General features: G+C 40.5%; 5 protein-coding genes and 1 pseudogene across 13 annotated transcripts in view; 4 read left to right on the top strand and 2 right to left on the bottom strand.

The window, feature by feature from the left end:
* Positions 1-796: 796 nt before the first annotated feature.
* Positions 797-17012, bottom strand: aspg (asparaginase homolog (S. cerevisiae)). Of its 4 annotated transcripts, XM_088317378.1 has the most exons (18): positions 16563-17012; positions 14690-14816; positions 12867-12902; positions 10268-10379; positions 9999-10124; positions 9839-9922; positions 8405-8531; positions 8199-8311; positions 6185-6370; positions 6002-6115; positions 5791-5910; positions 4982-5077; positions 4672-4835; positions 3729-3815; positions 3221-3320; positions 3066-3131; positions 2941-2979; positions 797-1654 (listed from the first exon to the last, which is right to left on the bottom strand). In XM_088317378.1, exons 1-18 carry the CDS (start codon positions 16813-16815, stop codon positions 1610-1612), a joined length of 1995 nt encoding a protein of 664 aa, XP_088173504.1. In that variant the 5' UTR covers positions 16816-17012; the 3' UTR covers positions 797-1609. The 4 variants fall into 4 exon arrangements, with proteins under 4 accessions (XP_088173504.1, XP_088173521.1, XP_088173512.1 ...); XM_088317395.1 differs by lacking the exon at positions 2941-2979; XM_088317386.1 differs by lacking the exon at positions 12867-12902.
* Positions 17013-24251: 7239 nt separating this feature from the next.
* On the top strand, positions 24252-25012 carry LOC148343231 (uncharacterized; annotated as a pseudogene).
* Positions 25013-27425: 2413 nt separating this feature from the next.
* arf6b (ARF GTPase 6b) lies at positions 27426-30051 on the top strand. 3 transcript variants are annotated; one of them, XM_088317368.1, is made up of 4 exons: positions 27426-27442; positions 27572-27799; positions 28015-28103; positions 28285-30051. In XM_088317368.1, exon 4 carries the CDS (start codon positions 28612-28614, stop codon positions 29137-29139), a length of 528 nt encoding a protein of 175 aa, XP_088173494.1. In that variant the 5' UTR covers positions 27426-27442; positions 27572-27799; positions 28015-28103; positions 28285-28611; the 3' UTR covers positions 29140-30051. The 3 variants fall into 3 exon arrangements, with proteins under 3 accessions (XP_088173494.1, XP_088173486.1, XP_088173479.1); XM_088317360.1 differs by having other exon boundaries at positions 28015-28202; XM_088317353.1 differs by having other exon boundaries at positions 28015-30051.
* A 9552-nt stretch (positions 30052-39603) lies between these two features.
* Positions 39604-41043, bottom strand: vcpkmt (valosin containing protein lysine (K) methyltransferase). Its single transcript, XM_088305044.1, has 5 exons — positions 40759-41043; positions 40435-40548; positions 40267-40339; positions 40047-40166; positions 39604-39949 (listed from the first exon to the last, which is right to left on the bottom strand). The coding sequence occupies exons 1-5, from the start codon at positions 41013-41015 to the stop codon at positions 39845-39847; spliced, it is 669 nt and encodes a 222-aa protein (XP_088161170.1). The 5' UTR covers positions 41016-41043; the 3' UTR covers positions 39604-39844.
* A 191-nt stretch (positions 41044-41234) lies between these two features.
* On the top strand, positions 41235-52496 carry msh4 (mutS homolog 4). Its single transcript, XM_088304098.1, has 20 exons — positions 41235-41593; positions 42808-42963; positions 43040-43203; positions 43287-43397; positions 43479-43594; positions 43674-43847; positions 43937-44109; positions 44184-44251; positions 45404-45478; positions 45563-45627; positions 45714-45883; positions 46324-46460; positions 46766-46869; positions 48975-49099; positions 51012-51212; positions 51280-51398; positions 51483-51611; positions 51731-51905; positions 51982-52070; positions 52238-52496. The coding sequence occupies exons 1-20, from the start codon at positions 41389-41391 to the stop codon at positions 52424-52426; spliced, it is 2745 nt and encodes a 914-aa protein (XP_088160224.1). The 5' UTR covers positions 41235-41388; the 3' UTR covers positions 52427-52496.
* A 762-nt stretch (positions 52497-53258) lies between these two features.
* Positions 53259-60948, top strand: part of ktn1 (kinectin 1) — a 21795-nt gene continuing 14105 nt past the window's right edge. Inside the window, exons 1-5 of one of the 4 annotated variants that reach the window (XM_088317321.1) lie at positions 53259-53668; positions 59300-60006; positions 60307-60456; positions 60565-60675; positions 60757-60887. In XM_088317321.1, the coding sequence (XP_088173447.1) occupies positions 59301-60006; positions 60307-60456; positions 60565-60675; positions 60757-60887 (1098 nt within the window). In that variant the 5' untranslated portion in view covers positions 53259-53668; position 59300. The remainder of the gene's footprint in view (positions 53669-59299; positions 60007-60306; positions 60457-60564; positions 60676-60756; positions 60888-60948) is intronic. The other 3 variants (XM_088317331.1, XM_088317313.1, XM_088317339.1) reach the window with 3 other exon arrangements.

Below are 60948 nucleotides of genomic sequence, written 5' to 3'. Positions count from 1 at the left end.
CATAATCATTAAAAAGAACAAGAAGAAAACAATAGAATAGAATAGAATAGAATAGAATATATATTCAGCATAACTGTATTTAGATGGGGAAATTAAATGTATTTGAACAAAAATATGTATTTAAAATAAAATTAAACAACTAATAATATAAATAAATTCTGCATAAAGATTTAACACGCCATGTTCAGTGTACCCAGGCCTTGGACACTATATAAATTAATAAACTAATTTAAATACTGTTAACCCAAACTGATTAATTCCTAGGACATATTTTGAGTTAAAGTGAATTTTTATTGGCGGCAAATGTTAAAATAAGTTAGAGATTTTAAACAAAAGATTTGTTCATCATGGTTCTTTTACTGTTAAAATGATGCGCTAACTTAAAAATGATATAATAACCTAACATAAGTCACTTTTGCCCTACTCATGAGTTCTAAAATTGAATTACATACGTTTGTTTGATTTTGAAGAGGCATGCATCTACTATATTTCATTTCCTTTGCATTATTTCTCAATAGCTTTTTTTTTACATCCTTACATTATGTTGGCATCTATGTAGACGGCAAACAATTTCATTACACAGGGTGAACGTTTGGAAAATATTTCCCAACATTCATGACAATAAACACTTTGCCTCAAAAAATAAAACATGTTTAAAACATCTTTCAAATAAAAAATAATTTGAAGCTCAAAACTGGCAAGGACACAGGAATTCAATTTTACATGTTCGAGTGTCTAACAAAATCATAACTTTGAGGGCATGTGGAGCGTTTTGTTGACCAGTAATAACAGAATATTGTTTTGATTAAGGTGATTTATTTCTTTTGCTTTTTTTAAACAGAGACATAATCACAAAAAAAAAAAGCATCAAGACATTCAATTGTGAAACGGCAGGATTATTTGTGTTACATTACAAACAAGAAACAGCATTAAACACTCGATCAGCACATTGCTTGAGTAAAACGAACAAAGAGATAGCAGTTAACACAGCAGAGGGAAAGGGCAAACATGCTAAACATGAATAAAATATCTAAAAAGAAATCACATGCAGAAACCAGGCTGTAACTGAAATGGCCAGTTCCGTTTCAGCGAGAGAGCTATGCCACTCTTCCGGCTCGACGACTTCCGGCGGAGAAACAGGCTGGATCAGTCTGCAGAGTCACAGTTTTCTAACACGTGTTCTGGCAGCAGGACACTCTTAGAGGTATTTGACCAAGGTAGATCAAGAACATATACATCATTTGATTCAGTGTCTTTGTTTTATCTCACTATAAAAAATAAGTTTAAAAATTAAAGACCCTGAACATGATTGTATTATCGTCACAGTAATTATACCGTATAAGCCTGGCAGTCTTTTATTTTAGAGCAGCATTTGGTTCATCCTCCACAATAAAATCATTTGTAGCCTCATGCATATATACTGATATTTACACGCAATCTGTGCTAATATTCCACTGTGCTGTGCATTCAAACCTGTGTTGTGCTTATAACGCAGTTGGACGGGGACGTTGTAATCATTCATGGCTTCAAACAAGCTGCGCTTAAGTGTGTACTGGTGGACGGAGTGAGAAGTGGATGCAACTTGGCAACTGGATGAAGTGCCTGGGGCTCACATTTCAGCAGGAGAGGCAGCAAACTCGATCACGCTGCCATTCTGATGCAAGAAGAAACAAATGAAAATCAGATCAACAAGAAGCAGGAAGTGGAGACGAGAGGCATTCGAAGTCTTCACACAAAGCACAAATACCACAACAAAGTCACAACACACACAAATGGGCAAGGTTGCATATCCAATATATGCGAGACATGGAAATGATGACTCAAATTACAAGAAAGGCTTCCTCCCACTTTTCAAAAGCATGTCAGGTGAATTCGACACCCTAAATTTCCCATGGGTGTGAATTTGAGTGTTAATGGTTAGCTACTGTGTATATTGTACTTCCTTTTTTTTAACCAGCCACAAAAAAATGTGGTAGAAAATGGTTGGAATCTGGTGCCCATTAATCACGACTAGAAAGTGCTTTAACAATGCAAATGGGTGTGTCATTATGTACAGAAATTATTTTTGACTAACATGCCGCGCAAAACGTTTGAATTTAACATAATTCAAGAATCTATAAGACCTCTTCTGCTAATGCTTCAGGGTCACGGCTAAATTAGTGCCTACCCCTGATGACTTTGGCCGAGACGCAGGGTACACCCTGGACATTTTTGCAGTTAAATCACATTCAGACAAATTTAGTCTTGCATAGTTTGGGAATGAGGGAGGAAACAGGACTACATCGGGGCAAAAAGCCACACAAGCGCAGTCCACACAGAAAGGCCAAATGGGATTTCATTCCAGAAATGTTCGACTGTGAGGGAGCTGTGCAAGCACCATGCTATATAGAACATGAAATTGCCAAATTAAATTTCTGAGGAACATTATCACTAGAGTGCTGGGGGAAAAATCTTTAAACTCGGCTACCTCGGCCATTTTGTGCTAGATAGCATTCAAAATTGGTAGGAATCTGTCATCAAGAAATAGTACTTGAAGGTAAAAGAATATCACTATAATAATGCAGCTGCTGATTTGCTGCTTCAGTTTTTCAAGTTTTTCATTCACTTGCTGGTGCTCTTCATTGTTGTAAGAAGCCACTCATCAACTATTCATTAAAATGTTCATTATAAACATGAAATAAATACTGACTTCTGCACATATTCGAGTTTATAAACTAAACAGCCTAAAACTCTACTCTTTGATTCCTCCACATTTTGCATGGTTTTCCTCCATCTGATGGATTCCTTCAGGGGACCAGAATTCAGATTAATAGATTTAAAACACAGATGCAGAACAGGAGTGGGGTAATGTTCAGAATTAAAACTCAAATCCAAAGTCATGCTTAATGGGATCTCACAATGAAGGGATGAGGAATCACACAAGTTCACTATTTCTTTTACCTCCTCATTCTCATCCTCATCATATTCATTCAATCCTGTCTGAAATCAGGCAGATAGACATGTCATTAAAGAGTTGGAAGTACAAGTATTGTATTATAAGCAGTAGTCTTTAAAAAAGTGTTTACCTTCATTTTATTGTTTAGGATATTTAGTATGAAGGCAGCCACTTCTGGTTTACCAGCAGCGTTGGCCTGGACAAAAAAAAAATGTGCATACTGGGGTTTCTAACAATTTCCAAGAGTATAATTTCAGTGCAATGTAATATCCTCAAACCACCCACCAATTCTATTGCTGTCTGCCCATCATAGCCTGGTTTATTCAGATCAGCTCCAGCGAGACTCCAAATTTCCAGACCCTCCAGGTCGCCACTGACAACCAAGCTAACAAACAACAACAAAACAACAAGTAATGATCACAATTGTTTCCAAAACTTGTCTTGTGGCTTTTTAGTAAACGAGCCCAGCACATTAGGAATGCCAAATTATCACCACCATGCTCTGCAATGTTTTTTTGGGGGGGTTGTTTGTTTTTATTTGACCAGCCATGCTCATAGCTCACAAGGTATGTGTTTGTGACAGTTTAATATGTAAGCATCTTCGACGACAGGGGCACACGATATGGGGGAGTACCAACGCTATGTAGCCAGGGAGCATTCCTCTGGTGAATGGAAGGGCCAGCAAACTGGTTAGGCTTGTGTTAGCTATGTAGGATGGGTTGGTGTGGATCTGACACTCTGTGTGTATGCGCACTTGCGTGTGTGCGTGTGTGTGCGTGTGTGTGGGTGAGACCTGCACAGTTCTGATCCTGCCTCCTCCAACTTGTCTCGGGAAAAGTGGGCTCCCGTCTTCCTCAGGAGCTTGACAACATCCTTGTGCCTATGTCAGAGGATGTCAACATTAGTGTTTTCTTTCCAGAAAGGCACAACTCAATAAAAAAAAAAAATTATTATTATTTTTTACACAACAAAACTGTTGGTGGTGACAAGTAAGAACACGAGCCACGTCGCGCGCATATACCCTAACCGCCCACACAGGAGTCACCAGAAGTGCAACAGTACTGCACAGAAAATTAACAACAGAAACAAAAAGATTTCATCATAGGTCTATGTTGGCACACTGTTAGTTAATCTTTTCAGTCTATGTGGATCTACAGCCAGTATGTATGAACTGTGAAAAACTGTGACTGAGGCTGCAGGACTGGTTCAGAGGCCACGCCCGCATCTCCACACCCGTCTCTTTAAATGACTTTGACGTTTTAATTTCGGTAAAGCGCTCTGCCTGCAATGTTTGAGTATAGACAAATGTGCTGTCACAATTAGAAGCAGCAGAGGAAGGCATGGAATGCAGCAAAGGAGGTGAAGCGATGCTATGAGGACTCTCTCAACCAACAAAGGAAACATGTCGCTGCTTGTAGTGCCAACCGTTAAAAAAAGGGACAGTCATTTGGCACAATTCCAACACATACGTTTTCTCCCTGAGGCTAAAATAAAAGAATATGGGTGGGAAAATTAGACTTTGACAAATATTTGGGGCAATGTCAAGGAATGACAATGATGATATTAATAAACACAGTCTGGACAGGGCATATGACAATTAGCCTAAATAGCTTGAATCATGTATTAACCTTTGTTACTCCCCTTGTTTCTCTGCTCCCATACTGCCAATCATTCTGTGTACGAGCTGCTTCATTGACAGAAGGAACCATTCAGATGACAACAAGTCCTCGGCTTACCTGAAGCGCACAGCATTGCACAAGGGTGTGTCGCCATAGCGATCTTTTGCGTAAACCGTGGCACCAATCGTCAGCAGGTACTGCACCGCTTCCAGATTTCCTTCGCATGCAGCAATATGCAGAGGGGTTCGTCCATCATAGTCGCCCAGACACAAATTACTGCCCTGAGCCATGAGCAGAAAAAGAACATCAGGCGATTCATTCTGTGCTTTAAATTTATTGTCCGGCAATCAATTAACTAAGGAACAATCTATAAGGGTAATGGAGCTTGACAACGTGAACGTGTGCTACACATTAGAGTGTGACTTGCAATTTCTTTTAGGGTTTCTAAGGCCTCGATGTCACCGATCTTTGTGGCTGCACAAGCCAGCGAAGGTGTCAGAGCATCCCTGATGGCCTCCAGCTCCTGTGGAGTGTGGACATGGAAACATGGAAATGAACACACTGCCTTAAGGGCTACAAGGAAATAGAAAGTGGGATATTTTTTTTTAAATATTGAAAAAAGGTAGGGAATAAAGTTAAGCTTATGAAGGCAATATTTGTAGTGGTAGCTTCATAAACGTGCACATGCTCACACACGCAAACACTGTAATTTGTAAACTACAATGCTGATGAATGGCGAGGTCAAGCTTGAAAAAACACTTTTCCAAGTCACAGGCCGTTTTTATTAATAATGCGGCATTGAAATAGTAAAGCTGTGGGTCATTTGTGACAATAGGGTAACACTTGACATTAGTTAGTGGTGTAGTAGCTACCAGCTATAGTTTGACAATGCAATCCAAAAAAGGTGGCTTAAACCCTAACGTTTCCACTCTGAACTGATTACAGTAGAGACACTTTCGGCCCCGTTATTTATTTGGGAATTAGCGACCAGTTCGCAATGCACATGTTTGGTTGTTGGACAACATCAAAACTATAGTAGGAAATTGTAATATTTGGCCTATGTTGAACTCTCAAGTTCATTCAAAATCAAACTTCAACACACAAACAAAAAATAAATCCAATGGAAGTCAGTAACTGCCAGTTAAGCCAAGTTGATCTTAACATCTCCAAATTATATTATTTTATTCTGCATATTCAACATATATACTCTATATTGCTTGTCCGAGAATCTCTCACCTCTTTGCAGCTAATGCTCAAAGACTTGGCGACGACCTGGATGAATCGACTGTCACTCAGACTAAACTTGGCTCCTGCCAAGTCAGCAGTCATCTCACCTCGCAGGTTCTGGCCCATCATCTGTACGCAAAAACATTGGGCATACCGAGCATAATTCTGAGGTCTTTATTTTAGTGTGTTGATTGACTTCACCCGTTGATATACGACCAACCTTTTTCTTGCCCGCCAGATCAAGGTCCGCTTTGGCCAACACATAGGACAGCTTTGATAGGGCAGCCTCTGGAGTCATGTCACCACCAGTTATCAGCCCGGCATCCATCAATACCTAAATTGTGTTTTAGTTTTAACTCATGCCCCAAATATGAAAAAAAAACATTGAGTTTTAGGGCACAACCTTTCCAGTAGCGTAGGAGGTAGACACCGTCCCCCTCAGACACTGCGTGCAGTTTATGATGATGACGCCGGAGTCGGTGGCCTTCTTTAACTCCTCCAACAAGTCAGAGCGGTTATCCGGGCCGTTTCCACTGCCATAGGTCTCCAGAACAACTCCTTCCATGGGTGGCTGCAGGAAAGCCCTCACCTAAAAATTGTGATGAGTGCATTAAAAAAAATGCATAGCAGTTCAGGAGAATGCAGGGTTTTTTTTTTGCAACTCTCTAATGCCCAAACCCATCAACGCTCCTAAAAGCCCATCTGCTGGAGACTCTGCAAGTATTCCAGTCACTGGAAGGCCATGTGCCACATCATTAGCCACGGCATATGATTAGAACAGCAGATGATGGCAGTGTCCGCAAGGAGGGCAATCAATCTGAAGGTGTTCGCAACCGTAAAGTCACTTGGCGAGTGCAGGACAGTTAGCACAAAATATGAGGTGAGGGGCTCTGTAAAATTGGTTACTTTTTTGATGCCATAAGCGCTTTGACAAGAAATATTTGACGCATATTAGCAATGAAGCTCTCGTAGTGCCGACACGGCGACGCACACAAGAGTCTGGTGCCCCATCAAAACGACGCCTCATAAAAAACAGTTAAAGGCTGTAAGAAAGCCTTGATGGTCGTACTGGGCTGCGGGAGCAGATTGAGACCGTAAAGTCACTCTCCTGGCGGCCTCCGAAACGCGAGCTGCAACTAAACGCTTCACTATCAATGCCAAGCCTTCCTCTTTACTGGGTGATTGGTCATGGCCCATAACGCGAACCTATCTGTCTCTGAGCTGAGCTCTGATTGGGTTTACATGAGCAGGAAACTAAGAAGTGGGATAATTGCATCATTAAACTGAAGTTAACATTATTTTATTGCAGTTAGGGCAAACAAGAGTGTCGGAACAGTTTGTCAACTTTGAATAACATTTTGGGAAGGAATTCAAAAGCAACGCTATTACTGCTCTTCTTCTATGAGTAAACTGTCAATTCATCATGCTTTTTATTCCGTAGTAGTTCCAATGAAACATCCATCCATCCTTTATCTGTACCGCTTCTCCTCACTAGGGTCGCAGGGGGGTGCTGGAGCCTCTCCCAGCTGTCTTCAGGCAGTAGGCGGGGGACACCCTGTACTGGTTGCCAGCCAATTGCAGGGCACACAGAGACGAACAACCATCCGCGCTCACACTCATACCTAGGTGCAATTGTAGAGTGTCCAATCAACCTGCAATGCATCTTTTTGGAATGTGGGAGGAAACCGGTGTACCCAGAGGAAACCCACGCAGGCATGGGGAAAACATGCAAACTCCACACAGGAAGGCCAGAGCCGGAATCAAACCCACGGCCACTGCCTTGTGAGGCCAACATGCTAACCAGTCATCCACCGTGACGCTCTCATGAAGCAATAGGGCAAAATAGAATTTGGCCTTGGTGGGTTGTGTTTTATCTTCATCTGTACAAGTTTTTGTCAACACATTAACAGTCCAACTATGGTTTGTACTTTTTTAAAACTTGAGAGGTGTCATAATTTCATCCCAGACCTCCTTAATAGGGCAGCATGTTGGATCACCCACGACATGTGCCAGAGAAAATGAACGGAAGGATTTGGATTGATTTGAGCAGAGCACAAATTAACACAGACATTAAAATGTGAAATTACAAGTTTTAGGCTACTCCAAAAGAGACATACAATATTGAGATTTTCTTTAATAATTTGAAAGAGTTCTCCTGTGTCTAATACCCCTTCAACACAAATTTGGAGGTGATTCAAAGGCTGCTTTCACACCAGCTTCCAGGTAAATTGGATCATTCGAGACTATTAAAGATCGATAAATTACACACAGGAAAGAGGGCCAATAAAAAGTTTAAAAAAAAGACTTAAGATCTTAAATGTCTGCTGAGTAAATTTCTTAAAATTGGAGGAGACTATAGCACGGCAAGCATTGGACACATTAGGGACCACCAGATCAATAGTCACAGGACCACTTACAGTGGCAGCGGTTATTCCTGGGAAAAGCCTCAATAGGCCGACATTCCTGTTGAGGTCAGTGGAGACCTGAAACTTTGCTGTGGTGTTTGCCCTCCAAACCGTGTCCCAGTTTACTGCAGGAAAGGATGACAGGACAGCTAAATCTACTGTACTCGACAACACTTTTGTTCACACATGAGACCGGTCCGTCGTGGCGGCTAACTTACTTGCAATATCAACCTCTGCAGTGGCAAGTGGAGCCAAATTAGGGGACGTGAATGCATTAAAACTCCCAGCATCCACTTTGGTTACACGGTTTCCTCTATAGAGCTTGTTGTAGAAGTACAAGCACACCTGAGGAGAGACAGATGATTTATATTTAAATCGATGCCCTACATTGGCCTTAAGAAGCAAGCACACAAATGGTCATTTAGGATGGAGGGAATACTACACGCATGCACACAAGTATCGTTTTGTCAATCTTATCGGTTGTGAACAAAGGATGGAATTTGTTGCACTTGAACCGTGCATTCAAGATAACGTCAGTGTTGGTCCTGTTCCTGATAATTGCTCTTGAGAGTTACGAAACACAAGTAGATGCATAGAAGCAGTCTCATCAGCCAAGTGGTGCTCTGCATACAAGCACAGCTGCACAATTTAAAGATAGTAATAAAGTAGTTCATGTAGTCATAATAAGTGAGGTTATGGGATTTTTTTTGTTCATCTGGTTTAAATCTTACTACAGTGAACCCTCGCTACTTCGCGGTTCACCTTTCGCGGGTTCAGTGCTTCGCGGGTCTAAAAAATATTCGGGGGCATTGTAGTTTCGCCGAGCGGCACGACGGGGCGCTGGAGCGGTTAGACGGCCGGCGTGCGCCGAAGAAGAGCGTGGGCGAAGAGGAGAGTGGACGAAGAAGAGCACGTTCCCCCGGGCACGATTTGGGGCGACGTTTGGCGCGGTTCGGACCGTACCAGAGCTCCGGCCAGCGTGCGTGGCAGTTAAGCCGAAGAGGAACACCTTCCGCCCGGGCATGAGCGGAGCGCGAGGCTGTCAGTTATGAATGAATAAATGAATAAATAAATAAATGAAGAATGCCACCTTTCATTTCACAGGGCACACCGGACGGCGTACCAGCAGGTAAAAGTCGAAGTAATTAAATAAATACAAAAAGAAGTAATTGAATAAATACAAAAATAATGGCTGGGGAATAAAAAATAATAAGTTTTAATAATATATATATATTTTTTTTTGTTATAACATGAATTTCACTCTCTCTCTCTCTCTACCCGTGTATGTATATATATATATATATATATATATATATATATATATATATATATATTTTTTTTTTTTTTTTTTTTTTTTTAAGCATTTTTGAAGGTGCGCCGCTACTTCGCACTTTTTTTTTAAGCATTTTTGAAGGTGCGCCGCTACTTCGCACTTTTTTTTTTTTAAGCATTTTTGAAGGTGCGCCGCTACTTCGCACTTTTTTTTTAAGCATTTTTGAAGGTGCGCCGCTACTTCGCGGATTTTCAGTTTTCGCGGGTGGTCTCGGTCCCCATTAACCGCGATAACCGAGGATTCACTGTATTTTATTTTAACACACAACAAAATAGTCATAAAATGCAGTCACCAAATGCAGTCATCACCAAAGGCTCACCTCAGGAATGACAAACTGGCCGGCGATCAACAGTGCCCCCAACAGGTTGTCTCTGCCATCATTCCTCATCTCATAGATAGGCACCTGAGGTCAAAGATTCAAGTGAGCCAAGTATTTTGATTCAAAATGTTGGTAATTTTTTTTTTTTTACTGCTTTTACTTGTGAGCCGGTGAGGACGATGGGCTTGCCCAAATGTTCAAGCATGAAAGACAGCGCGGAGGCCGTATAGGCCATGGTGTCTGTGCCGTGAAGGATCACAAAGCCATCATAGCTTTCATAGTTTTCCTGTAAAATAAAATAAGTTCAATTTAAAATCAGGTCAAAACACTTACCGGTAATAATAGGGCAAAATACAATACAATAATAAAATGACTTTTTTTTTTTTTCAAGAATTAAATAGGTGGTGATTTTCAATTGTTTTCAAGTACCTCAATGTCCTTTCCAATTCTCCCCCAGTCATCTGTGGTCATATTGGCCGAGTCCAACAAAGGGCTGTACTCTATAATAGTGTAGATTATCCTCTTCTTGTTTTTACTCAATCTGAAACAGAGACAGAAAAAAATCATTTCATGCCCATTTGAAACCATTCAATAATACAACAAAATTCCTGACTAACATTGTTAGTGTCACCAAAAGTGCAGGAGTTCACTCCAAGCCATATAAAACATGTTAATAAAAGTTGATTGGCTTCACAGTGAAAATGATTATTCTTTGTCACGCACGTTGGCTCTTGTTACATTTTCTTTCAATAAAACTGTGACTTTATGAAGCGGACGAAACTATTTAGCAGAGCCCAAGCAGTGGGGAATCAAAACTTAGATAAAGGAGTGTAAAAAGGAGGATCACATTGCGAGGGAATGGCATCAAATTAGCCATTTTTCTTTTCCGGCAAATGCTTCAACACCCTGTGAGACTGGTACGACATAAAGTGGATGATAGGCTATGCCTTGAGGGTTATTTGGGGAGCCATTTCACTTGAATTGTTGGGCGTGAAGGGTGGATGTACAGTATACATATTAATGTTGCCTTTTAAAGTGGCGTTAACTCGGGTGGGCCCCACCTGTGACACTGGATTTAAAGACGGCATGATAGGCTCATTTTCCTTATAATCTCCCGTTTTAAGAAACAGGGCGGGCACACCCTGCGGATTAGCATGGGCCGCCCTATTATATAGTCCATGAAGACGTTCTGAAAGGAACAGCAGGGGTATGAAGAGGAAAGTCCCAGTCCACCTCTACAGCAATTAGCCTCAAATGCACACAACCCGGGAACAAATGTCGCTGATCTTTGCCATGAAAAGAATGCCATTCAGGACATGGTGCATCTACTTTACTTGCTTGCTTGAGGTGCAGCCCCAAAGCATCAGAATAATCAATGATTATTATAAAAACGTGTGCGTTTATATCAGGCGTGGACAAACTATGGCTCGGGGGCCACATGCGGCCTGTTAAACATTTTAATCCGGCCGCCAAACTTGAAGAAAAATAAATGAATAAACCTTGTTGATGTTTTAGTTTCTAAATACTGTGGTGTGGCAAATACATATATTTTGTTGTAATGATTTTGTTCACTTTCATTTAAAATTAAATGTATTTTTTTTTTCTCAGATGAGGTGAGGTTACCAAAACACTCCACCCATCAGCTCCTGGTCGGGCCCCTTTGTCAAATTTTAGAACCCATTGTGGCCCGCCAATCAAAAGGTTTGCCCACACCTGGTTTAGATACAATATTGTGCAGCTTTTTTTGTTGGTCCATTAAAATGAGATTCGTGTCACAGTTGCATCAGCCCTAAAAAAAAATCACCTCAACTAAGAAAGAATTTTTTTTAAAAGAACCTTTACAGAGTCTTAGGCATTCCCAGGCACTTGCACTACCAAAAACGCTTTCATTAGACTTGCATATGAGCAAACCGTTAGCGCAAATAGAGTATGAACTCTAGCATGAGCATATACAAGTCTTTCATGCTCACCAGCTGGCTGCAAATCTCCAGGGAATGTCATGAAAGCATGCCTGTATATTCATGTCAATGTAGTTTGTACTAGGATGTTAGTTGGTGCAAGTGTGAGAGCATGCAGGCTGGTATACTACGATTATTTTTCAGGAAAGCCCCAAAACGGCATATTTTTCAAAACATTTCATTACATCATCACATAGAACAAGCCATTTCAACACTTTACAAAGGTCAATAATTTGCAAATAAATGAGTTAATAACACCCACATGGGTGGACTGACCAATAGTATAAATTTTTGAAAAAATATAAAATTCACCAAACTGTTACAGATGAAGTTTCGGTCCGACAGCAGTGATATTCGGGCCTCTTATTGTTAACAACTCCGACCAAATTAAGTTTGTGAAGATTTCTCTGAGTGTGATCCTTTTTGTTGATGTACAGGAAATCAATTAATCATGCAGACCAATTGTGCTCCACTTAACTGCAATATAAGGTTTAAGTATGTATTTTTTAAATGGAGTGATTAAATGATACTGACACTTGACTGTTGAAGCAAACTCAAGTTACAATGGATCCTTCTGCGTTGCTGTGTCCTACTGCACTGGGGGGAAACTTGTGACGTGTCCAATAGGGCTTCACAAAACAGCATACGATGTAAGGATTGCACCTTTTAAAATAGTCAATAAGTGTAACCAGGAACAGACAGTTGATCAACACGCATAAAGGATTTTATTTTGTGTTTTTCTGTTAAAGTGGTCTGGAAGGAATCCTGGGAAATGCAATCCAATTAGCTTTTTTAAAGGGCATAAGGATTATTCATTTTAAATAAAGCAATGTAGGGTAACTGAGTTAACTTAATGTACAGTTATTACTGCCCATGTGTGTATAATTAAATCAGTAGCATTAGACCATTAACACTTTGTAGGTGGTCCACACAGCCCATTTTCCTTTTTTTTGTTTCCATGCACATTTTGTAAGGCAAGCAAGTCATGTTGTTTGGGCAGTTTACACAGAGTACAGCCACCCAACCACTCGCAAGGGCAGTGCAAACCAAGTCTACCAAGTATACAGCACCTGTGGAATGGTTGGTCAGAATGAGTGGTCTGCATCCTGTCAAGGCAACAAAAGTCATTAATTAATCACAAAAAAAAAAAAAAAAAACATGACATAAAAATGGTTGGAGACTGTCAGGTTTAACTGCCCTGACGCTTTGTGGGAGAGCTGTTACTAAAGTCGGCTGAGGCCAGAAAGAATCAGGCAAGGTTGTTCTTTTTACCAGCCGCGGCAGGGAGAGAGGGACAGAGAGAGAGAGCAAGCAGTTGACCTGCGCGCGGCTCGGCTCCGAAGGCTCTCTGCCTTCCCGCCCCACCGCCTCTGCTTTTATTAGAACTTGAAGCAGACTCATAACGAAACAGAAACTAACTCCTTTAGAACTTGAAGCAGACTCATAACGAAACAGAAACTAACTCATCATGGCTTAACAGACAACGAGAGTAAGATAACAGAAACTTAATTCATAACGAAAGTTAGATTACACAACAGAAACTTAACTCTGGAGCAAAAATATAGGCGTGTGTGCGTGTGCAATCATTAATGCAATTAGTGTATAAAAACATGATTAGAAATACACAAACTGATTATATAAGGTTACTTGAGGTTATTATGATCTTCATCTTATCTTACAGGGAAACCTGCATGGAAATGTTGACAAAAAGGACCTATGAGCAATTTAGAGTCTTCAATTAACCTAAGAAGCATGCTTTGGGAATTTAATAGGAAAAATAACAATAATAAAATCTCATGCAGACTCAACCTCTGAAGCTTTTTATCTATTAGCACTTCTACTGAATAAATGATAGGCATACATAAATGTTACTTTAGGCACTGCGTTCCATCCATCCCCCCCAAGTCCTCTGGACCGCTTATCCTCACTGGGGTCAAAAGAACATTGGAGCGTATCCCAGGTGACTTTGGGCAAGCCAATCACATGTTCTCACACATAAAGAAACAACCAATCACACATAGGGACAAGTTAGAGCAGGTGTGGGCAAACTACAGCCCGGGGGCCACCTGCGGCCCGTTAAACGTTTTAATCTGGCCCGCCGAACATGAAAAAAATTAAATGAATAAACCTTGTGAATGTTTTATTTTCTAAATACTGTAGTTTTTCAAAGACATATATTATGTTGTAATGCTTTTGTTCACTTTCATTTAAAATGAATTGTATTTTTTTTCTCAGATTAGGTGAGGTTACAGAAACACTCCATCCCTCTGCTCCTGGTCTGTCAAATTTTAGAACCCATTGTGGCCCGCAAATCAAAAAGTTTGCCCACCCCTGATTTAGAGTGTTCAATCAACCTACCATGCATGTTTATGGAATGTGGAAGGAACCCGCAGTAACAGGAGAAAACCCACACAGGGGATGGGAGAATATGATAGCATGATGATTATTAATATTTGTCAACGACTATAGAATAAACCAGTAATCTGGCATATTTAATGCAAGCAAACTGCATACAATTGTTAGACAACGGACAAAAATGCATGGAGAGTACTTTAGGATAATTTCTGCTAAATTTGCAAATTCAGATCTTGGTTAAATTTAATCATCGTGTGACTGTGACTGTTTGTTTTTTTATGGAGGTGGAGCTGGTGACTAAAGAACCTGAGGAGAATTGAATCACCTGAGTGACTGACTCAGAGTCATCTGAGTCCGCAAAATTATCTTTGTTTGCTCCTCCTATGATAAAGTACTAAAAAAAGGTCAAGGGAGCGTGACATACAATAATGATGTTAATTTGTCACTAAAAATTTTAAAATTGCATTGTGTCATCCCCGGGTGGATTACAATAAAAACTGCACTTTTTCTTCCAGGTCGTATTTGTGGGTCCACTTACGGCAGGACTAAGGTGCGCTCGGATCCATAGTAGTCATACATGCAGGTTTGCTGTGCATATGTCTCATCGTGGAGGATGGGCAGCTTACGTAAAATCTGCACAAAGGCGTTTGCTTTCGGAGCAAGAACTGTGGGGGACAAATATGAACACAACTAATTATTGGGCTTTTCTGGAATCTCTCCTATTTACAATATAAGTGTCATACTGCACTCTAGTGGCTCAAGTGAGATCACGACAACATTTAAAACCAGATCTTGAAAAATGAGACACAGCTGATTAGCACGTGAGAGTAAATCATGTGGGTTTAAAACTTCACCCAAACTTGAAGATACTCCATCACGAATGGCTCATAAAATATCAGAATTCAAGCCACACACCTCGGATCAAATAAGATAAATACAAATCGTTAGTCACTGTAAACATTGTCAAATAAAATTCATCGTAGAAAAAGTTGAGCAACTCTCTCAAACTATGACCAGAGTTGCTCTTCAAAGGCAAATCGCACATAAACTACATATAACAGCTACAAATCCATAAAATGTGGATTCTGATTGTTCATGTTTACATATCATTGGCGTTGTCAGAATCCTCGTACCTTCAGAATTATTAATTTTCAGGAGACGCCAAAAGTGCCATGTTTACTCAGCTATTAACATTATGACATCAAATATAACACTTTTAACACTTTATATTGATCAATAATTTATACCAAAAAATGACACCCACACATGTGGACTGACCAATAATATAGATTGGTTATAAAAATATGAGATTTGCCAACTTGAAGCAAAGAGATTTATCCCTGTTTATAAGATTTAGATATTTATAGATCCACTGAATTAAACTTAACTGGCGGTCTGCTTCCTGTTTTGTCAAATTGATTATCTTTAGCCCCCCAAAAAATAATTTCCTCTCAAAATGAACTTATGTCAAGAGCACTATATGATATGCGTGATTGGTGGGTGACCTTGTCTTTACCAGAGAACCTGCGTTATTTGGAAAGACATGCGCCAGATAGACTGTCAATATTTAGTTGTTCATTGAAGCTAGGCTGAGCTGGTGGATTCTTAGGTCAACATTGTTCGTTTTGTCTTTAAAAGCAAATGCTTTTTATTTGTATTGTGATATTTACTCCGCCAAGTAGATAGTTTGTACTTAAAATAATGGGATTCAAATCAACAAATACTCAGCCATCACTTTCGTTTTGAGTAAGGAAAATAGTGATACAATACAACTTTATCTATCTAGCGCATTTCACAACAGCTGGAGCTGTGACAAAGTGCTTTCCAGCGAGTGTAATAAATTAAGTGATGGGTGCACTCTGTAAGCATACATGCGCAATATTAACAATGATTTGACTGTTTGGCACTGCAAAACTATTTGTCAATATTTTGAGTTTGGCACTCCACGTCCAGTCCTGTCTTGTTCTCTCATGTCCTGTTTGTTGTAACTTGCCACATCCTTTCCTCACAGTGTGTATAGTACAAGTCTGCACACAGATCAAATGTGACCACAGACGATGTGTGACATTACTGTTGTCATATAATTTCATGTTATTACAGGAGATAACAACTGCATTAGTCTTTCTTGATTTTGTCCTGTCTTCTTATTTCTGTCTGACTACTCTCAAATTGCGTTGTCAGACTACTTTTCCAATAAATATCCATCTAAATATAAATGATGGATGGAGTACCATGTGTATATCAAAATCACTTGACCAGTTTAGTAATTCACCTGCATGTGATGAGGCAGCCTCGTGTTCGGCAGGACATGACGCCAAGAGGCAGCTAAAAACAGGCTACTAAAAGTGCTAGCGGCTTGACCTTGGCCACCCACGTAAGTGTCGTGTAATCGCAAAGCGGACTATAGTTACCGTTGTCGGTGAGCGTCATCCCGATGGTCCCTCCGGTGTTGATGACCAAGACGCACGCTTCGACCGCACTTGGCGAGCTGGCCAATTCGGTTCCATCGAACGACCCGCAGCTCGTTAGCTGCCTTCTCCGGCACGGATGGACTTGGGAATTTCGAGGCGAGACCACCTCGTTGGATTCGACCGTGTCCAGTTTATGATGGGACAGAGCCCGGGCGAGTGGCGTCAAGAAGGTGTTCGGGGGGGTACTCGCCATGACGAGTGAAGCCAAAGCTGCCGCCGCTGCTACTGAGTGTGTGTCAACCTACGGTGGCCTTTGTACGTCACAATGCACTCTGCAGAAGACCAACAGCCGTGTACGCTGAAACAAAATCTATATTTTAACACTGACAGGTGTAAAGACGATGTTATGCCATGAGCCTACCTCAGACTTGTTGACCTACTAGGAAGCCAATGGGTCAGTTTTATCTGGGGAGTTTACTTTGTGTGTATGTGGGGGGGGGCGATTTGTTCCTGTGACATCACTACTAGGAGGAGTGTCTTTCCTCAACGCGCAGTGACCCACGGCCCTCCTGTACCAAAGCCATTAAACCCTTTTTACATCTTAACAGTGTTACATAATATATCTGCTATGTAGTTTTGCCTATTCAAAAGAACGTTTCAAATACAGTTTTTCTTCCGATTCTATAAGCAATTCAGAACGTTAACGTAATTTCGCTTGGGACTAGTGACGTCACTTTCTCATTCAAGCGAATGGCATTTGATAGTTACTTGGTATGCAATACTAAGAACTGCATTTTCTTTATGTTGTAATATTAATAATTGCATGTCAATATAGTATCATATATTTCGTCAATACAGATAAATAAATACATTTTAGTAATACATATATTAGTCTCAACAGGAAGTTGTACAATTCATTCCCAGATATCCGCGCTGTGAATTACATCTATCTATAATTGAAATGTTGATAGATGGAACTCCAGCGTCATTTTTCCTGTTCAAAATAGCTATAATTCCCCTCAATTCAAGATAGTGAGTACATGTCACTTTTTCCATATACATCTGTAACTGACTAGTCAAACAATGGGAGAGTCTATTAGTCATTTATTCCAGTACAAAATGGATTTTCTTTTTAAATACCTTTCAAGATCGTCACTTTCAAATGACGTATCTATAACTGGAGTTGTGAAGATAATAGATATCACAAATGTACAGATATCTACAGATATTGAATGCGGATATCTGTACTGGTCAATGCCATCCATACACATTAATGGCAAAAAAATACAGTATACAGACATGACATGATTCAGTTTTGACAAGACAAAAGTGAATTTCAGCTATCTACTGTATACGTGTATCTGTCATTTTTTGTAGTCACAATCAAGTTACACATATGTAGCATGAACAGGAAGTGTATATATATATATATATATATATATATATATATATATATATATATATATATATATATATATATTAGGGCTGTCAAAATTAAAGCATTAACTCAGGTGATTAATCCAAAATGTTTTAACTCAGTTAATATTTTAACTCAATTAACTCAGTTTGATTTACTTCAAAAATGATTTGCATACTTTGCAATTATCGCGCCATATTAGCTGTACATCTTTAGCAAGTCTCAGAACAAAAACTGTGTTCAAGTTACCACTGGGCCTTGCAAACCAACACTGCTGGAGTGTGGCGCTTGTGGGCAGATTTGAGAAATGTTTTGAAGAAGAAAAATGCCTGTAAAGATGTATTATATCGTATTCAAGAATCAAAGAAAGCTATTAGAACAGTCTTTGAATTAATTTGCATCAATTCCAAGATATTATTCAAGTAAATATCTGTTACGAGCTTCGCAAACAATAGTAATTGAAAAACATGATTAATCGCGATTAATCCTGGAATTTTTTGTGATTAATTAGTTTTAAAAAAAATTGATCACTTGACAGCACTAATATATATATATATATATATATATATATATATAAACATGCATGGCAGGTTGATTGGACACTCTTAATTGCCCCTAGGTATGAGTGTGAGCACGGATCGTTGTTCGTCTCTGTGTGCCCTGTGATTGGCTGGCAACCAGTTCAGGGTGTACCCTGACTCCTGCCGAAGATTGCTGGGATGGGCTCCAGCAACCCCCCGCGACCCTTGTGCGAAAAACCAGTAGAGATAAATGGATGGATGGATTAATAAAGTTCAAAGTCTCATGTTGAGTTATCAATTATTATAAGAGTTATCTACTATAAAAGTGTGATCGTAAAAGTATGATTATAAAGATAAAGATAGCCTTATTAATCCCACAAATGGGACGTTTGCAGTGTTACAGCAGCAAAGACAGGTCACACAGAGACGGCGGCGTAATGTAGCCGTTAATGCATAACATTAGTAGCAAACATTCGGAAAAGAAAACCTATGCAAATCTACACTTTATGTACATATATACACCCATCCCCATGCATATACACACTTACATCCCTCAACATTGTCATGATCCGCTGTGAGAATATGTAAATAGTTTGTGTATTTTTAATCATGTTTTTATACACTATTTGTATCAGTAACAATTGCACACACACACACAGACACGCAAATTATTGCTTCAGCACACACGCGCACAACTGGCACACCCACACGCTTGTTTAAGTTTCAATTTCCATAAGTTTTGTTTTCCTCTGAATAAAAGATCAAGCGGGTGGTCGGAGAAGTGAGAGAGAGTGCGGGAGATTGAACAGGCAAGACGCCTACTTCACCTCCTGACTTCTCCTCCCATCCGCGAATGGTAAAAGACAAAACTTTCCCTGGTTATTTCTCTGGGATCTCTGCATTTAATTCAGTCTAATGAAGGCGTCAGGACCTTTTAAACCTGACATCCGCGTCGGGCATGACAGGTTTTTGTTATTGTTTTTGTGTGCATGCTGTTGTGTTTCTGTTTTGATCAGCTGAGTAGGGGCGTTTCCCCTCAGCACCTCGTCCTCACCAGTCACGCACCTGCTCACCGTTAACGATCACACACCTGATCCCCATCTGCTCCCCTGATTACCGGACTATTTACATCCCATGCCATCAACCCAGTGTCGGGTCACTGTCCCTTGTTGTTCCCTGCCGCTCATTACGGACTATCACGACCGCGTCTCGGTCTCGGTCTCGGTCTCGGTCTCGGTCTCGGTCTCGGTCTCGGTCTCGGTCTCGGTCTCGGTCTCGGTCTCGGTCTCGGTCTCGGTCTCGGTCTCGGTCTCGGTCTCGGTCTCGGCCTCGTTCCCCCAGTATTGGTCCCTGTCTTTGTTCCTCGCCCTCCGATCCTGCTAGTTTCGTTTTGGTTACCCTTTGTTATCTTGCTCCCGGCCACGTTGTTTTTCCTTGTTTGATTCCTTTAATAAATTCCCCTTACGTTACCCATTTCCCTGCTTCCTCGCATTTTGGGTCCTACCTCCTCCTCGCCGTACGGCGATCGTGACTCCACCTCCTCCTCGCCGTACGGCGACTCCATGACAAACATATACAAGTGTAAGAAAACATTCCTCTAGTCTGTCCAAAGTAGAGAAGGAAGTCTGTCCATGGTACAGAGGGGAAATAAATAAAAATCCGGCAATGATAAAAAAGAAAATGCTGAAATGATAAAAAATACTAGAGACTGAGCTAGAGCAGGCTTCCAGTCCGACCTATTTAAAAGTAGGTTCAACTCATTTGCCCACTGGAAGTTCCCCCCTGTCTGAGTCTTAGGTTGTCCGTGACCCTAACCCTAACCCACTAACTCTAACCCTAACCCTAACCCTAATCCACTAACCCTAGCCATAATCCTAACCCTTACACTACCCTACTCTAACCCTGAACCAAACTCTAACCCTAACCCTAACCCTAATACTAAGCCTAACCCTAAGACCACCCCTAAACCCAAACAAGACCTTAGCTGGAAACCCTAGCTGCACTTAAAAAAAAAAAAAAAAAAACGAGCTGGGAACCATACTGTGTTAAAAAAAACTACCTGGGAATCATTGCTGCGCTAGAAAACCTTAGCTGCTAACCCTAACTGCATTTTAAAAAAAAAAAAGCCTGGCTGGGATCACTAACTGTTAAAAAATATAGCTGGGAACACTAAACGTGTTTGAAAAAATAGAAAATACAAAACAAACCCCAACCCTTAACCTTAAACCCTAACCTCGAAACCTAACCCTAAATCCTAACTCTAGCTCTAACCCTCAACCTAACCCACCCTAACCCCAACCCAAACCCTAACCCTAACTCTAACCCCTTAACCCTAACCCCTAACCCTTAACCTAACCCACCCTAACCCAAACCCTAGCACTAACCCCATAACCCTACCCAAACCCTAACACTAACCCCTAGTCGTGGCTAACCGAGCTAACGCCGGACGCCGTCGTGGAATTGGATGGCTTCCAAATCCTACGTGTGGACAGGACACGGGAGAGCGGTAAGAGGAAAGGAGGAGGGCTGGCTGTGTTTGTTAATGATAGATGGTGTAACCCTGGGCACATCACTATCAAGGATCAACTTTCCAGTCAGGACATTGAGCTGATAGCTGTTAGCATGCGTCCGTTCTATTTACCGCGAGAGTTCAGTCACGTGATCGCGGTGGCAGCATACGTGCAGTATGGAATCGTCCAGCACATGTTCAACCAGAGCCTGAAGCTGGGCAGAGTCCCCCAGGTGTGGAAAACATCCTGCCTGGTTCCGGTTGCAAAGACTCCCCATCCGAAGGAGCTCAACAACTTCTGACCAGTGGCGCTGACGTCTCATCTGATGAAGACCCTGGAGAGACTGGTCCTCGTCCATCTGCGCCCCCTGGTGAGCTCTTCGATGGACCCACTCCAGTTCGCATACCAGCCAGGCATCAGTGTGGATGATGCCATCATCTACCTGCTCCACATTTCACTCTTCCACCTGGAGAAGGCGGGGGGCACGGTGAGGATCATGTTCTTTGATTTCTCCAGTGCTTTCAACACCATCCAGCCCACCCTATTGGGAGACAAGCTCGAGCAGGCGGAAGTGGCCCACCACCTCATCACATGGATCCACGACTACCTCACAAACCGGCCACAGTATGTGAGAACAGAACGTGTGTCTGACGTGCTCCTCTGCAGCACGGAGTGCCGCAGGGAACTGTTCTGGCTCCCTTCCTGTTCACCCTCTACACCTCGAACTACAAATACAATTCCTCCACCTGTCACCTGCAGAAGTTCTCTGATGACTCTGCGATTGTCGGCCTCATCACTGACGGAGACGATCGGGAGTACAGAGGGGTTACGCAGGGTTTTGTGGACTGGTGTCAGCAGAACCGCCTCCTAATCAACGCTGGGAAGTCCAAAGAGCTGGTGGTGTATTTCTGCAAGCGTCGGCACTCTCCACCTGCACCAGTGAATATCCAGGGAACAGACGTTGAGAGGGTCTCAACTTACAAGTACCTGGGTGTTCATCTGAACAATAAACTGGACTGGAGCAACAACACAGACGCTCTCTATAGGAAGGGTCAGAGCAGACTCTTCCTACTCAGGAGGCTGAGGTCCTTTGGCGTTCGGGGAACACTCCTCAGGAACTTCTATGACTCGGTGGTTTCATCAGTCATCTTCCCTGGAGTGGTCTCCTGGGCAGGAGGCATCTCGGGCCGGGACAAAAAGAGACTGGACAAACTAGTGAGGAGGGCCAGCTCTGTCCTGGGCTGCTCCCTGGACTCTGTGGACTCAGTGGGGGGCAGGAGGATGACGGCAAAACTGTCATTAATGCTGGACAACCCAGCCCACCCACTCAATGACACTCTGAGAACACTCCACAGCTCCTTCAGTGATAGACTGTTACACCCTCGCTGTACCAAAGAGAGATTTCGCCACTCCTTCCTGCCGACTGCTGTCAGACTTTTTAACAAGAACATTGGGTCAGGCCTACAAACGGGAGGGCATTAGTGCAATTGTGCAGTCCTAGCATGCAATATTCACTACTACTGTACTTTCAGCCAATGGTGTACTTAAATATTGACCAATGATGTATTTTGTTTACCTTTACAGTATTCTTATTACAGTACTTCTATCACTGCAGTATTTCTACCATTGCAGGACGCTCACTATTACAGTACTTTTATCATTGCAGTATTACCTATCATTGCGGTACTTCTACTATTACAGTACTTTTATCATTGCAGTACTTTTATCATTGCAGTATTTCCTATCATTGCGGTACTTTTACTATTACAGTACTTTTATCATTGCAGTACTTTTATCATTGCAGTATTTCCTATCATTGCGGTACTTTTACTATTACAGTACTTTTATCATTGCAGTATTTTTCTATCGTTGCAGTACTTTTACTATTACAGTACTTTTACCATTGCAGTATATTTTATCATTGCAGTACTTTTTACCATTACAGTACTTTTACCATTGCAGTATTTTTATCATTGCAGTATTTTCAATCATTCAGTAGTTTTTATCATTACAGCGTTTCCCCCTCTGTATAATGGACAGGCATTAGGAGTGTTTTCTTACACTAGATTCGTTTATACTGTGTATATTTGCATGCTTTTTATGAATGTCTGCTGCTAATGTTATACATTAACGGCTACATTACGCCGCCGACTCTGTGTGATCTATATCTTTGCTGCTGTAACACCTCAAATTTCCCCATTGTGGGACTAATAAAGGACATCTTTATCTTTATCTTTATCTTTATCTTTATCTTTACACGTACACAGACAGTTTCGTGAACGTGAGTTTTTTTTAGCAAGCTGTGTGCCTGAAGGAGGTCCTAGGGGACCGAAAGGATGCAACAGGCTTGCTCTCTATTTTCATCGATTGACAATTTGATAGGATATTTGAATTAAATGATTACTGGACTTTTCTAGTTGATTTCGGATTTCCTCCACGGTGTCTGTCGATGATTAAGGACAATTTGTTCCACATCTCGTTGTTGGAAGAGGGCAGATTTGCGACTGGTTCGGACCATGTGCATTGGACACCTCAAATGGCGAAAGCCATGTTGAGGCACTGGCACCACTTTTTAAACCAACCAGCTCATTAGACTCCTCTCTTTGGATAGGGCAATCTCAAATCATCCAAACGTTCAATTGATATTACGGGTAATGTTATGAATTTTGCCAAAAATTTCACACTGACCCCGGTTCAAAAACAAACACTTGGAAGGGGTTTGACTTTTGTACCAACACCCAAACTGCACAAGGACCAGAGGAATCAATTGGCCTTTGATGCACAACAATTTCACAGAGGATTTATATTGGCAGCCCGATTTGAATCTAGGGGGCGTCAGGACCCACTGCCCTTTTTGTACAAATCTGATTGGACGCCGACATTGAGCAGCATTCCTCTGTGTGTCAGAAGCATGATCATCTCGAATGATTCCGCATTAAAAACTCTCCATTGGGAGAAAGAGAACCCGATGAACGTGACACACGAGGAAGAACTTGCTATATGTCAATTAAAAGAAAACACAAATATTGTCATCAAACCGGCAGACAAGGGCAGTCTGGTGGTTGTCATGGACAGATCACGCTCCGTCCAGGAGGCCATGAGACAATTTAAGGATGAAAAATATTATAAAAAGTTGTCTTCACTGCTATTTTGGGACACTATCCCTATGGTTAAATACATAGTGGACCAAATTTTTCAAGAAAAATATATTAATTTCAAGCTTTTAGATAAGATTCGGGGCATGAAAATCCCAAAGGATTCTTGGTTGTTTACTATTGATGTCGACGGCCTTTACACAAATAACGACACTGAATCAGGATTGAAGGCAGTGCGTGAATTTTTCAGACTGTACCCAAATCCCAAGAGACTAGGTGAGCATCTCATTAAACTGTTGGACATCAATTTGACGAGAAATGATTTTGAGTTCAACAATAAACATTTTTTGCAAACATGTGGGACGGCGATGGGCAATAAATTTGCCCCGTCGTACGCCAATATCTTCATGGCATATTGGGAGGAAGCGGTCTTGGCCGCAGCTCCCCTCAAGCCGCTACATTCTTTCAGATTTTTGGATGACATCTGGGGGATCTGACCGTTTTCTGACTCAGATTTTAACATTTTTGCACAGCATTTAAACAACTTCAAAAAATCCATTAAAATAAAATACACACTTGACAAAAGGATTGTGGACTTCCTGGACGTGACGACCGACAAAGGACCGGACTTTGACTCGACTTTAAGGTTGGACTACAAAGTCCACTTCAAGGGAACGGACATGCACGCCCCCTTTTGGAGTTCCAGTTTTCACCCACCAGACACTTTTGCGGAATAGTCAGGTCGCAATTGTTGCGCTATCACAGAATCTGCAGCCGGAGTACAGATTTCCAAGAGGCAGTGCGCACCCCTGTTTTGAGTTTCCTATCGCCTCGAAAACCGGATCACGACCACCCGGGAATGTGTGTCTTGCTTATCACCACTTATTCGGCGCAGAGTGACAAGTAAACTACCTAAGCTCATGGAAAAGAAAAAAACTAGACTTCCCCAAACACAAATATACGTAATTTGGGGGCGGATTGTGCCTTTTCTGTTGCCGGTCCTTCCCTATGGAATGGCCTCCCATTAAAAGTTGGGCTTGCCACCTCTCTGTCCACTTTTTAAAAAAATGTGTTTGAACACACATTTCTATTCTTTAGCTTTCAACTCCACATGAGACTGTCACTGTTCTCCCATTCTTCTGGTATCTATTGTATATGTGTTTATGAGTTTTAATTTGCGTTCTAATTTCCCGCTAATTCATATTACACCATATGGGAAGCGTTAGAAAAATTTCTACAATTCTGGAATGACCCCAATTACAACTTTAACGTAGTTATGAGTGAACGTTCCATCTTCATTGTCCACTTCCGGGTTCATAATCACGTTCCTCTCACAGGCTGCACATTCTACATTTGGCATTTTTAAAGTTGAAAAGTAATTAGAAGGTTGCGAACCATGTCGGGGGCGTTGCAAGGGTGTAATAGAGGCGTAAATTCCTCCCAAAATAAAATTTGAAAAATTAAGAATATTTATTAAAAAAAAAAAAGAAAAAAACTCAACGTCACAGTTTTTCGCATGAAAAACAAGGGATTATTGTAATATTAACTCCTCCCAAAATTAACTTATGTCAATAACACCACTTGACTCATGTGAATGTGAGCACAAAATTGTTGGGTTACCTTGGGAGAAAGTTTGTCCTTGCCAGAGGGCCTGAGTGTGTTATTTGGCAAGACATGCACGAGATAGATTGTCAACATCAAGTTGTTCATTGGATTCTGGCTGTGCTGGTGGAGACTTACGTCAACACTGTTTGTTTTGTCTATAAATGGCCCCTCGACTACATTTTTTACAACATTTTGAGTGACTATGTGGAACTTCAAGTCGACATGTCCCTTCGCAGATATCTAAATTAAGTTTTAACTATAGACAAAATGGCATTGCAGATATCTGTAACTGGACTTATGACAAGACAAAATAGTGCTGTATATATAACAAATCCACAGATTTAAAAAATATATTTAATTGAGTTGTGGATATTTATTTGTAATGGGCGAACAATCCCATAGAAATTAACCGGAAAAGAGGTGTAATTTGTCCTTGGCAAAATGCTAGCATAGAGCTGTGTAATTCAGTTTTGACTACGCAAAAGTGATTTTTTTTTTAATTAATCACAATGAAGTTACATATTTTTTTGAAATTATAGTTTGTTAAAAAAAACATTTATTTGATTATTTTTGTTTTATTTTGTTTTGTTAAAGGTTTTAGTAACCGGTGTGCATGAATATTGAGGGACGCAACTTCAGAGCATGATTACTGCTATTAAAAATATGTCTAAAACAAAACATGTTTTCACAATCTCAAGAAATACATCAGCGAAATTATAGTAGAAAAGGGTGATTTTAAAACTCAGGTTGGTCATCAAGAGGGAGGAAAGAGAGAAAAAGTGTTTTAGGGCGGCTCAAGAGCTATTTGGTACAATAAATTATATTTATGAATCAATTTTACATAATAATAGTGAGGATAATAGATGACTGAAATAATAATATTTATAAATCACTTTTCCAGCAGCTACAGTTTGTCTCAGCATAACTAATCTCTAAAACAAGTGCATATTTCTATGTCTGGGGTCTTTGAAATTTAGTACTGTGAGGGACAGAAAAAGTCTTCCAATTCTGCAATGATCACAATAATGGAGTTGAGGAAATAAATAAACATATACGATGCACATTTTGGAGCAAAGGTTTGACATTGAGATAGTTTTATGTGAGTATGGTATAAATTATAATTTATTTAAATACTAAATTATCTTGAGCACTGACTAAGTAAGGTTGGCTCATGTTGTGGCTACTTTGTTTAACCGTCTTGTTATGTTGTGGGCCAAAATGACCCATTATAACTCAACTCAGCTCAACTTTACTTGCAGAGCACCACAACTGCACAGAAGTGCAGACCATTTAACTGTATTGTTTTATTCCTGCTTAGATTACATGTGATTTTTCCTTGTGTTGCACTCAACACTGCTTTTGTATTTGTCTGTCTGTCTCCCTATCTAAGTCTATTTTTTCCCGTATGCAGCAATGGCGTCAATAAAATCTCTTTCTATTTCGATCACTTTGGGATCATTCACAAGTCTCAGGTCAAAGTGAACAATGGGAAAATAAATGTTTCCCCCTATTTTTGCGTGGGGTTGAGGGCCAACTTCACGCAGGTGAAAATTATTGCTGCAGCAGACCAATCAAATGTTTAAAACTCGTGTAGTTACGTCCAAGCAACACAAGGTGGTAATATTACTCTTTTTGTTGAATTACTGTAAATGCAATTAAACGAGTATAACGTCTAAGTTTTCTGTCGCGTTTTGTGTTTTCCAGAATACCCAGAACTACCCATTAAACTGAGGTTGTGAGTAAAAATAAACTAAGTTGTCTGTAACAGCCTTTGATGTCTCAGATCTTTATGGTGACTGCTTGGGGCGAGTTTGAAATGCTGTTCGGTTTAAGAATGTTTGCTTTGATGTCTTTGATGCAGAAGTCGTGCGGTGGAGAAGTCTTGAGGAGCTTGATTATATCAGTTTGTCGTTTTGAGGGCAGCAGTAGCCAGGGCGCTTCATCCGCAAGTGAATGAAGAAGCGAACGGCAGGAAGTGGCAGCGAAAGCAGCTCCACACCTTTCCGGTGTATCAGCGCCGCCACCAGCTCGGCTTTAAGGAGAAGGCTGCTACTGGAAGAATTAATCGAAAGTGGAAATTAGAACGAAGGTAAATTGCTTGTCGTCCAGTTTATATGTCTATCTAGAGTCTGCCAATGCTTGTATTGTTCCTTATTGTCGCTTATTTTGTAACAGGATCTGGCTGGTTTGTTGCCGCTAACTGTTAGCGAGCTAGCCGGCTAGGCTAGTTAGCTTGCTAGCCGTCATCAGCGGAGGGCTAATTTTGGGACGCTTGTCTGACACTCCTATTTAATCTCCTTACAGGGGGGCGAGCCGTGGACTTTCCTGGTTGAGTGTGTGTGTTGCTGAGTTACAAGAGGACTGGCTTGTCGAGGATCTCTGCAACCGGAAAGGTGAAGATAACTGGCGCAAAGCTTTGGCTGGAATTGCGTTAGCAGCAGAAAGCTGCTTTTCTTACCCGGTAGTGCTGACTGAGAGCCGGGGTGCAGCCGGTAAAGGGGCGCGTCACACGTCGCCCGAAGGACTTCACCGCGGCGCTTAGTAATACACTATCCCCTTTTTTGTACCCCATAGCCTGTTGTGGGAACCCATCTTTTGGCGGATTCGTGCTCACGAATTCTCATCGCGCAACAGCTGCTGCCAAGTTTGAAGAGTAACGAAGCATGGTGTGAAAGGCCCCGCTCACACACAGTGCTACTTTGAATGTACACGTCCATGCGCCTCACAGCATAGCAAGCTCTTGTAGTTAGACTCACCATGAGAGTGTATTTCTAACATTATTGGGAGTCATGTTTTCACCAATAAGCCTCTAACTGAACTGAAAGCTCCTCTAGAATAAGCAGAGTGCTCCTGCCTGATTTTTCTCATTACCAGCAAGGTATTTATGCAGAAGAGTTGAAAATGGGGAAAATGCTCTCGAAGATATTTGGGAACAAGGAGATGAGAATATTAATGCTTGGACTTGACGCTGCCGGAAAGACAACCATTCTCTACAAACTGAAGCTGGGACAATCCGTCACCACGATCCCCACAGTGGGCTTCAACGTGGAGACTGTCACCTACAAAAATGTCAAGTTCAATGTGTGGGATGTCGGCGGCCAAGATAAGATTCGCCCCCTGTGGCGACACTACTACACGGGCACACAGGGGCTCATTTTTGTGGTGGATTGCGCAGACAGGGATCGCATCGATGAGGCGCGGCAGGAACTCCACCGCATCATCAATGACAGGGAGATGAGGGATGCCATCATCTTGATATTTGCTAATAAGCAAGACCTTCCCGACGCCATGAAGCCACATGAAATCCAAGAGAAGCTCGGATTGACACGCATCCGAGATAGGAATTGGTATGTTCAACCCTCGTGCGCGACCACAGGTGATGGACTCTATGAGGGCCTGACATGGCTAACCTCTAATTACAAATCTTAATGATTGAGTGCTGACTGTTTTAGGTCAAAACTATAATAAATTTGCAAAGAACCTCTCCAATGAGTATGGTTAAGTACAAATTGATTAGCTCATTTATTTTTTAATACTGCAATTACCCTATGACTAATTTATCTGCAAATTGGATTGCTGGTTTAAAAAAAAATGCTTGTCCTGTGTAGCAGACATTTATCACAATATTTTAGGGCTTGCTTATTGAATATTCAATGAATTGGTTCTATTGTGGAAGCCACAAACAGTTCACCACCTTTGCCTGTTGTTTTTGCTGTTTTATATAATTTTTCTAATGACGCTGAATTTATCTGCATTCTTAGGCTGGGGTTCTTTAATTTTTGCTTGTTTTCTGTTAAAGGAGATCTTAAATGTTTGTTGGACTCTGGCCCAGTACTTCGGTGCATAGTCCTCGTTAGAAAGGTATTGATTGCTGCAAATGAGAGAGTCTCATCTTTGCCATCTGTCTTGACTTGAGAGAAGAAATACTTCCCATTTCATTAGCCCTTTCACTCAATTCCCCTTTATGGGCGATATAGTAAACAAATGTGTCATGTCTTGATACCTAAATGTGCTGACTATTCAACAAATGGGCCTCAAAATACTCTCAACATGCTTGTTGGGCTGCATTTTTTTAGTCTTAGGGGAGACAACCCTCACGTTTTCTAAGGCGATGTCCTTGAGTTCCAAGTTCTCTCGATCTGCTATTGATTAATCTCAGTATTGGGACATGATACGAGAGCCTGTATCTGTAGCATGAAGTGCAGCAAACCTCCACTAGGGACCTTCTGTCATGCGGTCAAAAGTGTGCTGCAGCTCCTGTTTTGATCAGAGTGGGGCGGGGGATCCATGTACAAGCCCTTGTCATTGTAATGTCTTATTAAAAAAGTGATTTGAAATCTATGTCTTTGTTTGTAATGTTACTCTATACCAAGACAGAGTTGCTCAAAGCATGTTGGTGATATTTGAACAAACTCAACAGGATGCTTTTACACAGGCTGCAGCTACTAACTTCCATGCCCAGGGAGACTTCATAGAAACCTCAAATTGAATGCTTCTGCCCACCATGCCCTTGCCTGTCAATGGGAGAATGTACAAAACAGGAAGTTAAACTGTTGGTCTCTCTGGGGCAACAGCATAACCTCATGATTGTTTGCGTGACAGTGGGCGTCTCTGTACACTGTATGTCGCATTGTGTATGCTGAGAGATGACCGTGGGATAAAAATCAGTTCATTGAAGCATGGATTTATTTTAGCATGTCCGTTTTTGCACAACAATCTTTGAAGTTTAACAAATTACATGGCGGTAACGGTTGCGCATTTAATTTTACTTTTAAATACACCCAATAGTCTGGGAATTGCAAAGACAGTGCAGTGGATACAGAAAGTCTACACACCCCTCTTCGGGTGCCTGGTTTCTGAGATGAATAGTTTCTAATTGTCCGTTAAAGTGTGTTTTTTTTTTTTTTGTTCTACTCATTTGAAGACAAACAATACATTTAAGAGGACAAATTAAAATAGCCAAATAATGTGGTTTTGTGTGTGTGCACACCCTTCTGGCGGAATGGCTGTGTTCAGAATTAACCACTCCCATTGGAAACGTGTAAAATGGGAGTTGGCAAACACCTGCCACCATGTTTAAAGTGCCTCTGATAACACCAAATAAAATTCAGATGTTGTAAGCGGCTTTTTCTGACATTTTTGTTGTCACATCATACAGCACACGCGATGGTTGGCAGAGAGTTTTCACAGTATGAGAAATTGTAAACAATTCCCAGGCCGATCACATAAAGAACCTACGGTGAAGCATTTAGGTGGTAGCACCATGCTTTGAGGCTGTTTTCCTTGAACTGTAACCAGTGCCATGGACAAAGTTATGGGACTTATCAACACTAATAGATACCGGTAAGTATTGGTAAAAAAAAAATTGCAGCAAAGCAGCCAACATGTCAAGAAAAGCTTAAGAACAATTGAAGTTGAGGTTAAAAACAAGACACGTTACATGGTGGCAGTCCCATTTAACATGGGTGTGAATGTAATTTGTTCATTATGAACATAGCCACATCCCCAGTTTTCAGTGGGTGTGCATGTTGTACGCACTTCTACAAAACCATCTCTTTTTTTTTATTTCTTTTTTTTTACTTCCCCTCTAAAATATTTTCACATTAATGGTGAAATAATTTAGCTCGATCACATTTTTTTTTTTACATCACAATAACTTGTGTGTGTGTGTGTGTGTATATCGCATACATCGACCATGATAACTCCATTTTTTCTAATATTGTCAAACTATTCAGGAATGGGGAGGTAAAATCACCTTGAGGCCTGACAATGATCTGCAGTCTCGTGCTGTGCTGCACGAGACGAGCAAAAAGAAGTGTGAATTCATTGGGGGTTTCATTTCCCTCCTCACTGCTGACCTCAATAAATTATTGCAACTTATGCAGCTGCTGCTGTATAATCACTTCCTCCTCTTTATGTCTTCCATGAATGCATCATATTAACACATCAAATCAAAGACACTTGCTTTATTTTTGTCTGTTATTTTAAAGATTTAGCAAAATGTGCAGACCGACCATATTCAATAGGCTCACATTTATGTCCTCCATTCTTCTCAGGGGAAATATTTGTAGTTTTGACTATCAGACACTTTATAAGATAGTGTTTTCCAACCTTTATTCAGCCAAAACATTTCACATTATAAAAATCTCATGTATCATAAAATAAAAAGTCACAAATTGTATTTATACTGAAATAATAATAATCTCATCACAATCTTCCACAAAAGTACTTTCTCAGTATGAAATCTGGGCTTGTTTAGTGGAAGACAAAGGAATGATTCTATTGTATGATTGGCAACAGGTGTATGTACAGGTTAATTACACCTTCTGCCGTCTAGTGGCAGAGCATTTAATTGTTCTTCCTATCACTCCGTTGCACGCATGTATTGCATTGACGGATTAACAAATATGCATTAACCACCAGTCCTTTTTCTATGATGCTTATCCTCATTAGGCAAGGGAGCTTTATTTATATAGCACATTTCATACAAAAGGCAACTCAATGTGCTTCACAAAAGCAAAGACACAGCACATTAGGTTCGCAGGTGAGCCGGCCTGGAACCTATAGCCCAGATGTCTTTTGAACAAGAGGACGATTGCCAAGCAGCCAATCTCAACAAACATACATTATTTGAGGAAATAAATGGCCATTCCCGGAACAAAAAGTCAAACTGGGTAATTTCTCATGGCAGGTGAATGCGCTATCAAACAAACTCTGGTTTACCTGCAAAAACCAACATTGTAACATGCATGTGGGGTCAGCAGTCGGTTGGCACATTGTGAAGAAATGACGGACGTTTGCACTGGGTAATACTGTGAACCAATGATTAGCATGCCTGCCTCACAGTTCTGAGATTTTGAGCCCAGCCTTCCTGATTTGGTTTGGCATGTTCTCCCTGTACTTGCTTTAGTTATCTGTCCTCCTCCCACATTCCACAAACATGCATGTTGGGTTCATTGAAAACTCTAAAATGCCTATAGGCGCAGAAACCACACAAAGTTCATCCTGTTGTGGTTCATATACACGGCTGTATGTGCGTGCGTGAGGGTGTGTGTGTGTGTGTGTGTGTGTGTGTGTGTGAGAGAGAGAACGTTCTAAGCATAATTGCATGAAGAGCGATATGTGTTGTTCATATTTTGGTTGTGCCGGCATTTACCACACACATGGGTTTTCTAAATTTTCACAAATCGTTTTCGTCATTTTCGGTCTTTCTTTTTGAGACCTAAAGTGTTTGCGTTTTCAAGCTCCGAAACAACCTAGTCACGTAAACAATCAAAACACGTTTTTTTTTTTTTATTATTATTTTTTTTTATCTGGTTTGAGTTAAAAACAGGCCTGTGTAAACTGCCCCTGCAACTTAATTAACAATGTTTGTTTTATATCTGGCTCAGAAATTAACATAAGACAAAACCACATTTTTTTAAAGTCATTTTTGAATGAAAAGTGTGTTGCGTAAACAGCCCCTCAGGCTTCAGAGTGACTCTCAGTGTATGCGCCTGTTCCAGGCCTCCATTAGCTGCCGATGGCATTTTAATTGGGCTGTAATGGCCACTTTGGGTCGCACCACTTCATTACTGTGTGATTCTTGCTGCTTTATTGGCAACACCACCAGGGCCACCCGAGGCGAGGACAGAGACTGTAAGCAACATTTTTACGACCGCTCCTCTGTAGAGTCGAGTCCTCCTGGCATTTTTTTGCAACTCCCTGGGCGCATGGAATGCCTTCCACTTCCTGAGAGAAAAGGTTAGCCATTATGAAAGAAATTAAAAATATATATATCAGTGAAAAAGGCCAGACAGAATGAGGCATGTTGTTCTGAATGTGATCTTTTTTCTTAATTGATACTTCATCCATTCCACTCAATTTAACTGCTCTAGTGCTTCCTATTTCCAATCCGATTTTGTTTTGGGTTGACCACAATGCATATTTATTGGTTCAGTTACTATGACGATGACCCGATGGGACATCTGCTGCTGGTACTTTCAGTGCCACCAAAATGCAAGAGGCGACCACAAGTCTCCAATGAGTTCCTCAATGCTAACAGGAAAGTGGTAGAACTGCTTACAGTTCCACCCGCTTCTAATCTTTTCTCCTGAGCAAAATTCTGCTCTTTCGGAGTAAATTCCCTTTTAAGAAAACTCCTCTTACTTTTATTACATTCAAATTGGAACGTGTGGGGGTGCTTAGGTAAAACTACAGTACCCAAATACTTTTATTTTCTACCTAATGTGTACTCTTTTTATTCCAGATGCAGCACAGTAAATGTTACATCTAAGATTGTAAGTGATTAATTAACTAACTTCACTGTTTATCAAAAACTGTTAACTATTGAACAGTATTATTTTTGCGTAATTTTTACTATTTTTTAATAAAGTAAAAAACAAATACAAAATGTTACAATTTTAGTACTGGGCGGCAGTGGACGACTGGTTAGCTACAGGTGTGGGCAAACTACGGCCTGGGGGCCTCATGCGGCTCGTTAAGTGTTTTAATCCGGCCCGCCGAACTTGAAAAAAATTAAATGAATAAACCTTGTTAATGTTTTATTTTCTAAATACTGTGGTGTGTCAAAGACAAATATTTTGTTGTTATTCCTTTGTTCATTTTCAGTACCCCGCCGACTGCCTAAAGACGCCTGGGATAGGCTCCAGCACACCCGCAAACCCTGTGAGGTATATCAGTAAACAATGCGGTCTGTTTCCTCTTCTGTTTTCATAATTGGACTTTCCCTTGTCCGCAAGGCATATTATTACAGTGGTGCATTTATGTCACGATTTCAGCAGGGAACGCCCACCCATCCTACAATGCTTATTCAGGCAAAGCCTATCCTCGAGGACAATAAAAACGTCCTTTTAGTATGGTTAGCGAACGTGAGCATTTACTTTGTTTTCATGGGAGCTATAATTAACGACTTCTGTCAGCTCCAGAAGCAGCTAAAAGTTGTTTCAGGAGTCTTGCGGTGGTTCGTTGTTCAATGTCACAGTTAAAATATAGACATAGTCCAGTTTGTGTAATGTATTCACTGAATGTGCATCTTGCGTGTAGGTTTATTTTACCTTTTAACCAGCGTGAAAGGGTGCACTTTGCGCAATGGACCGAATCGCATTCCTTTCATACTTTTTCCTGAACGTCACATGCAATTTTATATTATTCACCTCAGCAGAAAATTATCAGAGCTTGTCGGGTTGGTGTTTGACATAACCAATTTAGATTGCGATGGCTGGATAGAAGTGCTTATACAAGCATTAATTACATGATTTAAGACAGTACCGTAATCATACAGTTGTCAAAACAAGTCTATAATTGTAGACTTTTTCTTCTCTTTAAAAAGAAACCACATTCTGAAGCATCGCAGATTCTGTTCTTGTGAAAACCTGACATTTGTCCGCATAGTTTGACTAGTTGGTCCCTGAACTGTGTTTATTCAGCTGTAACACGCGCACACACGCACCCACACACGCACACACAGAGTCAAGGACGTCACAGACGACCATTATCAGTCTTACTTTGAAAGAGAAACCAGACTACAGAAACTACAGTCAATTCTGTTGACTCAAAGAGCATCTATCCCTAAAAAGAAGCAAATCTTTTGTTTGTTTAGCGTATTTGACCGGGAGGTTACACACACAGGACAAAGTGCAAATGGCATCTGCCTGGAGAATGTCTTTTTGGCTTCCTAAACAGCCCCATCACTCAGATTGAAATTTCAAAGACAATTTTTATGAATAAGGCCGGAAGGTCGAGGCAGGGTGGGTACCGAGATAGCGGCCGCAGGGTGGGGAACTGACCGGCAAAAAAGGGTCAAGTGGCCAGCTCTGATAATTAGAATGGATCTTCGCTTCTTAGAATTATCATACTTTCATACAAGACATGATGGCCCTATTTTCATGTCTAGTACAAAGCGGCTGGATTTTTCTTTCTTTCTGTATTTTCATAAACGTAAGCATTAGAAACATCATGAGAATAAACATGATGGATATTCTGAAAAAATGTGCCTTGAAAGTCAAACAAAACTTGGGTTCCCATTCCTAAGAATGCAGTACGACCAGTGTACTTACATTTGTGTTGTCATGTTTCAATGCAGTATTTTAAGTACCGGTGCTGACCAATGAGGTTCAAAGTATGGTGAGATAATGGAAGCTCCAAAGAATGTCAACGATCTAGCTCGCACAGAAAACGTGAAAAGGCCACACCCATATTGGAAACAGCCGTTTGGCTGGCTTTCAACTGGCTTCACAACACACGCACCCCTCAAGGAAGACAGGACTGATTTGAGATCATTTCTGTACTTGTTCTGTTCATTCTTAAAAGTTTGCATGACGTTTAAATAGGAAGTCACATCAAGAATGTTCTTCACAAGAATATGTTGACACTCGACTAAACATGGCTTTCTGATTAATATTGCGTTTGTGACCTATGCGTTAAACAGTAAAATCCACACTGTTTTTGTCCATCCCAAGGGGGAGGGGGGGGCATTTTGTCACTTCTGTTGACTGAAAATGACATCACTGTGGCTCAGGGCTCAGCAAACAACCAATGATGATTCAGTTTCAGAAAACAGATGAGCCATGATTGGTCATTAGCTGAGCCCTGAGTAACTTTGACGTCATATTCAGTTGAAAGAAAGTGACAAAATGGCCACCCACAGAGATGGCTAAAAACAGGTGAATTTTGCTGCCTAACTCATATTCCATGAAAACAATTCATCAGAATGCCATGTTTAGAGTAGCAAAGACGCAGAGAACGTTTCATAAAATTTTTTTTGTGGGGTTGACGTCCCCTTTAAGGGCTCTCCACGAGCCAATGAATTCCTTCCACACCACACTGCAATCCTTCCGTGCCTTTATGGAGTTTGCTTTTACGTTGGATGAGGAAAAAAAAGTGCCTTCCCCCCAACTACACCCCAAAACTTTGAGACATATAATTTTCCACAATGTCTTGTAAGATAAATAATCAATATCTTTTAATATCATTTAGGGTGGAATAAGAGGCTAAGAACAATTCTCAATTGCTTAGGAAATAATGCATAAAGGTCTTAAAACAAGAGCGCAAATGTGCATGCTTGTGTAACAGTGTGCTTGTGTGTAATCCCTTCAACTGCAGCACAGCTGTCTTTGCAGCACCCCCGCCTTCCTTTGGGTCCACTTTGTGTGTGCGTGCTTGTGTGTCTGTGTGTAGTGTTGAGGGCGGCTAACCATTATGTTTGTTCTGTCAGGCTTGCTAACACAACCCAAAGCCATTAGAAATGCTACATTTCATTATGTAACCTGTGAGCGCACTAATCAAATGAGTTCCAGTGGAGCTCTGACCGTGTCTCCGAGGCATTCATGAGAGCATTTATTTGAGTTGAGTCATCTTTGGCGAGTGAAAGCGAGACAGTTGATCCATGAGGATGCAGTACCACACATTTGCAAAGCATTTTCTATCTTTAACCCGTCTCAGTTAGATGTCTATTTTGAAGCCACACCTTTGGACTGAGAAAATGAGTCTTCTTCTGGAATGTGAACTCTCTTGGCTCCAGGCAACACGATGATGATGATTATAATGATGATAATGATGATATGATGACACAAAGGCTCCTCTGTGTCACTTGACCGTGATACAGCAGAGTGGTGCTGCTGAGCAATTTCTCACACACTCCCTCAACCATCTGTTTTCTTCTTTTTCTATATAAAGTTAGCAGAGGAAGTTGTGCGTGTTGCATAGGTGGTATTTGGAACTCATCCTGTTTAAATAGAAATCCAAATAACCAGCATAGACTGTAATAAGATATCATGTAACAAAGAAAACGTAATTATATAATAAATGAGTGTGCACACCCTATGGTTATAGTTATTTATAAAAGACTTGAGCTTAGTTGTTAGCTGACATTTTATTCTATTGTCAAATGTAACACTAATATCACCATATGTGGGCAGAAATCACTGCCATTCTGGCTTCAGGCTACATGTACAACACAAGTTCAACAATGTTTACAGTTGTAGTGTGAGTATAGCAGACAACACACATCATTACTTCACAGTAAGATGCCCTCATTTACGGTATTCCCCAGCAGTGCTCGCCTAATTAGCAAGACTATCGCATTACTGTTGGAATTATTTTGAGAAAATTTATAGAGGCGAGGACGCCAGGGATGTTTTGGATTCTAAATAATTTCACTGATAGAAAGTGAGTAGGTATGCAGCAGGAATGCTGCACTAAATAGCGGCACTCAGCTTGAATCTCCAAATGATCCCCCCTTGCTCTGGGACTTTTTACTATGAATGAGTTATGTTAATTAGAAAACAAATGTTACTGTTACAATCTATAACATTTAAGCGGAGCAGCAGGGTTCCCTAGTGGTTAACACGTCTGCCTAAAAATTAAAAAGTTCGGGGTTTGAATCTTAGTTCTGACTTCCCGTGTGAATGATTTTGTTTATTTGTGGCCTGTAATTGGCAGGCGACCATTTCAGGGTGTCACCTGATTCTCATCCAAAGTCCCCTCTGATGGGCTCCAGCTCATCCAAGACCCTAAATGAGGACAAACGCTATAGAAAATGGATGGCTGGAAAACTGAAACATACCCAGCGACAAAACATCCCTGCTGAGCATTCTTCATAGAAGCAGGATGTTCAAACTGAGATATTGTGATTAATACCCCACTATTTCTCACAGAGGCAGCCCAATATCATCATTAATCACTTTATTTGGACATTAGAGGTTGCCTTGGCTGTAGCACCAGATTTCGGGAGCATAAACAGTGAGAAGCATGAAAGGCCCCCCACGGGAGAGTAGCGTATACTTCAAGATTTGTGCTTGTAAAAGAGCCATAATCTTGCGCCTCATGTGGGACTTGTTCTGGAATTCCCCTCGAATGGAGAAAAAAAAGACTGGCACAAGTGTGAGTGGCACGAGAGTTGGCATTCACAGCACTGACTTGACGCTTAGATGAATAGACCGTATGGAGTAAACATTTGTCTGTGCGTGGTGCTGAATTGGCAGTCATGTGACTGATTTAAAATGACATTAATGGAAAAAATGACCGCCAACCTCTGATTCATGATGTAATTGCAGCTTTATTTCAGATTCAAATTCAACCAGTTTTTTTAAATGCAAACTATTGCCCCCTAGTGGCTAACTAGGCAATGCTTTAGCTCCACTCCAAACACATATTATGGCATTCACTCATGTATTCATGACAGATATTTACAAGTAATTGTCAAATTAATGACTAAATATTAAATGTCACATAAAAACAGCAAAGTGAAACTCGATTATGGACTTCTTGTGTGGAGTTACAGCATGTTCTCTCCGTGCTTGCGTGAGTATTCCACTATACAACTACATTAGAAAAACATTCATTCATGACTTGTCCAAATGTTTTCACTTAACTGATTGTGAGTGCGAACTAGTGCTGGGCAATTCATCGGAATTTAATCGTGTTTTTAATATTGGCACCTCGCAATCATAAAAATACAATAAAAGAAAACATATTATGTTTGCAAGTTCCTGCGTTTCGGAAGCACGCTGAATGTAACATTGGAGTTTACTGTAAAACTAAACAACAAAATGATTTACACACATTGTATATTGAAATACAAAATCTACTTTGTTTAAGAAACAACAGATGTGCTAATACGAGACGCTAATGGGGAATCCACTTGACAGGCTAACAGAAAAGTAGCATCAAGTGGCAGTGATATTCCTTCAAACAACAAATATTCACAAGCAAACGTTGTGGTAACACATACAGACACGTAATATAAACGTAATACGCTGGCCCAAAGAGGCGCCCAAGGTGCACACAGCACCAACGGCTTGCTATTAAATATTATATTTATATATTATTGCTAAGTGTACTATTTACTTGTTGCTAATTTATTATATGGTTCTTTCAAGGTATATATTTAAGGTATATTTAAAGTATTCTTTTGGTAGTTGAATAAATACAAAGGTTCTAAATCAATGAATAATCGTGTTTATTCAGCATGATGTCAATATCAATGAAGATCATCGTGATCACTATTTTTTTCATAATTGCCCAGCACTAACCTAAACGGTTGTTTGTCCCTGTGTCCTGAGTTTGACTGGCAACCAGTCCTAGGTGTATTCCGCCAAAGTAAGATAATCTATTTACACGTCATCCGACAAGCTCAAACCTTTTTCCTGACATGTAGAATGTGGATGTCTGGACTACTAAACTCACTATCATGTTTGATCAGAGGGATTTCTTCACAGTTGAAGTTTTGTTCCAGCAGCTAAAGGATGAAATAATAAAAAAACACAACCCATTGAGTGACAAAACTGAATTTCTTATATATTCATGCATTTATTTTTACATCTAGAAGCTCTTACCTCAAAAAACTGCTTCTCGACCTTTGGGTTGATGCCCTCTGTGCGTTGCTCGTAGCAACAAATGATGCATGTGTCTGGTCCACTAAGCAGCTTCAAGGTCTCCACCAGCGGAGTAATTGACTGCACAGGAACACATAAAAGCATTTGAGGAGAAAATGCCACAAGTGGACATGATAAAAACATGCAAAACGTCCATTTAGACTTAAATATGTAACAATACCTGCTTGTAATAAATGCAATCCGCCATAAGGACATAGTTTGGAGGTGGAAGGAAACCAGATACATCTTCACCCCTAAGCAAAAGAACACCTCAGACTATAAATGTGAGTAACCATCCACAGACAATCATCAACAATCGAGCATGTTAAATATAATAAATAGTACAAACCATTTCAGTACCTTGGCAGTTATGGATCCACTACTAATGAGAGTCTGATTGCCTTGAATGTTCACTTTCAGGAGGTTCTGTAGATCATCCAAGTCTGTCACACTAACTTGAGCGCTATGGGAATCAACATAATGAACCAGGAGTTAACAAATTAACTGTGTAAAATAAAACAGAAACGTCAAGTGCACATGCTTTTTGACATATATTGTAGGTACAGGAGGTCTTCTCTTGACAACAGTTCCCTTCATTGGGCAAAATATCCCGATGTGTACACAAACGGTAAATATTCGAATAAAAGAATATATGCTATACATTTGAACTCACCCCAATGTTGCTGCCATCAAGCCAACGACCCCTGTCCCAGCTCCTAACTCCAACACTCTTTGGCCTGCCCATAAATTCAATCCGGCGGCCGGATCGTAAAATTGTTTAGTTTCTAAATATTTTGCAAAAACGATGGCCGCATCCCAGACCACGCAGCCCACGTCCCCCATATAACATTGGCTCACTGTCAAAACAGAACCGTCGTTTTTCTCAATTTCTCTCACAAAGTAGTTGTTGTGCTCGCCCTGCGCCGCCATGTTGGATAAGCGCGAGCGGAAGCGGAAGTTCACCTGTCGACGTTTCACAAAAAAAGTAAAATACTTTTTGCTTTATACGATTAAAAGTATGCTGTAGTGTACGAATGTTGGGATTAATTGGGAGTAAATCTGCACGGAAAAACTATATTGTAATAATCATAATATGTTCAAGCCAAAATCAAACGAGCATGCGCACATGAAGGCGATGGAGTGGGAAGGACTTTGGGTGTCGCGCCAAACTTTGTTAGCTTCTCAGCTAGCATAAGCTTCTACAATTTCTCTTTGTTGCTATATTAACTTTTTACTCAATTTGATACCGAAGCGCTTCTTGGGAAACAGTCTTCATATAATGTGGATTTTATGACGTTTTGAAATGTTTCGTAGCAGTACAGAAGAGATTGCAGCTAGTGATACTTCCGAAAGTGGACACAGTTCTGAGTTATGTCCACCTGAAAGAAGTCTTGTTAATGGAACCACTTCCCGTAATCCGGTATCAGTTTCCCCTGGTTCGGCCTGTCAATGTTCTGAAGAAGGGAGCCACTCCAGCACTGGTCCATCACTTCCTCGCCCTGCCACAGGTAACTGGAGTGATACCTTTTCACCACGTTATGTAGGCTACTCTTTCATATCAGTCACTAATATTGTAGCCAGACTAAAAGACCACAAAAATGTAATGTCTGGTTTTGTATTGGGAAGGCACGGTTCATTGTTAGTCTGCTTCAAAGTTCTGAAATTCTAGTTGTGATTCTTGTCTGCAGCCAGGACTGCATCAAACAGTTATTTTAATATATGTTGTTTCGTTTAGTTTTATTTTTTTCTTTCTCAATTAATCAATTTTCTTTTCCTTCCGGCTTTTCCCTCCAGGGAAGCAAATCCCTGAAGGGAAAAGCCAAGAGGAATGGAAGATTGATTAATTGAGAAAGAAAAAACAAAATTCTCAATTAAGCAATAAATCTGGGATTTCCTTTTCAAAATCTGACCATTATTTCAAATTGACTGTGCAGAAAATGCACAAATTGATCACGATTTGTCAGAAAATAGGAATAATGTTAATCATTGTTTTCCAGAGTAGAAGCGGTTTTGACAAACGTCTTTTTGTTGTTGCTTAAACATGACAAAGCTAATCAGTCTGCTTCCGGTGAGGACTACAGAATTCTGAGAATATTTACTGTTGAGAGGCTGAAATTCCAAAGCTTTGGACAATTTCAAGTTAAATTGGGGTGTTTTTCCCATTTTTTCGAATTACCCCAAACCTATTAGGGTAATTAAAGACTCAAAATGGTTGTGAATGTGAGCGTGATTCATTTTCAATACAGGGTGCAAAAGTAGGGATACAGTATTTTTATGGAAAGAAAACACAATAACTTTATTAAGTGAAAATCATAATAATATACAATTCGCCAAGTAAAGCCTCTAATGTTCTCAAATTGCTGTCCTTTACATAAATGATTTGACATAAAAGTCTTTATTGTTATGAATTTCTCGGCAGACTTCTTTTATGAATTGTGCGTGGTTTTCCCGAATATACTTAATCTTTGATCACTGCCCATAAGTTGTGATCTTGGTGGCCATTCAACTGATCGTCCTGAACCTACCCAATATGGAGTCATTCATTTCATGTGGTAAGAAAGAAGGTAAATAATGAAGAGCTTGGTTTAACTCGAACAACTTGATACTGTCCCCACTTTTGTATCCTCCTGTATGTGCCTTGCATTTATCTGAACCCTGCCTCTCACACAAATCCTGCAGTGTTTTACATTCATTCAAATATACCCCTCTTTTCTTGAAAAAGGTCAATTTCCCCACAGCCTTCAGTTAGGAAGGATCAATCCGCCTCACCTTACTTGTACCTCGGACAGCTCCTTTCGTGGAGGAACACCAAGGCTCTGGAAGACCCCTGGTTCTGCGAGGGCCGCACACCCGGCACGGACACCGTTGACTGATACTGGTACTGTGCTCCATAGTTGTACTTTGAGTTTGAGATTGTGGTATAGTTTCTTAATTTCATTTCTCTTTTATTGCAGTTACAAGTTGCGCCTCTTCTGCCACGGCTTCTGGTACAACTGTGATTGTAGCTCTGGTTGAAGGACGCGGTCTGGCCAGGGGAGAGATTGGAATGGCCAGTCTTAACTTGAAATGTCCAGAGCTTGTACTTTCTCAATTTGCGGACACTGGAACATATGCCAAGGTAACCGAAACACTCACAAAATTAGCTTTAGTTGGAATTAATATCTTTGTTGTAGAAATATTCCAATCTGTTCACTTCTTAAGGTCATAACCAAGGTCCATGTCTTGTTTCCGATGGAAATACTGATGCCAGACACTGCTTGTGATAAGGGAAAAGGGACAAAGCTCTTCAACCTTATCACAGAGAACTTCCAGGTGCCAAGCGAGAAAATGTGTAGTTTGAAAAACTGTCAATATTGCACTGTTAGGTGCAAATATTTTCATTTTGTGTGTCAGGGTGTTGCTTTCACTGCAATTCAAAGGAAATATTTTAATGAGAAGAAAGGACTGGAGTACATCCAGCAGCTCTGTGCTCCAGAATTTAGCACTGTCCTGATGGAAGTTCAAGCTAAGTATGCCACTGAGTACAATTAAATGCAAAAAAAAGTAGACATAAGCTGTGGCAACCATTTTATTACCAAATTTATGCAGATATTATTGCCTGGCGGCTGCAGCTGCTTTGCTGAAATATTTGGAGTTCATTCAGAACTCTGTGTATGCTGCCAAGTCGCTCAAAGTGAGCTTCAAAGGAAGCGAACAGACGGCAATGATCGACTCAGCGTCTGCCAGTAACATGGAACTTGTGGTCAACAACAGAGACCACAGGTGCAGTAAGAGCAAGCGATGACCAAGCATGATTTTAGATGTAGTGCTTCTATTGTCTCACATATATTGTAAAATTACTGTGCGCACAGGAGCGACCATACCCTTTTAGGCGTCCTTAACTACACAAAAACTCCGGGTGGCGCCAGAAGGTTACGCTCCAATATTCTGGAACCTCTGATTGATGTGGATACCATCAACATACGCTTGGACACGATACAAGAAATGCTTCAGAATGAGGAGCTCTTCTTTGGATTAAAGAATGGTACCAAAGAAATTCTGGGTGTTGTACCAACTGACTAAATGATCTGAACGTTTTGGCCCTGTCTTTTTCATCAGCTCTAGGTCACTTCCTTGACATTGACCAGCTGCTCTCTGTTCTGGTCCAGGTTCCAAAACAAGAGACAGTATGTGAAGTACATTGATTAGTTATTCTGCACTCGTGCCTGTACTTATATTATCTTATATTAGTGTGCTGAATACAATGAACCAACTACATGAAACATTGCATTGTTTAAATTAGGCTGTGGTTTTGTTTGTCCCAATTATTTAATTGAACAGCTTGTGGGAATGGAGGGACTCCATAACAGAACAATTTAATGTTTACAAAGTATAATAATAGAATCCGCAGTAGATCAGGATACCTGTTCAGCTGTGGTCTTTTGGCTAATCTCTGGATCAATGAAAAAAATCTCAAATTCCCAAACCGCAAAGTCTTTATCGGACTTGCCATGCCCATTTGCGTGAGAGGGAGTCAAAGTTGGCTGTGCGAACAGCTCTTGATGGCACAATATGTGTAAATTTTGACTGATTGCACATCAAGGATACAAAACAGTCAACAAAACCTGTTTTGGTTGTATGTCTGATTAAAAACATTTCACCATTCCAAGTTATTTATGCATAATCAAGGGTAATTATTATTGAATAGATTAGGTTGTGCAATGTTGAAAAAATAGGAGCTTACAGTGGCTTTGTGGAAGCGCCATCGTTTGTAGTCTGGACACGCAGAGGTGAGCATTTCTTGTTCTGGAGAGTCTCAGGGTCTCCAGAATTCTCACATATCACCACAAATAGCCGCTGCAGGTGTCGGAAAAGCCGCTTAGTCGGTAACACTGACTAATAACTTGTTTGTTGTATGCCCTAGCCTCGCTCCTGTTCGTCATGGTAATGAAAGCGGTACTCTGCATTTGCAAGAGGCAGAGCTCCTCACCCAAAAAACAGATTTAGTTCTTTATCGTGTGCACTATAACAAAAGACAACACCTTTTTAGTATATATAGAAAAAAAGCATATCGCTTTTCAAATATATATATATATATATATATATATATATATATATATGTATACATGTATATATATATATATGTGTATACTAAATGTGTTCAAAATTTCTTATGTAACATTTTCATTATTACCATAACCATTCTTATTTTTAGATGTGGTGCTGATTCAAAATACATATTCAGTATTATATAGAAATACCAAATATCTTTCGTAGCTCTTACTTAATGTGTAAATAACCTCAGTGAAGTAATCAGATGTATTATACATTTTTTGTAGGTTCAGGTTGCAGAAGCAAAGATCATACATGTCATTCAGCTGAAACACACTTTGGATTTGGTGCCACAGTTGAGGGTGAGTGTTTGATGATGTACACAAATTGATAGCTCCAAAGTTAGGTTTTTAAATGATTTTCTAACAAGATGATTTCATAAACAGGTGGTGTTAAAGAACTGCAACACAGCTCTTCTTAAAGCATACAGCACTTCACTGGAGGACAACAGGTCTTTCAATTTTGTGTCAGGTGTCGTCATCTTTATTTTCTATTATTTGCACTTTTACTCATACAGTGGTTTGTGTTCACTTTCAGATTTGACATGATCTTGAAGCAGATCCTCACTGTTATTAATGATGACACCACCTACCTGAAGGGGAACCTCAACATGCGTACACAGAAGTGCTATGCCGTCCGGCCCAACATCAACGAGTTCCTGGACATTGCCCGACGAGCTTATACCGAGATAGTGGATGACATTGCAGGTGGTGACCTCATGTATTTGTTTGCAACTTCTAGTCTAGAGTGTTCGATGTGTCAACCTGAATTGTTTTTTTAAATTTTTTATAAGAGATACGTTCCGATTTTTTACATGACAAAAAAAAGGGTATCTTTGGCAGAATTTGTTCAAATTTGTCAAAATGATGTATTCTCTTTCTCAATACAGTCATATGAAATGCTGTTGAATATAATGCAAGATTTTTTCAAATGGTTTAAAGCACCTCATCAACATTTTCAGATATAGTCCATTTTTGAATGATATAAACGATGAACTGACGCAACTTCTTCGTCTTTTTCCACTAGTTTATGTACTCAAGCTAAAAGACACACAAATTTTGCACATTTTTATCACAAATTTCACAAGTGGCTTATCTTTAATGGCTGCTTTTGGACGTGTTAATAGCATAGCAATTGTGTTTCTCAGGACTGGTAAACCAGATGGGGGAGAACTATGGCTTTCCTATGCGCACAAGCTTCAGCACCGCTCGAGGGTTCTTCATCCAGATGAAGCTGGAAGGAATGTTGTTGCCTAATGGGAAACTTCCTTCGGAGTTCATCAAGGTATCATCAGTGGGAATGACAATACAAAGTCAATTTTTAGCTTCATTGAATTAAAATATTTTTCGTCGTCAAAAAATAAATAAATAATAAAATATAAATAAATAGATGAAAACTACCTGGCATTATATTATGCCGTTGGAATCATGTTTAATTCCTGTACATGTCCTGGTGACCCATTTTTTGTGGCTTCACAGTTCTTTGTTTTATCGCTGCAATTTGCTGCCTTTAACAATCCCATTAATTTCTTATTAAATATGATTTATTGTACAAGCATAATTGTTGGCTTTGGGCATCTGTTCCCCCAGGTCGTCAAACACAAAGACAACTATGGCTTCACCACCGCTGATCTGGTGAAGTTGAACGATCGCTGTGATGATGCCCTGAGGGAGATCGTTCACATGTCATATGTGTGAGTAGAGCAAGACACTCATGCACGTAACGAGAACACATTTATCTTTTGTTTTTCATATTGTTACAGTAAACCCCCCTCCATTACGGGTTGTGGGTTCGGTATTTTGCAGGTTGTTTTTTTTTTATACTATTAATTTTTAATTTACTCCATTTGCCGGCATTTTAACGCTTTTTTTTGTTTGAGTGCGAGTTACAAATCAATTCAAGCAGATAATCTGAAAAAAAAAGTTTAATGGAGGCAAGAATTGCGAAACTGGTATTAGATAAGAGGTCTTATGTAACTTGACCTGTTAAGATGTTATTTATTGAAATTTATTCAGCAAATACAACGTCCTAATGGTGCAAATTTAACAAATGATTATTTTCAGTTCTTGTCAATCTATAAAATGTCTTGTGAGACTGCTGTGCATAATTATTTGGAGCAGGGCATTACAAGAAAAAAACATTTATTTTGGGGATTGGGAGGTTTGTTTAAAAATGTTCAAATTATTGTATACCTGTTGATGACCTGAAAATGATACTGAGTTCCATTTGCATAGAGTTTGATTATTTATACAATTCAGATGAAAAAAAACCCACAATTTGCATAGTAATTTGTAACATAGTGTGTTTCGCCACTGAAAAGGGAATATATTACAGCAGCTTCATTATCATCATTGTTGACATCGTGAGTTGGTGTGAGTACACATTGTTCCATTCTATTCATTCGTTCCATTTTTTTAATATGTTTTATTCATTGATCTTGCTCTCTGTTGATATATTATACGTGTTTTAATGTGTTTGTATCGTTTTTAAACCATATTTAAAGACTTGGTGCTGTCATTTATGTAGTAACATGCCACGGGTGTATTTCTATATCATGGATTTAACTTATATCGGTGTTCTGGAATGTAACCCCCATGATGGAAGAGGATTTACTACATTTGCATAATGTTCAAATTGAGGGTTTTCTTCTGTTTATGTTGTTTTCAAAAGAATTTGTTTTCTATGTCCACCTATAACAGGTTAATATGTCCAAAATGAATGAATTCTTAAGTCTACTGCTCACAATATGGCTCAGATTTAATTTGACTGGAATCAAACTATGGTTAAAATGAAAGTATTGATAAACTACATGTCTTAATTCGTACAATTACAATTATTAATAAAATAATCCTTGTGTTTTCCTCCGGGTACTTCAGTTTCCGTGTGGTATGTTGATTGGACACCCTGAATAGCCGAAGTGTGTTTGTGAGCACGGATGGTCTTTGGGTGTCCTGGGTGTAGCCCGCCTACTGCCCGATAGCTGGGATCGACTCCAGCACGGCCGCGACCCTCGTGAGGGGCAGTGGCTCAGATAATGGATGGATTGATTATATTATCTGTTTTTCTTTTTGTTTTTTTTTTAATATGATTTAGTGAACGAGTGTTAACTGTCCACTTGAGCAGGGTTTGTCAATCTTATAACAGCAAGTTTCTAAATGCCGCAAAGGTTTTCAGGCCTTTGTGCTTTGTGTGATAGTGTCAGACCAACATTCACAAAAACTTTGCCTCATATCTGCCTAATCCCAAAACTGTATTTACGAGAGCAACAATATGGTCTTCTGGGATTGTTTGGCAATATTTTCATTGTCATTGGTTCTTTTTAAAATCGTATCCATAACTGTATTGGTTATGCAGTTTAAATACCCTATCCAAATTTGTAACCCTTTACTATTATATTTTATATATTATACAATAAAGGGATTTCTATTCTATTCTATTCTATTCTATTCTTTTGAGAAAATGTGAGCTATTTGGCAAAACACATTTATTTAATTTTAAAGGGATTTAAATTAAGCGAGAAGGTGTTCCAGAATAGCAAAGTCATTAAACAAAACAGCAATAGAGAATATAACGAAATGGTCCCCCGCTGACTAATTTTCCATTATTTGAATAAATTCTGTAAACTGAAGCACAAATCAATCCCCGGTGTCTAACCTACACTATGTGGTTCTCGCATGCAACAATACAAGACTGAAGATTTTTTTTCGCTGTGTTCCACGTGTCGCGCTGCAGATTCACTACACAAGACTGTGCTTTTATTACAGTAATCTCTTAGCACTGAAATTGTCTCCTTCCAAGGGTGGTATGTCAACTCCTCAACACTATCCGTGAGCACATCCATTGCCTCTACAAACTGTCTGATGCTGTGTCCATGCTGGATATGCTGCTGTCCCTGGCAAACGCATGCACCCTCTCTGATTATGGTGAGTGTGATGCGCTGCTCCTGTTTTGTCAAACTGTCACGTTCGATTGTGGCGCATCTGATTTCCAGTCATATACAGCAGCATCCACCAGATGTCAATGAGCCGACGCTTCGACTGACCTCTGCCCTTTTTGCATGGGCCGAGGGAATCCAGTCAGCCCCAAAGGTTGCGAGTTTAGACCCTCAGCTGTCTAAGAGCGTCTGTCAACAGACAGTCACATGCTGATTTAAAGCCAGCTTCGTCCCCTTGCCGACTCATTCTCAGATTACCTTGTCCATAAACATGCACTGCAGTGCTGCTCACCTCCACTAGGGGGCGCTGTCTCCATCGCCACTGCTCAATTATGTTTAAAACCTTTTATGTATGTGACACTCTCATATTATCCATACCATGATCCGGTCCATTCACGCACATAGATTGACTTCTAATTTGTTTGTATTTCAAAACAATTAACTGAAGTTGAATGACTCCATTGCAAAATCACATTGCTTTCATTAGAAAACTATCAGAAGTGTTGAACAAATAAGTTAAACAACGATGAATGCAACTAAAATAAAGGAATTACTTCGTCCCTTGTAACTGATATGAGGAGGTCGCACGAAGTAAAATACATTTTCATGTATGGCTGTTACTTTTAACTGTCATACCATTGTTAAAAAAAATGAAAAATGATCGGACTGTTTGGGCTGCATGATTTATCAAATGTTAATTGTGAGCATGATTTTGGCTGCAATGACTAAATTAAACTGATCGTTGGGGATATTAACAAATGAGATGCAGGATCCGCTGCTTATCTAATCAAGCACTTTCTCAACAAGTAGTCTCCTCATGTGGGTCGTGGGTGTGCTGGAGCCTATCCCAGGTGTCTTTGGGCAGTAGGCGGCGTACACCCTGGACTTTATATCAGCCAATCGCACAAACATGAACAACCATCTGCGCTCACAATCACACCTAGGGACAATTCAGGGTGTCCAATCAATATGCCATGCCTATTTTTGGAATGAGCAGGAAACTGGAGTACCTCGAGAAAACCCACCCAGGCCTTAGTGCTAACCAGTCGACCACCGTGCCGCCCAACCGGTGGTAGTTCTTGCATATTTGTTTATTATTGTTTATCATTTATTCTAGAACATACATTTATTTTTATGTTTCATTTTGCACTGAAAATATTTAAATATTATTTTCCTTAAAATGGTGAATAATCGCAATCAATAATGATGACTACATTTTTTATCAAAATAATTGCGATTACCATTTTGGTTATAGTCATGCAGTCCTCGTAACATTCGATTTGTAAAATGTCAAAATATAATACAATACAACTTTATTTATATACCGCATTTCACAACAGCTGGAGCTGTAACAAAAGGATGATGATCATGATTATTACAGTACTATATTATGCCTTCACCCTTAACTGTGATGATTAATGAATGATAAGCAAAACACGATTGGAGGTAATCATTTAGGTTAATAATGAACTCAATTCTCAAAAGATCAACTGACTTCTAAAGCAATATTCTGGCCTGTACACATTTGTGCATCCTGGGGCATATTTCTCCTGAAAATTTTGGTTTAAACTACAAATTACAGAACTTTTGGGGTGTTCAAATCTCACTGTATTCAGGAGGTAAAATATTGAAACAGTATTACGCACATCAATTTGTTGACTATTAATAAAGAGTCTCCTCACGAGAGAAGTCAACTGGTCTCAAATGCCCCCTTGTGGCTATTTGAAGTATAGGTCATAATTCCAAATCCTTCGATACGAGAATTAGGTATCACAAAAACTGCCCCTAACTGTGATTGTCTAAATCCATAAAAAAATATATTGAGTATACGCATGTTTTACAGTGACATTTTCCTGAAGAGATAACATAGATTCTTTTCATTTTATAATATTGTCTTCAAGTGCGACCGGAGTTCACGGACACATTAGCCATCAAGCAGGGTCGTCATCCTATCCTGGAGCGAATGCCCGGACAGCAACTTGTGTCCAACAACTGTTATGTCTCCGAGGGCAGCAACTTTGTCATCATCACAGGTCCTAACATGAGTGGTAAATCCACATATCTCAAACAGGTGGCACTGTGTCAGATCATGGCTCAAATAGGTCTGTATGAACTACATTTGGATCAACAGTGCTGTGATTGGGTGATTGAACTTTTTTTTTTTTACAGGTTCTTTTGTCCCTGCTGAGTATGCTTCTTTCCGTGTAGCAGATCAAATTTTCACCAGAATTGGCATTGATGATGATTTTGAAACTAACTCTTCCACATTCATGTTGGAAATGAAGGAGGTACTGCCCATTCTATCGATTTTGTGAAAAAAACAAAAAAAAAAAAAAACATTGCTTGATCTTTCAATTTCCTCTCAATTTAAGGTGTCATACATAATCCACAATGTCAGCGAGCGGTCTCTCATCATCATCGACGAGCTGGGACGTGGCACCAGTGCTGAAGAAGGCATTGGAATATGTCACTCAGTTTGTGAATTTCTCCTCAGCCTCAAGGTAAAGCACATGACACTTCTTTGTTTCGAAAGCAGCTCAATGAGCCTACTTCAGTCTATATTATTCACTTGGTTACAATGAAAAATCTGTTCATTTTGTGTTGTTTGCCATGTTTGTAGGCTTTCACCCTGTTTGCTACACACTACCTTGAGCTGTGCCAACTTGAATCTCTGTATCCCAGTGTGGACAACCAGCACATGCAGGTTCAGCACACACGCACTCGTGACACTGGCACTGAGAGCATAGTGTACACACACTTACTGAGTCAAGGATTCTCTGAAGAAAGACATTACGGTAAACAGTCTGTTGAATCACTCTGATGAAATATTTGTCAGCTGGGCTCAAACAAATTGTGCTTTGGCCCTCTTAGGCCTCAGAGCGGCACAAATGACCTCACTTCCTTCAAGCATAATCCAGGAAGCAAAGACAATTGCCTCCAAAGTCAGCAAGCAGCTTTTGGTAGGCTTTATTCAATTGTCCTGTAAAGTACATTTTAGTGCAGTATGTCCAACACTGTGTGCACAAAGTCAACCGTGCAATATAGTCCCCCGGTATTCAGTTAGGGTCACAAATTCCATTCAAATGTTTCTGAACAAATAAAATGTGTTTTGGACATTCTTCCCAAGGCTAAGCGTAAGAGTGATCCTGAAACAGAGCGGCAGCGCGCTTTACACCGCCTGGCCACCCGCCTTTTGCAGACTGCCAGAAACTCCAGACTTGACCCGGACAGCCTACGCATGTATCTGAAGGGCCTAAGGAAGCAGTATGAGGCAGAGCTGGAGGATACAAGGCTGCCGACATCCTCAGACTCCTAACAGAGGAATCAAATCTTGTCCCAGATTTACATCAAGTGAGAAAAAGTAAAAGGCTGCTGTCTCAAGTTTATTTAGGCAAGGATGCATTTCTTTGACTTTTATTTGCCACAAATGCATTAGAAAACACGAATGCAAAGATAAAATTAACCATTCACTGCAAAAAAAAACATCCACAACACCAAAACATGACTTTGTTTTTGCCCATCGGCTTACATTTGGCATTGTGTAAAAATACTCATAAATCAAACAAACAAAAGTACGATATTAGCCCACACATCCTGAAAAATAAAACAGAAAACAAGCAAGACAAAAATATTGCCACTCCATAAGATTGTGCAAAAACTCATAAAGTAGTCAAGAATGGTTCAGTGAAATCCCGTCACTAAGGGAAGTTTTCATGGATACATTTTTTTCTTGTTTCTCTCATTTTCATGGGCTGACCGAGTGTGCACGCTATTCTCTATTTAGCGCACTATTAAGGGGTAACGCTATTTTGCTGGCGTGTCCAGATGTCCAGGGGGTACTCACAGTTACCCACAATGCACTTGTGAAAGTAGTGCGCGTCGATGTTCACGAAACAGGTTAATATTGACCACAACACATTGCGAACAGGAAACCACGAATATAATAAATGCTTTTTATGTAATTACAATATGAACAGCAAAGGAAATAAAACGTAGTTTAAAATCAACGTGTTTTTTTTTTCAAAATAAATAGAGATCTGCGCCGGTGCGTCATGACAAGTACGGTGGTAGACGAGCAGAAAGTAGTGAGCTTGCTTTCCGAACCGCCAAACTGATTGAGGGAGCTACAATTTAGTGCGAGGATATGTACTAAATGGGGGTTAGCTGTTGATGGTGAAGGTTCGGACTCCGACAGACTTTTTTTTCCACTTTGACGTAGACGTCATAAAGAAGCTGTGGCGACATAACGCGGCCCCTCCTCCTTGACTTTAATGCTCGCACGATTGTTTTCACGAGATGTCTTGGTCGGTCGGTGCTGTCTGTTGACAATATCAAACGTGCGCCGGGGCGTTGCCCGGTGCGTCTCGGGAAGGAAAAGAAGCGTCCGCTATTTTGGACCTGCCCACTGAACGGAAGATAGTAGTGTGTACGTGTGCGTGCGTGTGGTGAGCGCATCTGAACTTAGCCTGGCTGCTCTGGGAAGTCGGGAGGGGACCGTTTGAGTCCACCAAGACTAACACCGTTTTATTTCGAAGGCAACAGTCCATTTCAACCACAGGTAAGTTTCGAAGTATTCGCTTATATTCGTATACTTATTCCGTTGGCTGTGAGCCGCGTGTAAGTGCTTGGCTGCAGGGATACCTTAGGCCTGGGTACGGCCCTCAGTACTGAAACGACAGAAGGGAGCAGCCCACCCGGTCAGAAATTTCAGGAGAGAAGGACGAGGTTGAGACGCTGGCCGTGTCGAACCTAATGTCCACAACCCAGCCCACCTATTGCCAAAGTCTTCATCTCTGTCAACGCCTTTCCGCTCACTTTGATAGCCCAAGACTTAACTCTGAGGCAATATCGGGTAAACCGGCTAATGATCGTGGCTAGCATGTTAGCCCCGAACGCCATTGGTGAAGTGAGCTTTAACACCGCCGTCCTTGCGCGTGAGCTTTATAAAGAGTGCATGTGGACGTCGAACTACTTGGAACAATCAACTTGCCGAGTCTTTGGGTGTCGTGAGGGCTTCTTTGGCCCTGCAACGGCGTACCTGGAAAACGTGCTAGGCAGAAGTTAGCTCGCCAGATTGCGTCAGTTCGTACCGATAAGCAGCTCTAGTCTGTGGTTGAACAGCTGAGATTCACTTGTCTTATCACTTAAGACGGTAGAATCGCACGCACGGACACCATCCTTGGGCACCATTAGCCACTTTCCATGGCTGACATGTTCAACGTCATTCTTATAAATACCTGAGATGTTGCCGCCCCTGACCAAATTGGGACCCCGAGCTACATTTTATTTAGAGCCTCCACCACCGATCTCGCTCTCCATCACAAATGTATCAGATGAATGGCAGCACCACAACATGCCTTTTGACAACAGCTGTCAAAAAAAGAAGCAATTTCAAAAGACAAATGTTGAATAAAGTACTTCATAAATATAAAAGTGAACCTGCAGGTGTGCCTTTTACAGAGGACTAATGCGTTTTTGGGGCGTGCAAATTCATCTTATAAGGTCACAGTTTGACAAATTTTGTGCAATGTTATAATTGATACTTAAGCTCGCCAGGCCACTTATACACTCTTGTGGCATTGATTACCGCAGTTACGTCTTAATCAGCTTCATTTTTGAGAAGCTGTACCCAGGTAAATAAACAAAAGACGGAGCATTGCAGCATGCAATCCAGATCAAGTATGGCTTAATAATAATATTAAACTACAGTTGTTATTACACTGCTAAATAATTATACACTATTATGCAAATACTAGCTTTGTACTACTGTTATTACTCCATTAGCAACATAAATTGAAAAGATCTAAACAGCTTTTGAAAGTGGTAGGCTTACCCTAACCAATAAGTTTTTTTTTTTCTCAACAACATACCCACCTCCAAGTGACGCGCAAGCTTCCACTTCTGCTTTTTAATTTTTTATTTATTTATTTATTTTTTACCACTTGCTTATTCCGGACTAATTGTACTGAGTGGATGACATGTCAAGTGTCACTCTGCAAGTGTGGGTTGGAGCGCTACTTCTCATTGCTGTTTAGTATGAATGCACGATAACTTTTTTTTCCAGACGATACCAAAAACTTTCTGCCTCTCCAAAGCGATACAATACTGATACCTTTATTTGTAAAGTACACATATAACTGTTGTGGCAGCTTAAAAGAAAAAACAAATAAATCCCTCTTCCTACTAATGTAGCGGGGTCAATCTCAAAAGCTCCAATGCATATTGGTATTTGTTAATAAAGTTAAAAGAGACGCAGGACCCAGCCAAACTTTTCAATTTTATATCAACCTCACTACTTCCCACTGCAGATTTAACACATCACACGATGTGCTACGAAAACAAAGGAAAACCTGGTACATGACAGCAATAATGTAGATTAAGATGAACATATTGAATCGTTTACCAATACATTATGTATGTGCTGGAATTATTATTAGTGAGCAGCAGGCAACCGTCCCAACGCACGTTGCACATGAACTGCACATTTTTAAATGCTGCAGGTCTTTGTGATAAACTGCCCGTTTAATGATCGCAAACAGTTTGTCGTGATGAAATTCTGAACATGTTAAAGGTTAATTATTAAGGCACCTTTCTGTAGAGCATTTCTTTATTTACACATTGCATTTGATGGCCATTACTTAGTTTCTGTAGCCATTCTTGTAGGTCCAACGTTGTATTAAGTCTGTTAATATTTGCCCGCCATAACCCGCCATCATTTGTTGCACTTTGGTACATAGCAGATTCCTCATAATGCTCTGTTGCTTGCTTACTATTTTAACTGCTGCCTTTAACACCAACATTTCTCAGTTGTCTGCTAATGTCATTTTGAGCAATTTAACAATTTTGACTATTTTTGTGTACTTATGTCACATGTAGTAGAAGTTATTAATGTATTTTTCTAGGCCCAGTCTCATGTAACCTTCAGGTTGATGTCAAGTTCAAATTATCAGAACATTTCTCCAATGGGAAGCATAAATGGTCTGAAATTATGGCAGGGTGCAAGCCGCCTAGCCTAGTCTAATTCTGCGGCTTGGTGATGAAATGCTGCTTCAAAGAAGGAAAATGTCTTTGTGGTTCTGCGTTTCCCTTTAGTCTTGAGGCTGTTTGACAACAAGTAGGTGTTGACTAGCTGCACCAGTCATCATGGCAACGGAAGCCCATTGGCCTTGTCGAGCAGTTGGGCATGAGTGCATTGGGTCGGGTGCATGAGACGGAACTGCTCCTAAAACGTCAATTTCAACCAGTGCTGGATGAGATGGAAAACAATCTTCGATCATGATACATGATAATATGCCATAATCTATTTTCAGTTACTCTATAAAGAAATATGCGGTACTCTAACTGGTTATTTCAATTAAACAGACCTGTATCAAAATGAGAACTGCATCCAGTCGTGCTGCTATATGAAATTATCAAATTGAAGCAAGCAAAGTAGCCTTCATATTTGTTTGCACAAAGGTAGATAGCAAGCTAAATGAGAGGTATAAAAATGTTCCTGTGATATCTAAAAAAAAAACCCAAAACAAAACAGAAAATAATAAAATAAGCTTTATCCACCCATCCAATATCTGTTCCGCCTGTACTTGCAATTTGCATGACTCATTCGTCTTTCCCTCTGTTAATGACTCCTCGTAATCTCTTTGTTTGAACAATACTCGTAAGAAGTGTATCATATTCGTCGCATTGAACGCCGCGGTTACTGCATTAGGAGCGAAACTGCAATGTGTTTAGCAGGCAAACAGTAGCCAGCCGAAGCTAGCTATAGCTAGCTGTTGCTAGGACTCGTATAGATCTGCCGACTACCCGGTTGCAGGTGACATGAGCAGCCCAGTGAAGCTTTTTGGGACAGTCTCCGCTATCCAATTCTATTACCGGAAAAGCTTAAAATCTGATTCTCAGTTTTGTTACTCTTTTAGTTTTGGTTCGGCTCAGAATGCAAACAGCAATTCTAGTGTAGTTTGCTGTTCCATCATACATTTACAGCTTTAAGGTGCAGAAGGCACAGAGCGAGTGAAATCTTTTTATTGATGCTGAACTGAGCTCTCATTTAAAGCCATAAAATATGGAGACGTTTGTCCAAATCCGAATTGTACACAACATGGGCGTTTCACTCCAAAGGGTGCCATCTCCAGTAATCCTTGAATTAGATCCATTTTAAGGTACTTTTTGGAGTGTGGTCCATTTTTCATTGTATGCACAGCACATAGTTCAAGTCAGGATGCTTTTTCCAACAAAGTAATGAGATTCCAGAGAGTCAACAGACTGAAAGGGTTTTGTCCTCCAGGCTCGTTTTCAATTCAGGAGTAAGGCTCATTTTGCACATGAAGGCTCATCATTGCCCCACAGACAGTTCGTCAGACGGAAAGTGTTCTCCCTTTACCATATGCTTGCTTGGAATTCGTTTTGTGAATTTCTTTTACTGTTACCTGTCTGATCGACTGTGTTCTCTGATAGTTTTAAGTTGAAGTGTTTAAGTCTGTGAAGTGTTTTAGCTTAGCTAGCACTCTGACAACTGGCTGCTATCTTTGCTACTTCAAATACTTGTAAAATCCTGCATGAAGAATGCATTCACAAAAAAAAAAAAAATCACACACAATTGACATACTGCCCACATTGCTTTTCTCACCATTAATCTTCCACTTGTCCTTGTAAAGTTTTTAGTCCCAGTGTCTGTGCTTGAAATATTCAAGCAGTTGAATATTTTTAACCAAAACTTTCTATCCAATCAAAGAAAATGTTTGCCCAAGTAGAAGAGAAAACTGAAATCAAGGAGAGCATTGACTAATATTAAGTCATATAGTTTTTCTGACCAGGTTTTTCCTCGATCCAATATCACAAAAACAGTCCCTAAAAGGCCTTTTTTTTTTTTTTTTAAACATCATCCGTCTACATATCGCTTTGACGAGGAAGAAAAGCAGCTTTGTTCAACCACAGTTAGCTACTGCATTCAAACAGCCTTCAGAAAGTAGATCAGATAGTGCAGATGCAATAATGCATGGCATTGGTGTTTTTATAGCAACAGCGTTACGACCACACTCGGTTGTTGAATGCAGAGGCTTTGAATATTTGCTTAACGTTCTGCAGCCCTGCTACGACGTCCTCTCACGGCCGCACTTTAGTGAATAAGCAAGACCTGCACTTTGTTGCTCAAAGGATTAGTTGGTTAGTTCCCAAAATTAAGATATCTTTATTTTTTGTGTATTTTTATTGCAGTGTAATTACTTAAAACATGTCACGAATGAGTTGTTTATTTTATTTTATTTTTTCAAATAAAGGTTTTCTTATGATCTTTTCAAAATATATTTTATTTTTTTTTTGTACCAAAAAGTTACCTAACTGAAGCCCCCAAGAAACCAAAATGAAATGTGATTTTAGGGTACCGTCTCACCCCTAGGTTTTTACAATCTGCTTTCCATCAATTCTACCAAATAACCATGTTTGGTCTCATAGGTAAAACACATTTTCATGGTGTCACTTTGTCATTCACCCAAAAGTAAATAGACACTGAAAAATGACTCATCAGTCTTGACTATTAAAACAACCCACATAATGTCTTTATTCCAGTAAGTTGTTTTTACTTGTGTAGAACAAACCGGTTTTCTCAAAGGTCACAGTTCTACTTCCTCCTATTTATATATAATGACTCTATTTCCACTAATAATGGCCTCTGCTCTAGTCGATAAATAATTGCCTGGTTTGTTGCCCACGTTGAACCAGTTAGTGCCACACCCCAATCAGTTAGCTCCTCATTTTCCTTACCTGTGAGCGAAAAGTAAAGACAAGGCCCAATGTTCAGTTTCAGTAGCAGCCGGGCTATTGTAATTGGATCATACTATTAACGGGAGAGGTCAAGGAGAGGCGCGAGCTCTGAGCGTTATTGATAGGCCAACAGCTCCCACAAACCGCATTTCATACATGTGCCCTTTCGCATGCCACAGACCTGTGTGGCAATTGACCCATGAATATGCTATTAAAGACCAACAAATTGTGATTGCAATACCAAATTCGTCTTAATTTTTATTTGATCGATCAAAATTCGTGTTTGTTAGTAAAAACCACTAGAGTGGTGGTATGATTTTTGAATAAGGATGTGCGCACAAGCTAACACAAATTTTACTCTTTGAAATTTCACTTTCATTAAATGACCTCAATGAAGTTCATTCTACCTTTCTTATCCCTTTTTATGTAGAATGGCGCTGGATATCTTCGACTCTCAGTACCTGCTCATCCTGGTCCCATTGCTGGTTGTTGGCCTCCTCTTCCTCTTCTTCATGCTCTTCACAAAGGAAACTTCCTATGATGAGGTGCTGGCCCGGCAGAAACGTGACCTCAAGTTACCGCCGCCCAAGCCAGATGCCCGCAAGAAGAACGAAAAGAAGAAGACTAAGAAGAAGGAGAGTGCGAGTGTGGCTGGTGGTGGAGGAGGCGCCGGCGGCGGAGGGGGAGGGGAGTCTGAGGAGGACCCAGGGATCTTGGAAGCAACTGAAGATGTCCACAGATCATCCCCAGTGTTGGTTGAGGCACCAGTGCCTGCAGCAGCTCCTGTTGCACCTTTTACATGTGTGCCAATCCCATCATCAACAGAGGCTTCTGCTGTTTTGAGGGAAAGGAAGAAGAAGGAGAAAAAAGCTGCAAAGGCCGCCGCTGCTGCTGCCACAGCAGCAGCAACAGCCGTAACAGCTGCAGCAACAGCTCCTCCACCCGAGAAGCCAGAAGTAAACACCTCCAAGCTGATGAGACACAAACCAGAACCACCTGTAGTCTCCAGCAAACAGCCCAAACCACCATCTCCACAGCTTGAGGTCCAAGTTCAAGTTACCCAGGCAGCTGCTGTGGGTCAGACCCCTCCACAGGCTCCTAAGAAGAAGGAGAAAAAGAAACAAAAGTTGGAGGCAGGTTGGTTGCCACAAGAGCCGTTTCAAACAGCAGAAATGCTTCTGAAGTTGTTGAAAATATTGTTGGCACAGTCTTGGAACTAGGATGGGCCAAATGTGCTTGAGTTACATAAACAATGTGCCATTCTAACATATCTGCAATAAGTTAAATAATGGAGCGCATGACCCCACCCAATTAATGTATTAATTGTTGCACAGACGTTTAATCAAATCGTACGGTATTTATAAAAGCTTTCGATTTACCTGGATTTCTAATCTTATGATGTCTAAATGTCTTCAACTCAACTCTGTCTCTTTTCAGTGAATGACCAGCAGCCAGCGCTCATCAAAGTCGAGCAGGCACCAGTGAAGCAGGATGCGCCTCATGTGGCTGAAACCAAAGTTCCCACCAATGCAGCTGCAAGTGCTCCCAGTGGAAAGAAGGGCGGCAAGAGACAGAAGACTGAGCCGGGTACTGTTGATACATTTAGTATGAGCAAAATTGTCTTGTGTGCAAGTGCTCAAACTGAGTTTTAAACGTAGTCAATGTCTTTCCGCTCCCTCCGCCGCGCCATTTCAGTTGAAGCGGTCCATGTTCTGACTGATTCGGCAGCTTCTACCAACCACCAGACTTCCCACAACAATGATGTACCCTCTAAAGGAAAGAAACAGAAGAATGAGACAGACAAAGGTCCGAAGCAACACTAACTTTAGATGCTAATCTGTATAAATACTGCATATATTCAGTATTTTTTTCCTGATGGATTTGCAGAGAACAAGGAGGTGAAGCTCAAGGAGCTGCTCGCAGGGCTGTCTTCGATTACCCTGTCTGAAGCTGAGGTTGTCAATTTGATTGCTGTCCTTCGAGTGAAGAGCCCAAGCGCTATAGATGCCTGGCACAGAGTGAGAAGATAAACAAATGCTGGTTTTGAAGTATAAAAATGCGAGTGAAATCTGACAAGTT

This window comes from Idiotropiscis lumnitzeri, chromosome 1 (genome assembly GCF_059441095.1).
Source record: "Idiotropiscis lumnitzeri isolate Australia: NSW breed Sydney's pygmy pipehorse chromosome 1, RoL_Ilum_1.0, whole genome shotgun sequence".
NCBI classification, from domain to species: domain Eukaryota; kingdom Metazoa; phylum Chordata; class Actinopteri; order Syngnathiformes; family Syngnathidae; genus Idiotropiscis; species Idiotropiscis lumnitzeri.
This window is presented reverse-complemented; position numbering and strand designations above follow the sequence as displayed.

Coding starts and splice junctions, on each gene's coding strand:
- vcpkmt (XM_088305044.1), bottom strand. CDS start 41,015: ATGGCGGCGCAGGGCGAGCACAACAACTACTTTGTGAGAGAAATTGAG. Junction 40,549..40,758: donor TTGATGGCAGCAACATTGGG/GTGAGTTCAAAT, acceptor TGATTCCCATAG/CGCTCAAGTTAGTGTGACAG. Junction 40,167..40,266: donor ATTGCATTTATTACAAGCAG/GTATTGTTACAT, acceptor GTTCCTGTGCAG/TCAATTACTCCGCTGGTGGA.
- aspg (XM_088317378.1), bottom strand. CDS start 16,815: ATGGCGAGTACCCCCCCGAACACCTTCTTGACGCCACTCGCCCGGGCT. Junction 12,903..14,689: donor GAGCGCACCTTAGTCCTGCC/GTAAGTGGACCC, acceptor TTGCCTTGACAG/GATGCAGACCACTCATTCTG. Junction 8,312..8,404: donor TGCAGAGGTTGATATTGCAA/GTAAGTTAGCCG, acceptor CCTTTCCTGCAG/TAAACTGGGACACGGTTTGG.
- arf6b (XM_088317368.1), top strand. CDS start 28,612: ATGGGGAAAATGCTCTCGAAGATATTTGGGAACAAGGAGATGAGAATA.
- msh4 (XM_088304098.1), top strand. CDS start 41,389: ATGTTTCGTAGCAGTACAGAAGAGATTGCAGCTAGTGATACTTCCGAA. Junction 42,964..43,039: donor GACACCGTTGACTGATACTG/GTACTGTGCTCC, acceptor CTTTTATTGCAG/TTACAAGTTGCGCCTCTTCT. Junction 43,204..43,286: donor ACACTGGAACATATGCCAAG/GTAACCGAAACA, acceptor TCACTTCTTAAG/GTCATAACCAAGGTCCATGT.